Source organism: Saccostrea cucullata, unplaced genomic scaffold (assembly GCF_032062105.1).
Source record: "Saccostrea cucullata isolate Sc308-1 unplaced genomic scaffold, CSIRO_AGI_Scuc_v1 ctg391, whole genome shotgun sequence".
Taxonomy (NCBI): domain Eukaryota; kingdom Metazoa; phylum Mollusca; class Bivalvia; order Ostreida; family Ostreidae; genus Saccostrea; species Saccostrea cuccullata.
The window spans coordinates 10,158-71,510 of NW_026938695.1; the positions used below are offsets into that span (position 1 = coordinate 10,158).

The window sequence follows — 61,353 nt, forward strand, 5'->3', positions numbered from 1 at the left end:
TCAAGTCTCAGCATTTCCATTTTCCATGTATATGTTGTATTTTTCTTGGTAATTTGTCTTTGCACTTTATTATTTTTCTCTTTACTCAGTGTCATTGCTTGAATTTATTTACTTTTAAATGTTACTATTTCCTTCTATTTTGTATTTTCTTAAATATTAGTTCTTTGCACATTACGTATTCTGTTTTGCTGTTTTGTTTGCACTTCTTTCTTTATTTTATTTTATTTTTTTTTTTTTTTTTTTTTTTGTCATTATATTGTATAGCGAATATGCATATAATGTAACTTATAAGGAATATTTTCATCATGGTAATTTTTTGTCAGTTCTTAACATTTGTAACCTTGACCTTGGAGAGGACTTATATAGGCCATGCCTGATGTCCAATCCAATTATGTAATCTTACTTTACATAATAAAATATTGATTAAATTAAATTAAAACAATAACTTTGGCTATAACTTTTGTAAAGTTTGAGCTAGGGCTTCAATATTTCAGTTCACGTGTGTTTTGCTTGACAAGGCCTTCTCCTGGGTTTCGTTTGTCTTAGGGCTTTAATACTTCACACGTGTGTTTCTCATGACAAAAACCTTCTCCTGTATTTCTTTAATACAATATTTTGACTTTGACCTTAGAGTTTGAACCACATCTAAAAACATTACCCTTGATCAGAACTTTTAAATGGTTAGTGCTTCGACTTTAATATTTCAGGTGTATATTCACTGAGAACAAGTTATTTCTTTGAGTAACACAATTTTTCACCCCTTTGACCTTAGAGTTTGATTTAGATTTATTTAGAGAAACTCCAATCTTCGCCATAAGCTTCACATCAAACGGGGGCATGAGTGCTTCACATTTTTATTTTAATGTCTAAATGAGTATATTCGGGCATATATATATACCTTGAAAAAAAAATACACAAAAATACACCATCCTGAAACCAAGCGCCAATATGGCTCTTCGCCACTGCGCTATGAGAACCTAAATAATATACATGTACGTAAAAGTATTACCAGGTTCCTCAGTTTTCAGTGACAACATCAATATCGTCGATTAATTCAAAACAGTTTATCTGAAATTAGATATGATTCTAACCCGCTTGGAAAGTGGGAGGGTATATAGCATGATATAGTGATCGGAATATTTTTAATGTCCGTTCGTCCGTTTGTACGTCCGTCTGTTACGCTTTGCGCTTTGGGGTTCCCATCTCTTGTCCGCAACTCCTCCTATACTTGACTATACTATATATATTTTTTTGAGTGTGGCTGTGGGTCGCTCCACTCTTACCAACAACTGGTCGCCCCCCCCCCACCTTTCAAGATTCCTGGATCCGCCACTGAATATGTTCACTGAAAGCAAAGTCCTGGCTATAGGCAGTTTTAGCCGGGCTTTGCTGAAAGCAAAGTCCTGGCTATAGGCATCATGATCGCCTGTCTTACTATAAATAGCACAGTAAACAAAAAACCAAACAGCGTCAAAGCAGACGCTTTCAGTAAACAAAATAGTCCCATTGCGAGATGATATTCAGACAAATATTTGTAAAATCCAAATCGTTGAAAAAGTTAATACTGTGGAATCATTTTTATTCGTGGGGGTCAATGTTCGTGGGTAGCCAAAAATTTCCTGGTTCGTGGGGACGTAATTTCGCTGGTAAGAATTTTTCTCCAAAGTTTAAATAAAGAAGGATAACTCCGTCAATTTTGCTTATTCAAGTTATCTCTCTTGTGAACACAAAAATGTACCCGCGGCTTGCACCGCCAAATTACAGCCTTGATGCCACGGTAAATAAAAATTATAATTATAAAGATCAGCGGTGATATGCGGAACAAGTTTTTAAATCTTTAAATTAATGAGAACGACGACAATGCCCAAATTGACTTAATATGTCTACCCTGATACCAATTCATGCTAATTGGCTAATTAGCACTACTCCAAAATCGCACTGATAATTGACCTCATCAAAGGGACATTTGAGCGTGTTGGACTGTAATGTAAACACTATTTTAATTTAACAGTAAAATTTATTATTTTATTATTTAATGTATATCGTTATCGATGTCTTTGATAATGAATTTTTTTTCTTAATTTATTTTGGTTTTGTGTCAATAACCACATACAGATTGTCTTCTTTACGCGTTATCACACGGACACAAGGTAACGGTTATTTTACGATATAAAATAGTCTGTGTAATCGTAACCTTTAGCAAATAATAAAACAAATGTTTGTATATACGTTCGTGGGGATGGAAATTCGTGGGTCAGGGTTACCCACGAAAGCCACGAACATTGGTCCCCCACGAACAATGATGATTCCACAGTAGTCAATATTTTTGCTTGAGAATTAAAATGAAAGAGAAATTAGATATTTGCGTTATTGGTATAATCGTAAACTAACAATTTGTGCACATACGCTGTTGAATGCATGTAAGCGAACTATTTTCAACAGCGCGGGCTTTTCGAAATCTTGAAATTGTTGAAGTGTGTCATGTTTTATATCGTTTTCGTCGATGCTATGTTACTTAGTGGTTATATTCTGTTTTGAATTTTTAGCAAATTAATAGTAAAGTGCATTGGAATTTTAAGAATTACTATGCGTGAAGTCTGAAGACAAGTCGCTTAAAAATGTACATGTATCAGTTTCTACATATAGTTGGCGATAAAATTGCACTGTTTGTTTGAAACTAAATGTGCATTTTTTTAAAACTATTCCAAGACCGAATTTTTAAATTATGAGAAAAATGCTTATTAAATAGAAAATATGCTAAAATTTCTTGGAAATATTATTTATTAATTTCAAAATCATGACATATCTTGGTGTCTGGACTGTTAATTTTAATTACTGGTATATGGGTTATTGTTTTAAATCATAATCATACAGACTCTACCTGTTCAAAGAGTGACCAAAAGGAAAACAATAAATATGTACTAATTTCGGATCAGACAATATACTCGAGCAATTAAAGCCCGGCTTTCAATTCTTTCAATACTTTGATTATACCATGTCTCAGACTCACCTCTATTCCTTTTTGTCGACGAATTTTCTCGCGTGTTTTGGCTGACAGGTACATCCCCACAGGAGTAAACAGCGCATAGGCTGCAGCAGTTCCCATTAAACTACCTCCGACTGCTTCCGCGTTCTTCCCCGCCATGTAGCATGGAGCAAAGTAGGTGGTAAGACAAAGGGTGCAGTTATTGAAGCAACCGCATAATCCGTTGGACCAGCTTCCCATCTTGTTAATCAAAGCGGGTGATTATCTGAAAAGAAATTTTATAAATTAAAAAAGACAAATGGTGCAGTTATTGAAGCAACCGCATAATCCGTTGGGCCAGCTCCCCATCTTGTTTTAAATCAAAGCGGGTGATAAATTTTATAAATTCAAAAAAAAAGAGAAAATAAACTTTTGGTTTTCTGGAAATAATTGTTAAAAAATGTTTTGAGTCGGGTTGTTTTTAGTAAGTCAGTCGGGAAAAGGTTGTTTTTAGTCAGTCAGTCGGGAAAGGGCATACACACGTTTTTGTTTTTTTAAGGAGGGGGGGGGTATATGCCCCCGTAAACGAAGTTTCGGAGGTATATAGTTTTTGTCATGTCCGTCTCTGTCTATCTGTCTCTCTGTCTGTCTAGCTGTTTGTCCGCAAAAACTTTAACCTTGCTCATAACTTTTGATTAAGTGGAGCTATGCCTTTCATATTCCTTGTGACAAGACCTTTCTTTGGGTACCACCAAATTTGACCTTTTGACCTTTGAGTTGGACCCACTTTTACATAAAAATTCCAAACTTTTACTTTGGCCATATCTTTTGAACAGTAGATACCAGGACATTTATACTTCACAGATGTATTTTTTGTGGAAAGACCGTTCATTGGATACCAACAACCTTGACCTTTACCTTGGAGATTTCCGTACTTATGAAAAAACTTTAACCTTGGTCACAACTTTTGAACGGTAAAGGATAGGGCTTTCATACTTCACATATGTAATCCTTGTGAGAAGATCCTTCATTGGACACCCAGAACTTTGACCCTTTGACTTTGACCTTGGAGTTTGACCTACTTTAAAAAAGCAAACCTCGACTAGAAATTTTAAAGGGTTAGGGCTAGTGCTTTCATTTTTACATATTTAATGTTTGTGACAAGACCTTTCATTTGATAGGAAGACCTTAGACCCTATGACCTTAAATTTTTTAACCTTGGCCATAACTTCTTAACGTTCAGGACTTGGGATTCCATACTTTATATACGTATTCCTTGTGGCAAGACCTTTCATAGGATACCAATTAACTTGACCTTTTGACCTTGGAGATTTTCTTACTTATGAAAAAAACTTTAACCTTGGCCATAACTTTTGAACGCTAAGGGCTAGTGATATCATACTACACATACGTAATCATTGTGAAAACACCATTTATCGGATACCAAGATTTCCAAACGGATGAAAAATTTTACCCTGACCTGATTTCATGTTTCAGAGCTGTATTTCCAGTGAGTTTGCATTTAAGAAAAGTTTAATCTTCGCTAATTTGTTGCCATACGGGGGCATCAGTGTTTCAAAAACACATCTTGTTTTTTTAAAGATGCATGGTTTAATGCAGATTTCCGTCTGAATGAAAGTTTCCAAATCCAATCTGAATTTTGAAACTATATGTCTGTATCAGTTCAATATTCTAAATATCTAAATAAACGCTCGTTTGCTTCAAAAACATTTTTAACATACTAGTTGATTGAAAACTCAATCCGGGTTTGGAATTTGATATTTTGGATATTTTCAGTAGAATTCTTTAAAAAAAATCCAAATATGAAAAAGTATTTTTGAACAATACTTTTTTTAAAATTGTGATTTTTTGAATCAAGGTTCTAAATTTCTAAAAACGTTAAACGTTTTGAAATTTAAAAGTTTAAAGTAAATTTTAAATCTGTATCAATTCAATATTCTAAATATCTGAAAGCTCTTTTGCTTGACCAAAAACATTTTTAACATATTTAGTTATTTACTAGTTGTTTGAAAACTCAAACCGGGTTTGGAATTTGATATTTGGATATTTTAAGTAGAATTCTTTAAAAAATACAAATATGAAAAAGTATTTTTGGACAAAGTTTTTTTTTTTTCAATTGTGATTTTTTGAATCAAGGTTCTAAATTTCTAAAAATGTTAAACGTTTTAAAAGTTGAAATTTAAAAGTTTAAAGAAAAAATTTAAATCTGTAATTCTGTATCAATTCAACAATATTCTAAATATCTGAAAGCTCTTTGCTTGACCAAAAACATTTTTTAACACACACACACACACACATATATATATATATATATATATATATATATATATATATATATATATATATATATATATATATATATATATATATATATATATATATATATATATATATATATATATTTGATATCAAAAGACGTAAAATGCTTTTGAACTTATTAAGGGTACATTTAAAAAACATTTAAAAACTCAAAAGTTTAAAATACCAAAATCGTTTGAAGAAATTTGAATTTTAGCGTTAAAATCTAAATTTATATTTTTGAACTAAAATATTAAATTTCAATGCAATCAGTTTTAAGTTTTATTTTAAAAAAAAAATACATTAATTTGACCTAATGATTAAAATTCTAGATTAAAATATTAAGTCATTTTAGAAAATTAAATTTGTTAAGTATTAATACACGGACCTACCAAAACATGTACTTCTTGTCCAGAGTATGGAATCCTAAGAGAGAAATGGAAATCAATATTAGCTCAAAGGATGAGAAGGCAGTTAAAATAACACAAGATATTTAAAAGAAGATAAAAACGAACACGAATCTTTAATTTCTCACATCCAATGGCCAACTAATATATATTACTGAAAAAAAACCGGAAAGATGGTTAAAGATATAAATATATGTATAGAAATTTTTATCGACTTTGAGTTATTTATCAGCAAAAAAACAGGGGAATTTATTTTCCGCTAAAGCCAAGGGTGATGATCCGTGCCGCTCTAAGATTTTTATCATAGTTAGTTCATGTAAGGGGAAGAATGAAAAGTTGATATGAAGACAAATATTATATTTATTATAAATTTATAATATAGAATATATACAATGTAAAAGACAAATTGAATTTATTTTAATGAGGAACGATATTTATTTATGAATTTAAATGTTTATTCTATTTAACATTTGTTTAAATCATGAATATGTTTACATGCATGTACTCTGCAATGAAAGTGCCATTATATTCTGTATAATTCTTGAGACCTTTCCAGTTTACAGCCTCGGTTAATATTTCAACTAAACTAGTTTAATACAGCTGATACTCGCAATATGGTTGACTTTGGCGTAAATGGATAGGTTTCGAATAGAACTACCCGATTCCAGTCAGAAAATAACATTCAAATAAATTTTATGCAAAATATAGAATTTTACAACATAAATAGAAATATTTTTTTTAACGCGTTACATGCCAGGATCGCGCATTTTTCTTGTGTAGTTTGTTCGAAAACGAATCTAGAGTTAAGTTTACATTTTCCTCACAAAAACAATCCATGCATGTCGTTTGTGACTTCATTACCTACTCTGCATTCAATGGTGGTAAGAAAAAGAAAGCGAAGGTTTTTACATAGGAAGAATTTGTAACGTTTTTTATTAAAAAACGTGCATGATATTTTTAAAACATTAAATTTAATCAATATTACACGAAAGATTAATTGCAAACAAATTTAATAAAAACAATAATTTGCTCTTCTTGAAGATTTGAAATATTTCATGAATGTAGATATCAAACTGCATTTATTGTAGCTAGTAAATGGATTAAACATTTACAAGTTCACCCTAACTTACGTGCAAAATTACGTGTAAAATTTAAAAGAATCTTGATCCCCATCTTTCTAGTGTCTTTGTGGGTGAGATCTCATCTTTAATGGCACATTGTGACGAATATGAACGCTCTATCATATGTCATTCAAAAGTTATCACGGAAGGTTTTTTTTTTTTTTTTTTTTTTTTTTTTTTTTTTTTTTGAAAATTAGGTCAACATGGTCAATCGTGAAGGTCAAGGTTAAGGGGTCAGAAATCATAGCATGCTCGGAAATATCTTGTGAGAAGTAATGCACTTGTCAAATATGAAAGCTACCCCGGGAATGATAATTTGGACAGTTTAGAATTTACACTTCCCCAGGATGCTTCCACACAAGTCTCAGTTTTTCTGGCCTAGTGGTTCTTGGGAAGATTTAAAAAAAAAAAATTCCTATATATTTCAATCATAACTCAGATTCCCTATTGTGGCCCACTCTACCCCTGCGGATTATGATTTGAACAAATTGAGGCCTAGAAGCTACACAACACCATGCACCAGGATGCTTCCACGTAACTTTCAGTTGGACCAATCCACACTTTACAAAAGTTGTTTCCCTTTGCGGGGTCAACCAAAAGGCCAAAAGGGAAAGAAACAACATTTCTCCTTTTTATGGCTATGCTACCAAACATTTGAGTGGACTATGTCAGTATGATTAAATTGTTTCCTTTGGATGTGTGGGTAGCCCCAATAGACCCTTTTCCTATGACATATTTTGTCTAGGAGTTATTCCCCTTAGCCGCCATATTGTAGGGCAACATATCCAGATTCCTTCATTATTCAACCAAGTTCAATTTGTTATACTGGTTAATGAGGTAAAGATAACACTATTTTTCTTATGAATATACGTTTGTCAAGGCTTCTATTAATTCATAATTTTAAAATTGTAAATATTTTCCCACATATATTTCTTGCATGCATATTAAGAATTGGTTGCTCAAAGAGGTAAATTCACTACTTTGCCCTACAAGATGGCGGCTAAGGGGAATAACTCCTAAGCAAAATATGCCATAGGAAAAGGATCTATATGGGGCAATCAGTATACACTATGCAATTATTTTTCCCAGTCAAATGACAATGTTACAAACCTGAAAACTACAAAGGGTACTGTGAGGATTCTGTGGGTTTATCCCCTAAGATGGCGGCCAAGGGGCATAACTTTTGAAAAGTGTGGATTCAACTTTTCTGGCCCAGTGGTTCTTGAGACGAAGATGAGTAATAAAAGATCTCCCAGTGGTTCTTGGCATATATTCCAGTGTAATAGTTGGGTTCCCTAATTATGGCCTCACCCTATACCCACAGGGATCATAACAGCATGGCCAAAGTTTATACTAAGGTTAGCGTTGTGGCCAATTGGCGTCTTGTTTCATTTTATGAGAACTGAGCACTCGGAAAGTTCTGGTTGCTTTAGTCTATATGATCAAACCTTCGTTACGATAGGCCCACAGGCGCTTGACGTTTTTAAACCTTTCTTTTCATATAAATAAAATATCCCCTATATTAGGCCTACGCATATAATTTAGTTATTTTTATAGTAGATCTAGGGGATATTTTTATTAGGCCTAATGAAAAGAAAGGTTAAAACATCAAGCGCCTGTGGATAGGGCCCAGAAACTCCGTCTCATTCCTCAAAATATTCTTTTTATGTTTTTATTGATATTTATTGCTTTAGTACTTGCGATAAAGATTAGGCTCTGTGCTATAAGAGAGAAGCACCGAAAGCATCCTAAAACAGAATCAACTTACCGTATCACTTCTTGCTGCTTGATCGATGTGAAATGACGTCATAAGAAATATACGTCATTTGTTTTCTATGGGAAGGCAAACGTGCAAATAAGCGAAATATTACATCTAGGCTTACTCAACACATTTTAAAAATGCTGTTTGTAACTATTAAAAAAATAACTCTTAATATGAAGACATTGAATGAAAATGCAACTATTTCAGAAAAGAATGATTATCCTCCATTGTCTAGTGATTTTTTACTGTATTGGTACATGTACCATGAAAATATACGGAAGCCCATTTTTAAAAAGGTCAAAAATAATATTTCCTGTGTTGTCTCGTAACTTTCGCGAATAAACGCAAAACTTTCGCGTTATAACGTTAACTTTTGGGAATAAATGCGAAATATTCGCGAATTAATGCATAAATTATTCATGTTTTCTATTTAGCTAGCCCGGTCAAACCCTTTCGATACGACTACAAGAGTCCACAGTTCGAGGGGATGCATAATATCCCAAATCCAATGTTTCAAGACCTTCATATGAAAGTTTTGCGTTATACACTCGTACTTATAATGAGTAACATAAAAAGGTCATTTTCGTGGGTCAAAAAATAATATTTTCCGTGTTATGATACGAAACTTTTGCGTTATGTCTCGTAACTTTCGCGAATAAACGCAAAACTTTCGCGTTATAACGTTAACTTTTGCGAATAAATGCGAAATATTCGCGAATTAATGCATAAATTATTCATGTTTTCTATTTATCTGGCCCGGTCAAACCCTTTCGATACGACTATAAGAGTCCACAGTTCGTCTTCATAATTATGAAAGTTTTGCGTTATACACTCGTACTTATAATGAATAACATTCGCGTTAATATTCCGCGTAACTTTCGCTAAATAGTAATGTTATTCAACAACCTTAATATTAATATGGGATGTTTTCAACTTTTAGTGTGATTTACACACCAATAACTCACACTAAACTTTAAAATATTCCATGTATTTACATTTAACAAGTCTAAAAGCACCAAAAATACACTCAATTTTTGAATTTCTCGCTGCCCTATATTATTACATTTTTACTCATTTACTAGTACATGTATATGAGGAGTTCATAAAAGATTGTGGATTTACGCTATAAATCAAAAATATTAATAGGCATATGCGGACCAAAGAGATTGTACACTCTGAATTTAAAATTGTCAATGTTTTTGTAAGCAATGGAATGACCACGTGGTACAATCTCAAAATACGATGTTGTATTTCTACAGTGAATCTAATGGAGAAAAATAAATATTTGTATTCTAATTTTCACATTAGGTCACCCATGGGACACGCCACATTTGACAAAATCTCATTTTGACAATTTTTAACCTCTGCAAGGAAATGAACGGAAACTGCAAATAATTGTAATTTTTCTAAGTCTTAGAGGCATGACTAAATGATAATCTCTATACCAAATTTCATTTCAGTATGTGCAACCTCATTGTCGCAAAACACGGCCAAAATGTACGATCCTCTCCCATTCTGGCCGTGGTTGAATGAGAAGAGAATTAATTTCTCATAGTTCATTAAATTATTTGACCAATGCGAGTAAAGCATAGCCGGCTAATGAACTTTGATGCGACCTTTCAATACTCAATCGAAGTGTACGAAATACTGCAAATGTATAAATTGTTGATTTCAATTGCGATGGAAACAAAACTTGTCATTGACTGAATATGTTACAATAGAGAGGCGTAAATATTCAAGATTACGACACTTTTTGTGGTCAAGCAGCCACGGGTAGGAGAGAGCTATATGCGGACTCCGGACCGTGGCTTGAGACGATGGTGCAACCTCTGCAAAGAAAATGAACAGAAACTGTTGGTGGACCGACAGTGAGACAGCGAAGCGTGGGGGGGGGTTTAAAAAAATCACGTTTGGTAGATAATTTATTGCGTTTTGTTGTCATGAAACATGTTCCTGCTAATCACCAAGACGTAAAGCAGATTTTTCATAAATTTTCCATAGCTTCTTCTACCATATAATCTGGATACAGGGAAGAAGGGTCAATTTTTCAATTTTCCTTTGTCTGCCATATTGAACTCTTGTTGTAAAATAAAATTTCAAAGATTAATGATGTTAAATAATATATCCTACTTCACAAAAAGCACACTACTTTTTCCCAAGTACAATAAAACATATTGTATAAATATTGTTTTTATTTTCACAGATGCTAAATTTTGTTAAAAGCAGCAATGTCCATTGACTGTACATAATCTTCAAAACCTGTGATTTCCTCCTCTAGAAAATCTGTGCTGATCTGAAAATACAGAAAAGACATAATTTAAAAAGATCCAATTATATGAATTTAACCCCCCTCCTTTTTCCATTTCAAGGCAAACATAAAGGGGATGAAGGATATGTGGTCCTTCTTTATTTCTCTTTTCAGAACCCCATTTCTCTCTTCAATCTCCTCTTTTCCCTACATTTAATTCCACCATCTTTTTGTCATTTTTCATGGTGCCCTCCACCAAATATTCCATACACATGTAATACTAACCTTATCATCCTCGATAACGGCGTTGATCTGAAGTTTTTTGATTCCATAACCAACAGGTACAAGTTTTGCTACAAAAGAAAATTCAGAATTACCGTATAAGTAGACTTTTTAGCAAGGATTTAATTTTGGCATTATTAGCGAGGGCGCCGAGATCGCTAAAATTGAATAACATTAAAAATTTATCGAGTTTTATTCGTAATAGCTTCTTTAATGTCCATTTTAAAATCGCTAAAATAACATCTCGCTAAAAATAAATTACCAGTTTTTAAGGACAAATTGCCAAATTTGCGTCTCACTAAAATTTCCACTTATACGGTGTTATACAGTGTATATTTTAAAACCTTGTATTTATATATTTTTTGTTTCATTAACTGCCAGTGATTCGAAGCTTGAAATCCTTGGGAATGAATATTACAATGTGACTTCTGTTCCTGTCGTTTAGAGTAAATAATTTTGAAATTGTGCACATAAACAGAAAAACTTTGTATTGTCGTCAAATAAAATATCCACCTCTTTTTGAATTAAGATGTGTTATTCTATGCAAACATTCTTACATCAAAAGTGTGCCTTTTGGTGCACTTTATGTGTGAATAAATACAACTATTTAAAACAAATTTTATTCTAAAACCACACAAATTATACAGAAATTATAGTTTGAAATTTAGTTAATTTCCAAATAAAAAAAAAATGCCACATTGAAATGTGAATTTTAGCCTTGAGAAAGTATAGATTAATTTTTCTTTTGCCCTAATATTTCCAGGAAGGACCCGAGTTCTTTGCACAGATTCCTACATGATGCTTCCAGCAGGGACCATAATGCTTTGTTAAGAGTCCTACTCCTACATAAGGATCCAAGCAGGGGCCCTGTTGCTTTGTCCTACATATTTATTGCTTGTAGCAGGGACCATACTGCTTGTAGAGAATCCTAAAAATGCTTTGGAAGATGCACCAATAGTTTTATAGAGTTACATAATGCTTCTGACAGGGCACTTGTGCTTTGTACAGAGTGCTACATAATTCTACATGCATCAGCAGGGCACTAATGCATTGTACTCAGTCTAACATTATGCTTCTAGAAGGGTCCTAATGCTTTGTACAGTGTCTTACATAATGGTTCCAGCAGGGTCACAATGCTCTGTACAGTCAGGGGTGTGCAATTAGCATCGCCCGACGCCCGGGGCTACCACTATTTGGGGTCGGGCTAGTGATTTTCTGCATGGAGGTGGCCCGTCGGGCTAGTAAAAATTATAACTACACATGCAATATTATACATGAAAAGTACAACCTGAATTTTCACTCGTTTTTGCTATCAAATTCCCAACCAGTGAAAATTTTTCTGACAACATGCTCCTACTCTCAATAAATCTCCATAATCTTATCTATTTTGCAGCACCACTTGACTTATTTACTTCCAAAAAACGATCGTTTTTTTCCTAATTCGAATTTCCTCTATTCTTTTGTGTATGGTAAATACATGCAGATATCTCATTAAATTATTTACGATCACTCAAATAACTGAAAGATAAGTGTTTTATGACTCACATAAAATATATTTATAGTGTATTTAATGATTTGAGATGAAAACAAAATGAATTAAATTTCATTCTAAATGAGCTAGTGCAATGTTCAGAAAAAAGGGAAGATATTTAAATTTATAAAAATTTATTTTAATCTTCTTTCATTATAATTCATTCATGATTTAATTTCATAGTGAGAATTAAACTTTAATTTTAAAAAGAATGACTTCAGTACCCTGACTTTTTCAAATATTAATTTCTTTTCAAAATAATAGTTTTTTTATTTTAATGTTTGCCCCTATATTTGGGCAAGTAACTTTTCACTTGGGGCTAGTAACTTTATAGCTGCGACTAGCCCCTGGGCTAGTAATTGATTTTTCTAATTGCACACCCCTGACAGTGTGCTACATAATTCTCTCAGCAGTCAGAGGCATAACTCAAACAAGTTTTCAGAAAAATAATTTAAATAAGTTCAAACTTTTTTTTAATAATAACTTATGGCATGCACCTACTCCAGTGGAGAATTGGTGAGGAGGTGGAGATAAACAGCATTTTAATTCTTTTTTGTGTTTTATCTAAATGGTTTATATGTCCAATTTTTATCATTAAATAAAAATTTTTCCCCAATTTTCCCAAGACTTTGAAAATTTTTTTCTGCATTGAGCAAGGTTTAAATTTAGTCAAACATTTGTTTTTGTCATGGTGCACGAGCTAATGCTGGGAAAAAGTAGGTAATAGCAAAGAGAGGTAACTCATTGTGACAAAAAAATAACTCATTTGAGTTATTTTGGACAATAACTTGTTTGCATTATGCACCTGACTGATCAGCAAGGCACTAATGCTCTGTATGTCTTACATAATGCTTCCAGTCGGGCAATTAATGCTTTTACAGTCACACATAATGCTTCCAGCAAGGTTTTTATGCTTTATACAGTTACACAAAATGCTTCCAGCAGATGATTTGTATACTCATACTTACATGCTCCCCACAGTAGCCCATCGGCTGTAATGCTGCGTACTGAATTTTCTAAGGCTTTCATGTCTGTTTCGTCATCCCAGGGTTTGACGTCTATTAACAAGCTACTTTTTGCGATTACAGCGGGTTCTAAATTAAAAACACAGTAATTTTTCTTTAATGCAAGGTTAACTTGAATGTATAAATGCTAGGTCCATGGAAAAAATTGTTTTAAATTGTAAAATGACATATAAATTTATGCATTTTTTCTATATTACAAAATAACTGTATGTCTTTACAATATCCTCTGCATTGTACGGCATTCATACTAACTTTTGGCTTTTTTGGCGGCATAGTCGGCGAGGCGTTTTTCTCTCTCGGCCTTGGCGTCTTCGTCATCGGAGCCAAAGAGATCGATGTCGTCGTCATCCTCATCGTCACCGCCTGCAGCCGGGGCACCTTTTCCTGCTGCTCCATATGCTGAGACGTCTTTCTTCTGTCCGGGGAACCTGCATGTACACATATACTGTAAATTCCTTATTTTTCGCAAGTACTTAATATCGTGAATGGGCTCTACAACCAGTCTATGCGAAATTTTTTTTACCACACAGGACATTCGGTCCTGTTTAATCAATTAACACACAGGACTGAATCAAATTTTGTCAAACCGAAAAATCTAATGTAAACAAATGTAACACGTGAAAATTAGTGATGGAAATTGATTATCGGTTATAATCAGTTGGGCATCATCGATTAATAATCGTAGAAAAGTTAAACTTATTAAACTTATTCAAATTTCAGTCAGGTTTTTACAAAACAAAATCATTTACCTATTTACATATAATATTCAAAAAAATTTAATAACATTTCTTTTTAAAAAGTTGAAAATAATACTTCATTACTTTAAACAAAATCAATATCTTGAAACAGAATGGGAATGTATTTCTTTAAGAATTCCAGTCAATGGGTATATTACTGATATTAGTCCCACCTTCATTACATGTATTTATTTATTGGGATTACAAGTTTTACAGTAGTTATCCAGAGACTAGACTTGTTGTTCTTGATCACAGTAACGTTTACATATTGTCTACACTTAAAATGTTTTCCTTTGTATAGTGAAACATCGTATTATTGTCCATTTCCTGTTATTAGTCTGACCCTGTATTCAATCATTTTGGCAAAAAAAAGAACATGGCAGTGATTCCTTCGATGTTTTAAACATTCATCACTATTTTTAAGCTCTTTGCATTTGGATTTGGTAATAAAAAATTAAAGAATGCCTATTTTATTTTTTGTCAGCGATGTCGACAACATTTATTTTTTACTCTGAGACATCGGACATTCCGGTCCGGTGCAAAAAATTGACGCATCGGACCAGAGGCACTGCACATCAGTCAGGTCCGACAGTCCGATGTCTTTTGGATAGACTGTACAACGTCAAATCGCGAGAATAATAATTTGCGAATAGACGGTTGGTCAGGAGATTTTACATAGATTTCAGCACCATAATAAAAATAAAGGCAAGTAATTTTATTTAGGATGTGGTGCTTGTCACGAAATTACGCGATAATTAATTCCAAACGTATATTAAGGAATCTACAGTATTTTGTCTAAATAACCCTCTCAATGACTTAAACTGGTGAATTCACATTACATTACCGAGAAATTTTTGCTCTCATTTTATTTTAGCCCCTTTGGCCATTATCACAGGTGGGCAATATTTGGCCACAATAATGATATTTTTACAGCCTCATAGCTGCAGTATTACAATTTACAAATGTAACGTGTATGGGTCCGTGAATTTGAGTATAGATCCTTAATCAACCAAATGAATTAAACAAATGATTATGTAAACAAGAGATAGATCACTAATTAGACAAATGATATGAAATGATAGATGACAAAGCATATATGAAAAGCAAACGAGTCAATATATACATATATTATTAGGATTTCCTATCCTTATCATAAACAACAATTAATGTGTATGTATCTGGTCTGTGTCCTGGATGTATCTGTACCAGTATCAGGACAGGTATGTATCTCGATCCGGGACTCGGATAGGTCTTATGATAGGTACGTTTCAGGTTTCTGTCTTGTACCCAGACAGATGAAATAATTAATATGAGGTAAATTATCACTTTATTCCCTCAAAATACTATAATACTTTAGACCCAGTATACTAGCCACCGTATACTGTATTAAATCCTTTAAAATCCCGTACCTTGCAATTACGCTTTTGCCGACCGTCACTTGTGAGCTCCAACTGGCAACTGCCAGCTTTCAGCAGAACGCTCTTTTATATAGTTAGGATCACCCGGACTACCCTCGGCCGCTATCGTAGAAAACTACGATAAAGTCCGGGTGACGTAATCCATCTAGCATCCCGAGCCCGATCTGTCACACAAATATTAATTAAATTTAAGAAGAAAGGACTTACGAAGATCTTCCAGCACCATAAGATTTAATGTGGTTGTACCAGCGGAGGGCGTTTTCTAGATCAGCCGGCGGCGGACCTGAGAGGGCGTCAAACACAACAGCATCTGCCTGAGAGGGTTGGTATCTACAAATTCAAAATAATACTATATATATCATTTGTTAAAACTGCTACATGTACCTGAAAACTTTCAAGGGATGAACAAAATCATGCCCAACTTTCACTTTTAAATTATTTCTTTGATGCATGAAGTAACATATCAATTTTATTCTCTCACTGACTGTTCTCATTTACTAGACATGCTATAATTAGTTATAATATAAAGTACAGTATAATTATGTCAACATGTTTATGGAATGAAGATTTCAAATGAAGAACTGCTCTCATATGGGAATCAGTTACATGTGCTCCATGCTGCAGTAAAAAAATATTCAAAGCGAATATTTTGGCCACAGGATATTACTAGTAATTTTTATCAGTGCACTATTGCTCTACAGGGTTGTCACAGGGAATGTGGAAGTTCCCTGCCTATAATGACATAACTCTCGGATTACTTTGATATTTCCCCTAACTTCCCTGTTTGGGAAGCCTAGATCCCCTTCTAATCCGTTAATGACATCCCTTGCTATATTCATTTTAGGGACAACCTGCCTCTGAGAAGCAAGCTTAGCAAAAAATTGCTTATCAGAAAACTTATCATAAAGACTGATTTCCTACAATTTTTGGGATCACACACAATAATCACTGGCTCAAAAGTCCAAATAAAACAAAAAAAAATCGGATGTGGAGCAAACAGAACTCTCAAAGCATCAGAGGTGGGATTATGTGCAGTGAAGGAGTAAACATCCCCATGCCTGGCCTCCATCAGTTACCCCCTCTCCTTGAGAATCTCTTATTTGCTTTGGGAAATTTTCATTGACAAATGTCACAAAATTCAAATTTTAGAAAAGAATTTAAAACAGCTCTATTTTTCAAATTATTGACAGGACTTTATTGAGATTTTCTTGTAAGAACTACTTATTGCAACATTAGAACCCTTTCGTTATTTAATTCGAAAATAAATATATCTTTTTAATGCCCCCCCCCCCTTTCGACTGATGGTTCTTCACTATTAAACACATCCAAGTTCACCAACCCCTCGATGTAGCTTTTGTCCACAAGATATGCATTGAGTGCTGTTAAGCCATCCTTCTTTTTAAGATCTCCAAAACCCATTTTCTATAAGTTTTCTACTTGTGTTCAACAACGTGTTCTCACGCCGGTAGTCTCGCCCGGAAAAGGCCAAATATGAGACGGAAAGCTTGGAAATACTATTTCCGGATATAATTGGAATATTTTCCAACTTTAATTTTTTAGTAGCAATTTTTTCCCCTTTTATCATGAGGATTTCTCTGACAAAGCTCAGAAAATCAATTTTGATAAAAATGAAAACTTGGATCTAAACTCAGCTGTTTTTAGTGTTGTGAATGAATTGTTCTTGAAGTTGGCTAATTTCGTTTATTGCCGCTTCCATCTTTGTGGTTATTACTTCCGGTTCTGAATTGGCCAAGGTGAGAAACTGCTACAAACCAAACTGAGTTTTTAAACTATTTGTCATCATTATTTATTTGAAATCTAAGTAAAATACCTATGCTCCTTAAAACTGGTAGTCACCAAACCGAATGCAATGAGAGATTGTCATAAATATGTGCAATATGAAAATGAATTAAACATTTCTGCACTCTACTCGAATTTCCTCTAATATTGAACATAGTTTCATAACGACTTTTTAACAAATATATCGTCCTTTGATATGTTCACATGATTTGTTCAACTTTGCCTTAATGTTGAATGGAATAGATACTATAAATCATGGTCTTTTATTTCACAGATTATGATCTCTCACTTCACAAACCCATTTTCATGTTGCATTCATATGCATGTTGCATAACATACTACAGACCTAGGATTGACCTTATGAGAAAAATATCTCCCGTAAAATTTTCAATTAACATAATTTGAGGAAATTATAAAGATGATACTGTAGACCTAGAACAAAATTGTTTTATTTGAATTCACTTGTAGACTGAAACAACGGCACATTATGTAGATTAGACAATTTTCTTATGCCATTATTATCATGATAATTTTTTTTTAATTTTATTTATATTTTTTCTCATTATAAACAAAGAGACAGCTGAAAGATATTTACATTTATCCCATACACATGCACACTCACCTTTTCACACTATCCACTATCCATCTATAGATAATATTAAAAGAGAGGGAAAAAAATAATACATGTAAATTCAGTTTGTCAGTTTTTCCTCCAACACCTTATTAAATTGTGCATAAATTATCCGAATTGTTAAATATATATTCTTTTATCCACAATATGAGGATAAAATAGAGATAAAAAAGGGAAAAAAAAACAGTAAACATAGTAAATGAAATTTGAACTGTCACTCATCAAAAACAGGTTTCCATGTAGACCATATGGAATTAAAATACACAATTTTATTCTTTTGGATTGAAACAAATCTTTCGACATTATATTTGATTCTTAGGTGACATAAGAGTGCACTAAAATTTGGCATTTTCTTCTGCATCAAACAAGTAAAGATATATTGTTTAGTGTATAGTATAATAAAATTTACAATTCTATAATTTTTTGACAAAGGAATCTCTCCTAATATTACATTATTAATGTTAAATCCGACCCTTTTTGAAGTAGTTCTATATATATGTTGACGAAACTACATGTGGAGTAGTCTTAGTCAACTATTATCATGATAATTAAAGATACAAGTGCATGCCACTTTTTTTCTGTCTGTCTCCATCTGGTTGACTGATTATCTGCAAAATCTAGTGTAATCTTGACCATAACAATTGAATGGTGGTGCTATGGTGATGGAACGATTGTCGACCGTTGAGATCTCTCCGATGCTACTATTGTACTAATCAGTTAAAAAATAAATGTGGCTGACATTGCTGACAAAAAATGAAATTGTCATACTTTAATTTAATTACCAAATTCAAGTGCAAAGAGTATAAAAATAGTGATGAATGTTTTTAACATGGAAGGATATATATTTATTTCGTTTAAGTTAAAAATTTCATTTCGATTATAATGATATCGATTATTAATCAATTATGCCTAGCCGATTATTACCGATAATCGATTGTAATTTTTTTGTATTCCGTCTTTTGTTACCAATAATTTTGACCTCTTGACATTGAATTTAGAGCATATGTAGAGATGACATACATGTTTTAGGACTTTAACTCAGCATTTGTTGCCATATAGAGAAAATTAGTGTTTCACAAACACACCATGTTTTGATTTTTTAAAAACTTTAATCTCTTTATAAAAATAAAATATGCTTGTTGTCTTTATAGAGATCAAAATGATGCGGTTAAGGCCCCTGGCCCGGGCTCTTTCAGCTCAGAACTTGCTGAAACACCCAGGTAATGTGAACATGAATTTCGAATTGGTTATCTTTGTACTCATTTTTCAAGGGCAATATGCTTGTAATTTTAAAATTTCATCATCTATGACTTATCAAAATATTTGTAATCATTACACTCAGATAATGTAAACATGGCATGGATTTCAAATTTTTCATCATCTGTTCTCATTTCCCAAGGGTAAAATGCAGGGATTTGAAATTTTATCACGTGCAAGCAGTAATATATATTAATTATTTTACGATAAACAGTTCGATGCAGTACATCAGTGGCCACACAACCAGAGAAAATAGAAGTATTTATTGATGATAAGCCTGTTTATGTCTACCCCGGCACTACCATTTTACAGGTGAGTTATCCCCCCTCCAAAAAAAAAAAGATTCCTATTATAATATAATCCTCCTTGTTTATTAGAAACTCACTCTGCTTGAAATGTATCATGAAAGCTGACTCGTTCGCAATATTTTATGTGGTACAAAAAGTTAACATTGCATGCAGTATTCCATGCATTTTAAGAGATTCTGAATACAAATATGAAATGAAAGATTTACTAAGCACTTGAAAAGTTGAATGTTAGGAATTATCAATAATGTGAAATTCCAGTTCAAATTTCCTTTCTGTGTAGATGATTGCTTGATATCTCTTCGTATCTTACAGGCCTGTGCGGAGGGTGGGGTCCAGATTCCCCGATACTGTTATCACGAGAGACTCTCCGTCGCCGGTAACTGCCGGATGTGTCTCGTAGAAGTGGAGAAATCAGCTAAGGTACCATATACGAGAAATTAATTTCTTAAGTTTTTTTTCCAAGAAAGATACAAACAATGTATTAATGAGTAAATGCCTTTCTAAGCACACACAAGATAAACTAATGGGCATAATATTGAAAGGTCAGTTTGTAAAAGAAAGAGTTTAAAATAAACTAGGTGTTTATTTTTGTTTATTTATAGCCTGTTGCATCATGTGCTGCACCTGTCATGAAAGGAATGAGAGTGAAAACAGACTCGGAATTGTCCAAAAAAGCACGGCAAGTTATACAACAATTGTTCTTCCATAGATATCCGCAAAAATGCCTTACAGTTTATAATGAAATAGAGTGAATGAAGGCAGATTCCACATTAAAAAATGTGAAATTATTACATCCAATATTTATTATGCCTAATGATTATGAAGTGGATGAAATGTTTATAAAATATTTCTTAACACCAGGTAACTAGATGAGAAGTGTCAACTATATAAGAAATCTTTAGTAAGAAATTTGACATACATGTACCTGTAATTTTGTTTGATTCTGTACCTGTACAGGGAGGGTGTGATGGAGTTTCTGTTGGTGAACCACCCCCTGGACTGTCCTATCTGTGACCAGGGAGGAGAATGTGATTTACAGGTGAGGTATTGTTAATAGACGGATCCCCTACTCACCAATGCAGATTTTGGGGAGGCTGGGGTTTGTGATAAGGAATTAAACAATAAAAAATGATGTTGCTTATATTCTGAGTTAGACTTTCTGTAAACATGAGGTTTGTTAACTTTATTTGTCTCTATGTGTTGGCATCTTGTTACAGGATCAGTCCATGGTTTTTGGCAGTGACAGAAGTAGATTTACTGATATCAACTTTGCTGGGAAAAGGTAAGAATTTAACAAAATAGATAAATAATGTTTTAGCCATGTTAAGTCCAATAATGTATGCTTATAGAAATCAAATTGTACCCCTGATCTAACAAACCAGGTTCAGCTAAATATAGAGTAAATAATTACAGCAATTTTATTCAACCGAAATCCTGACAATTTAAACTGTGAAAATAAACTGCAAGAATACAAAGGGTGTAATACATGTATATAAAGAGAGAGAATAATATTTTTAACTGTATTAAATTTAAGGCTTTTTGTGTTTTCAGGGCAGTGGAGGATAAAAATATTGGTCCTCTGGTAAAAACAATAATGACCAGATGTATTCACTGTACACGCTGTATCAGGTATATGATGATTTCTTCACATGAATAGTTAAAGAAGAATTTTTAAAAAAGCAAACCAATAATTTTTTTTTTTTTTTTTATTCATTAGGAACAAAAACAGAGAAAATTGAATATAAATTCCCTCCTGAAATTTTTTAATGGAATTTTTTAAAGCTTTTACAAGATAAAAAAGAATTCTGTTATTTCAGGTTCGCAAGTGAGGTGGCAGGAGTAGATGATTTAGGCACAACAGGAAGAGGAAGTGACATGCAGGTCGGAACCTATGTGGAAAAACTCTTTCGATCTGAGCTGTCGGGAAATGTCATAGATCTGTGTCCCGTTGGAGCTTTAACTTCTAAACCCTACGCCTTCACTGCTAGGCCCTGGGAAACAAGGTAAACATTAGGAGTTATGCCCCTTTATAGGAGGTCATCAAAGTCATTTATAATTTGCATATTTTCCAGCATAATATTTTAGTTTCAATGAATGTTTACCAGGCCTATTCTCTACTTCATAAAAAACTGCAAATTTTACACTGAAGCAAGATTTACTTGAATTTACTGGAATAATTGATATTTGTCATCTTTAATTTCTGTTGTAATCTAAATTTTAAATAAATTTTGCCTCTTTCCTAATCTACTTGATTCACTTGTAGGAAAATAGAAAGCGTAGACGTCCTGGATGCACTGGGAAGTAACATCGTCATCAGCACAAGGTCAGGGGAGGTCATGCGTATCCTGCCAAGGATGAATGAGGTAAAGAAAAGCTCCCTCAACAATTTACATGATTTAAAGCAATATGAGCTGAATCTTTGAAAATTTTATTTTGCTGGTAAAATGTGCTATTATGATTAAGTTGAATGTAATTTAAACCCTTATGACCAATAAGCCCAAAATAAAGTTTAAAATTTTTTCAGATGAAATATTTCTGTACAAGCGAATATACAGTTTTATATAAGAAATCATTATTGTACAGGACGACAATAATTCAATTTTGCTTCAATCAAAGCTAAAAAAAAAATTTCCATCGCAAATATGAACAACAGAAGTTTATAAATGATTTATTTTTCTGTCATTAAATTAGTTAATCACAAATTTGCAATAAAATTTTCCGATGTCAAACATGCAGCTCATATTGCTTTAATGCTTGTGATTTAGAGGAACAAAATGAACCTCAAAAATTGAACCTAAAGTCTTTAAAATGGATTTACACCAAGGAATGCATTATGTCTATTTTTTTTGTCTGTCAGGAAAAAAAAAATATTTAGTGGTTTTTACTTTAGACAGATTCCTGCATTCAACATTCAATAACAAGAGGGAAAATTTCTTTTTAGAGGGAGTTGAAATTTATAATGAATGCTAATGATTGAATGTGACTGTGTTCTCACGCAAATTTTCATATTTTGTGATCCTCAAAAGCAATGTAAACATATATTTTTACACTGGTTTTTGATTCTTGGCCTCTTTTTAAAATGTATACTTTAAACAGAGACAGAACTAGTTGTTCATTTTAATATCCTTTATTAATATACTGACTGGTCTGATTTATAGTACATAATCTAAATCAATAATTACAGGAAATTAATGAAGAGTGGATCTCAGATAAAACAAGGTTTGCGTATGACGGCCTTAAGCGACAGAGATTGACGTTCCCCTACGTCAAAGACAGCACAGGAAACCTAAAAAAGACAAGCTGGGAGGACGCACTCATTACAACTTCCTCCATGGTAAAACACTGTTTAAGTTATGATATAACTTGTTTATTTCTATTGACTACTGGGCAAAAGACCAAAACTTTCCTCTGTAGTCCAGATTCACATTGTCAGTTCTTTATTTTTACTAATTTATTTTTATAACATTGAAAATGAACAATTTTAAAGTTACCACATACAGAAAACCAGACTTTCATTTACTTCTATTTACTACTGGACAAAAGACCAAAGCTTCCATCTTTGTATTCCAGTTTCACAACTCTTCATTTTTTATTGATTTTCTGTATTTTAAACATTGCAAATAAACAATTTTAAAGTGACCATATACAGAAAAATAGACTTATAACCAAGTGCCAGGGACAGACAACTGTGCTTTTCATTATGAGTCTAATTCCTTATATCAGTTAACTTTACAAATATATTTTTAAGACACAGGGAAAGAAAAATGCTTTTCTGTAAGCATGAATTAATTATAAGCATGTTTTACTGTACCTGGTTTGTCTGGGGAGTATGTTAAAAGCTGATTCACTTGTATTTACTTTGGTTCTTGTAGATGAGTAATTTTGAGGGTGACCAGATCGCTGGTTTTGTTAGGGAATAGGCATACTGAATCACTGATTGTTACTTTTGTTTTTGTAGATGAGTAATTTTGAAGGTGACCAGATCGCTGGTTTGGCCGGAGGACTGATGGATACTGAATCATGATTCATACTTTTGTTCTTGTAGATGAGTAATTTTGAAGGTGACCAGATTGCTGGTTTAGCTGGAGGACTAGTGGACGCTGAGTCGCTGGTCGCCTTGAAGGACCTCCTTAACAAACTGGGCAGTGAATCCCTCTGTACTGAAGAATACTTCCCTATGGATGGAGCAGGGTAAGTTCATTTGATTGAAATGTTCCACATTTATATTAAAGAAGAAATGTTGGCATTTGCCGATGTTTTAACATTATCACTGTTGATACTACTGTACAAGTCTCAGTTACTGAACAGTTTAAACAATAGCAAGGTGCTTTGTCAATGGACTTAATGGACAGGAAATCTTTAACAAGGCAATATTTACTATCATAGAAAGTGAAAGCTTTCTTTCTGTCCATTGTAAATTTTAAGTTTAAAAGCAATTTCATCATTGATTTACTTGGAATAAGCATGATCAGTGGTTTAGGAGAAGGTACAATGTGCATGCAAGTACTACAAATATGTACATTGTAATTCTGTACTATAAATAATGATATTTGTCATTTTGCTTGTAGGACTGATCTGAGATCTAATTATTTGCTAAATACTGGAATAAGCGGAATTGAGGAGGCAGACCTAGTGCTATTTATAGGAACCAATCCCCGGTTTGAAGCCCCCATTCTGAACACGAGGGTCAGAAAAAGGTCAGAAATATGATTTAGTGTGTTCAACGAGTAAAATATAAAAGTTTGACGATAAGTGCCTGTTATGAAAATATGCAATTATAAATTCCTTCTGTAAAATTAGGAATCTACATTTTTATAGAAGTTGTTGAGTATCTATGCTCTTTTCTTGTATGTTAGGATTTTGAATACATATCAAAAACTTCTAATCCCTGCTATTTTGTTTTAAAGGAAATATAAACTTTGACCTCTGCTGCTTGAATTCATGAATCACCTTCTCCCTAATAAAAAAAAAAGTTTACAGATTTACTGCCATAAGTTTATTCAAATACACATGTACATGTATAATTTTCTTTTTAGCTGGATTCATAATGATCTTCAAGTTGCCCTTGTAGGGTCAAAGGTTGACCTTACTTATGATTATGATGTGAGTATACTGTTTTTTAAAGGACAGGTTCTGAAAATTATATACCGTGGACACATTTGTTATTGTATCACCTAAATATTTTATTACAGTACCTTGGGGATTCCACCGATGCCCTGAAGAAGATTGCTGATGGCTCTCATCCCTTCTGTCAGGTAGTGATTTTTTTGAGATTTAACATTGAATAAACAATTTCATTGCAAAGGTATGCTACATCCTCTACAGTTTTGGTCGGGGATTTCAGGTTAAAAAATGTATATACTTTGCACACAAGTAGACTACACTAAGATACATATATTGTGTGCATCAGTTTTTGATTTCGATGAACGGTGTTGCCATGGTTACTAAAAGTAGAAATTTCTGTGAAATTCTTTCAAAATGCTACTCTTCCTACAGTTTAAGTCCGATTTCAATAAAACTTGGCACACAAGTAGACTTCACTAAGATACATAATTATCAGTTTTTGATTTCGATGAACGATTTTGCCATGGTTACTAAAAATAGAAATTTCTATGAAATTCTTTCAAAATGCTACTCCTCCTTCAGTTTTGGTCCGATTTCAGTTTAACTTGGCGCACAAGTAGACTACACTAAGATACATAATTCTATGCATCGGTTTTTGGTTTCAATGAACGGTGTTGCCGTGGTTACTAAAAATAGAAATTTCTATGAAATTTTTTCAAAATGCTACTCTTCCTGGACAGTTTAAAATTTCAATAAAACTTGGCACACAAGTAGACTATACTCAGATACACACTTAAATTTTGCATTGGTTTTCATTTTGATGAGCGGCAAGGATCATTTTTCTATTCATTGCTGTTTTAAAGTTTCAAGTCCCAACTGCTACTTTTCTCTTCCTTCATTTTATTAAGTATAAACCAGTAGAGCTACAGTCTCAAGGAGACTGCTTGAAATTTTAAACACAGGTTCTGAAAATTATATACAGTGTACACGTTTCTTATTGTATCACTGAAATATTTTATTACAGTACCTTGGAGATTCCATCGATGCTCTGAAGAAGATTGCTGATGGTTCTCATCCCTTCTGTCAGGTAGGGATTTTTTTGAGATGTAACATTGAATCAGGGTTGTATCATTGCAAAGGTATCCAATGTCATTCTCTACTGTTGCTCAATACACACTGTTTGTGACTTTATTTTTACTTCATTTTGTTAAAAGGATTGAAAAGTAAAAAAAAAGAATTACATGTATTGAAACAAAGTTGAAACATGACTTAAGAAGACGGGGGGATAAGGCGGGCAGAATGCCTATAGCGCGACAGATAAGAAGTGAAAAATTTAATCTCAATTATATCCAAATTTTTTCTCATATTTCATCTAATATTAAAGTATTCTTAATGTAAAATCTCTATAATTTACAAAAATCTCACAAAGACTGAAAATATTTGCCTATGAAAAAGCATACACAGACTTAAAAGAACTAAAATGTTCATTTTTTAATACTTTAACAAATTTTTTCAATATGAGTGAGTTTTCGCTCCATTTTTTTGAAAAGATAATCCTAAAAGTTTGTGAAAAAAAAAATTTTTTTGGTTTTCAAAAAAATGGAGCGAAGACCCACTATATCTTATAAGTATACTTTTATGACAAAACATTCGCATCTTTCCGAGAAATACTTCAAGTCCATTAAGTCAAGGGTCATATCACAAACATGATTCAAATGCCATTAAACATCATGAGCCATGTAACATAGTGGTTAGCGCGTTAGTCTCAAAGCAGTATGATACTTCGGAATTTTATTGCTGGGGTTCGAATCCCTCGTATTATGGTATACCATCTAATATTTTTATAAATGAATTTTTAGCTCACCTGAGCCGAAGGCTCAAGTGAGCTTTTCTGATCAAAATTTGTCCGTCGTCTGTCGTTGTCGTAAACTTTTCACATTTTCATCTTAAAAAAAGAACCACTGCCAATTGAAACCAAACTTGCTACAAAGTATCCTTGGGAAAGGGGATTAACAAATGAAGGGCCAACCTTTTCCAAGGGGAGATATTATGAAGTGAAAAAATAATGGCATTTTTTAAAAATTTTAAATCCTATTTCAAAAACCACTGGGCCAGGAAAGTAAACTTATGTGGAATCATCTCAGGTAGTTTACAAAAATTCAAGTTTGAAAATCATGACCCCTGGGGGTAGGATGGGGCCAAAAGCCATACACAGTTTTACATAGGAATATATTGGAAAAAAAAAATTTCCTCATCTTAACAAATTTTTTGAAACTCATGTGAAATCATCCTCAGGTAGTGTAGATTCAAGTTTGTTCAAAGCATGACCCCCGGGGGGTAGGGTGGGGCCACAATGGCCGGTCAAATTTTTACAAAGGAATATATTGGAAAAATCTTGAAAAATCTTCTTCTCAAGAACCACTGGGCCAGGTCCATGAAACTCATGTGGTCATCCTCAGGTAGTGTAGATTCAAGTTTGCCATTAATCATCATGACCCCCGGGGGTAGGGTGGGCCAAAATGGCCAAATCAAACTTTTACATAGGAATATATAGGAAAAATCTTTAAAAATCTGGGGTTCTCAAGGACCACTGAGCCAGGAAAGATGAAACCATCATATTTTTATAAAAATTTTTTTGACCCCCGGGGGTAAGAGATGGCTTCAAACTTTTTTTAGGAATATATAGGAAAAATCTTTAAAAATTTCTTTTTTCATGTGGAATCATAATTTCTTAAATTTGTTCAATAATGAGTAGTGGGGCCAAAATTTAAAGTTTTACATAGGAATATATTGAAAAATCTTTAAAAATCCTTTTTGGGCCAGGAAAGATGAAACTCATTAATTCCTCAGCTTTGTAGATTTAAGTTTGTCCGCAGAAATTTGGGGCCAAAATGGCCGACAAACTTTTAATATAAATTTAAAAATCTTCTTCTAGTGAGCCAGGAAAGACAATCATGTTGAAAATCTGTTTGTGACCCCTGGGGGTAGGGTGGGGCCAAAATGGCCGATCAAACTTTTACTTAGGAATATATAGGAAAAATCTTTAAAAATCTTCTTCTCAAGAACCACTGGGCCAGGAAAGATAATTAGTTTATTCAAGTTTGTTCAAATATGACCCCTGTAGGAAAAAAATGGCCATCAAAGTTTTACATAGGAATATATTATAAAAATCCTGATTTCACTGGGCCAGGAAAGATGAAACTTATGTGGAATAGGTATTAGATTCAAGTTTGTTCAAATCATGACCCCTGGGGGTAGGATGGGGCCAAAATGGCCGATCAAAGTTTTACATAGGAATATATTGGAAAAATCTTTAAAAATCCTCATCTCAAAAACCACTGGGCCAGGAAAGATGAAACTTATGTGGAATCATCCTCAATTTAAGCATTTTATGACCCCCGGGGGTAGGGTGGGGCCAAAATGGCCGATCAAACTTTTACATAGGAATATGTAGGAAAAATCTTTAAAAATCTTCTTCTAAGAAACTGAGAAAGGAAAAAAACTTGTAACTCAGGTAGTTAGAAAAAGTTTGCAAAATTATATGGGGATGTTGGCCAAATAATGGCATTAAACTTTTACTAGGAATATATAGGAAAAATCTTTAAAAATCTTTTTCTCAAGAACCACTGGAACAAAGATGAAACTCATGTGGAATCATCCTCAGGTAAGATTCAAGTTTGTTCACAAGAAAAGGGGGTAGGGTGGGGCCAAGTGGGTCTTCATGGCCGATCAAACTTTTACATAGGAATATATTGGAAAAATCTTTAAAAATTCTTCTTAGGCCAGGAAAGATGAAAGTCATGTGGAATCATCCTCAGGTATGTAGATTCAAGTTTGTCCAAAATGACCCCCAGGGTAGGGTGGGGCCAAAATGGCCGATCAAACTGTTTGCATAGGAATATGTAGGAAAAATCTTTAAAAATCCTTCAAAGAGTAACTGAGCCAGGAAAGATGAAACTCATGATGGAATGGTGCTGACTCAGGTCAAGTGTAGATTCACAAGTTTGTTCAAATCAAACCCCGGGGGTAGGGTGGGGCCAAAATGGCCGATCAAAGTTTTACATAGGAGTGTAAAAAGCCTTCTCAAGTCCATTGAGACAGGAAAGATGCACTATGTGGAAACATGTTTCAGACTGTGTTCAAATCATGAATCCGGGGGTAGGGAGGGGCCAAATTGTAGTTTTATATAGGAATATATAGGGAAATTTTTTTAAAATCTTATTTTCAAATTCAAAGCCATGCTTTGTGATATTTATAGGGAATCAATCCTTAGTGTAGATTCTAGTTTGCATCATGACCCACTGTTTGTTAAAATTATGCCCCCTTTAACTCACGTGTAATAGTAAACTTTATGATGATTTTAATCTTGATTACCTAGATTTTAGGTGGCTAGTCAGGTTGCGGCCTCTTGTTTAAGAGATTTTTTTCTCTCTGAAAATTTTTTTTCCTCATAATTTCATAAATTTCAGTGAGGCCAAAAAAAATTAAACAATAGTGTCTCAGACCAAAAAAATCAGAATTCAATGCAGCAGGCAGACTTTTTTTTTTAAAGAAGGTTTAACACTTATTTTAAGCCATTTGTACAATAAAATGATAATATCTACCAATTCAATTTTTGACAGCAGAAATTGGTTGTAATATGTATTTACTTTAAATAATTATACTCCAAACATTTATTTGAGAAATTAATTAATTAACTCTGAAATTTTAGAACCTGAAATGTTTTGTTTTTCATAAAAAAGTGTGTTAGCATTTATGAAAGGGGAATAACTTATTTTCTTTTTCAACTTGGAAAAATTAATTGAGTTATTTGTTTTTATATGTCAATAAAATTGAGAATTTTTCACTCATATGGGAGCTAGAAACTATTGATTAATCTTTATGGTTTAATGAGAAGTAAATTTTAAACTCAATTTATATATCAAATGTGATTTCTTAATATCTGATGCTATAGGCATTCTGCCGCCTTATCCCCCCATCTTCTTAGCCAACATTTTGTAGGAAAGTATATTGTCAGATTATATTGTTAAAGAGCTTTGTAACTTGGAGAAGAAGACTATTCCTTTACAATCAATTTTTTAAAAATGGAAATTAAAAAAACTTGTAACCTTGAGAAAAAGGTAGCAAAGCTTATATTGTTTTAAATAATCTTGCATTAGACTTGTTTTACTTGATGCAAGAGGAGTTAGTCTCGAAACTATACATTTTTCTTCACAGACACTGAACAAAGCAAAGAGGCCAATGGTGATTGTAGGAAGTTCCACTCTACAGAGAAAAGATGGGGCTGCCATACATACAGCAGTGTCCACCATAGCTCAAACGGCCCGGGTCAAATCTGGATGTGGTGCTGACTGGCGGGTCCTCAACGTCCTTCACAGAGTAAGTAGGTCAAGTAGGTCCAGTCAGGATGTGGTGTTGACTGGCGGGTCCTCAATGTTCTTCACAGGGTAAGTAGGTCAAGTGGGTCCAGTCTGGATGTGTTGCTGACTGGCGGGTCCTCAATCTCGGCTCAATGTCCTTCAAAGAGTAAGTAGGTCAAGTAGGTCCAGTCAGGATGTGGTGCTGACTGGCGGGTCCTCAATGTCCTTCACAGAGTAAGTAGGTCAAACAGCGGTTGTCAAGATTTGGTGCGGACTGGTGGGTCCTCAATGTCCTTCACAGGGTAAGCAGGTCAGGCAGGTCCATTTAGAATATTTGATGTATTAAGGAACATTTCCAGACTTGGTTCAAATGCTGAATCTTCTTTACTGTACATTTTTTGTTAGTGGAATATTTTTTTGGAGAACATCCAATTCAAAGTAAGTGATTATTCAACCAAGATCAAACTTGAAAAAATGTTGCATCTAGTGATGCACACGACCAGAAAATTCATTTTGTCTGAGAATATGCCTAACTCACGTGTAATAGTCATTGAGATGATCTTTGTAATCTCTGATTACCTATGTTTTAGGTGGCTAGTCAGGTTGCGGCCCTAGACTTGGGTTATAAGGCGGGTGTGGACTACATCAGGAAGAATCCCCCCAAAGTTCTGTTCCTCCTGGGAGCTGACGAGGGGGCCATTACCAGAGCTGACCTCCCCAACGACTGCTTCATCATCTACCAAGGTAAGGCAAGCCAGGGGAACCACAGAGAACCCCCAGAGACAGCTGAAATTGCTGTATGTCTGTTATTTGCTAAATCCTGTATCTCAATTTTTAGAGAAAGTTAAATCTAAGAGCCCTCTGTAGGACCTGAAAGGTGCATAGATAGTGTGTTAGATAATAAGAAATCAAGACTTATTCTATTTTCTAGTATTTGGATTAATTGATTGTTTGTTGTTTAATGTCCCTCCTGAGAATTTTTCACTCATATGGAGAGCTACAAATTCTATCCTTGGCTTGGCACTCAGGGCCATTGAGCAGTGAGGGATCTTTTTCAGCACCTACTGCGACATGGGACCTTGGTTTATACCATCTCATCTGAAGGACAGGTCTCCACATCCCACAGTGGGATTCGAACCCGTGACGTAAGGATATACTCCTTACATTGCGACTCTAGAGCTTTCTAGTGTTGGGTGAAAAAATGCAGTTCATTGTAAGAAAGGATTTGCAGTATCCCTGCTTGTAAAGAACATATTTTACTGTACCTTTGTGGTTTACTTGTTTTTAGAGTGTGTATGGTATTTCATTTTTTTCACATTTAAGGAAATTTTTCATTCTCATTGGCTAACAGGTCACCATGGAGACAAAGGAGCTGCCATGGCTGACGTGGTTTTACCTGGAGCAGCCTACACTGAGAAGGACGCTACCTACGTTAACACAGAGGGTCGTCCCCAACAGAGCAGGCTAGCCGTGTCTCCCCCAGGCCAGGCCCGTGAAGACTGGAAAATCATCCGGGCTTTGTCGGAGGTATATATTTGTAAAGTAGCTCATAATTTATTAGTGGTAGATTTTACTCTCTCTGAAAACCTAAAGCATAAAATATGGTTTCATGTAGTTTTGGTTTCTATCAGAGATAATTAAAGGCTTATAACTTGAATAGTATTCATATTGTATCCTAGTTTGTAGACGTCTTTATGGTCTGGGATCCCCTGTCCACTAAAATGTGTTTTTCTCTGCTGTAACTATTTCCTTTAACTTAGATAGTAATAAAGATAAAATTCAACCAAATTTAATTAATCATATGATGGAAAATTTATAAATCAGGGAAATAATTTTTAATCCCTGATGTCTTAGAAAACTATTTTTGATTCAATGGCTATATTAAATTATGTTCATGACAAAAAAAAATGTATGTCTCTATAAATGGTGTAAGCACTTTTTTAGCTCACCTGAGCCAAAGGCTCAAGTGATCTTTTCTGATCAAAATTTGTCCGTCATCTGTCGTTGTTGTTGTCTTTGTCATCGTCATTGTTGTAAACTTTCCACATTTTCATCTTCTTCTCAAGAACCACTGGGCCAATTTCAACCATATAATTTGCATTCTGAACAAAGAATTTTTATCTTCCTTGTGGAATAAAGGAAATTTGTTCAAATCATCAATAGGAATATGTAAGAAAAATCTTTTAAAATCTTCTTCTCAAGAACCAATGGGCCAGGAAAGATGAAACTCAAGTGGAATCATCCTCAGATAGTGTAGATTCAAGTTTGAAGCCAACATGGCCACGCCCTTTAAAAATTTCCTCAAGAACCAGGGGAGATGAAATAATTATGAATTCAGAGAAAAATTAATGGAATCAAAGTTTTACATAAAAAATCTTCTTCTCAAAAACCAATGGGCAAGGAAAGATGAAACTCATGTGGAATCATCCTCAGGTCAAATGTACATAGGAAGTCTTTAAAAATAAGAACCACTGGGCCAAATTTGTTCAAATCATAGGAAATATATGAAAAATCTTTAAAAATCTTTTTCTCAAGAACCCTGGGCAAGGAAAGATGAAACTCATGTGGAATCATCCTCAGGTAGTGTAGATTCAAATTTGTTCAAATCATGACCTCCGGGGGGGCCGAAATGGCCGATCAAAGTTTAACGTAGGAATGTATAGGAAAAATCTTTAAAAAAATCAAATCTTTTTCTCAAGAACCACTGTGCTAGGAAATATGAAACTCGTGTGAAATTGTCCTCAGATAGAGTAGATTCAAGTTTGTTCAAATCATGACCTCCGGGGATAGGGTGGGGCCAAAATGGCTGATCAAAGTTTTACATAGGAATATATAGGAAAAATCTTTAAAAATCTTCTTCTCAAGAACCACTGGGCCAGGAAAGATGAAACTCATGTGGAATCATCCTAAGGTAGTGAAGATTCAAGTTTGATCAAATCATTACCCCCAGGGGAAGGGTGGGGCCAAATGGCCGATAAAAGTTTTACATAGGAATATATAGGGAAACCATTTAAAATCTTCTTTTCAAGTATTTCAAAGCCATGCTTAGTGATATTTATAGGGAATCAACCTCAGGTAGTTTAGATTCTAGTTTGTTCAAATCATGACTCCCCTGGTTAAAATTCAAGCCCCCCAACTTCAGTTAGCTTTCAGTTCTGATCTGTTATGTGCTTTTTCCCTAGCCAATTGCTCAGGTGAGCAATGTGGCCCCTGGGCCTCTTGTTTACTCAATACAATTGATTGTATAAAAATTAAAAAGCAATTTCAATAGGCAAGAAATCTGCTTGCTCAATCTTACTGCTTCAGCTAAGATCCTCAGGACATCTGAATAAGCATATGATAAAATCATCTTTGTGTTTCATTAGATCTTGGATCAGCAGCTTCCCTATGACACCCTGACCGAGATTCGGAGTCGATTAGAGGACGTCTCACCGAATTTTGCACACTATGATAAAGCAGAGGAGGCCAATTACTTCAAACAGGCTAATGATCTCGCCAAGGTAATTAATATTTTTATGACTGAAAATAATGACATTGTTTAACCTACAATCAAAAAATCTGTTAGTTGACTACAACTAGAAGACTCTGGCCAGCCAAAGTCAGTTGCTGTTGCCTAGCAATAAAAGGATGGCCGGTGAAGTAATAAGGGGGAAAATATTTTCATGTATGAATTCAATGCATTTCCTGTTTTAGAGTCAATTGAAATGGGATAATTTGAAAGTAAAATTGAAATGATACAAATTTACATGTACTATCTTGTAAAAAAAATTTTTTGGGAGAAATGATCGAACCACAGGTTTAATAATTATCTTTTCAAGAAAATATATTGGTTTCATCATTTAATTTAATAACCAAAATAAAACATTATTTAATCGAACTCTCTGGATCCTGTCTATTTCCTCAACCATTGTTTTTTCCACCTCATGACAGAAAAGACTAGATATAGTGAAACCTTTCTAGTCCGACATGCTCTGGGAGACAAATTTTGTGAAAGTTGAAACACATGAAAAATAGTGAAATGGAAAAGAAATTTAAAGGGGGAATTCACAGTGGGACGGAATCCATAGGTGTAGGACTCAGATTAGACAGTTTTCACTGTATTAGTATTTCAATCCAGGTCATTAACACTTTTTCGTGAGTAAAAATTTTGATTTTAATCATTATTATTTTTTAAACACAGATGGTGAAGGGCCAGTTGGAGTCACAACCCCTCTCCCCACCCCTACAGAAATTAGAAGATTTCTACATGACCGACTCCATCAGTCGCGCTTCACAGACCATGGCAAAGTGTGTACAGGCCGTGAAAGAGTCTGAGAAAGACCCCTACATGTAAATACAGGACAGTACAGGATGCTATGACAGGGGCGTGACAGGACAGTGACAGGGGTTACCAGTGGTACTGACACTGAATCTGCTTTGTTGTTTTACATTACTTATCTTTGTTAATAAAATTTATTTAAAGACTGAAGGAAGGAGTGATGTTACATTGGAAGATAAATTATGGTTCAGAAGGACATAAATGTATAACTGTGTTAATAATGAGTCATGTGACTTTAATAAAAATTATAACATCTGTCGTATGGATAGTTTTTATTAGCTCTCCTGAGCTTAAGGCTCAAGTGACCTTCTCTGATCAAAATTCATTCTGTTGTAAGGCATCGTGGTTGTTGTCATTGACAGAAAATTTTCACATTTTTGTCTTCTTCTCCAAAATAAGTGGGTCAATTTCAACCAAACTTGGCACAGAGTATCCTTGGGTTGGGTAAATTTGAATACTGGTATATAAAATATACTGATAATGATAAAAACTAAAAAAGACATATTTCAAGAATAATTCTTTATCATATTGGAAAAATAACAACAACAAAAAAAAAATACGAAGAATACGAAAAAATATGTGATGCACTACTTCACAATGTGTCTGTCAGACAGTCTGCATGGTCTCGAAATTTTTCTTTGACAGATCATTGAATTAATTATGTTGACAAAATCCAGTTTTAAATGCTGTTGAATAAAATTTTGCCTTTGACTTTTAAATTTCATTGCACAAAAAGTGCACGTAATTGGGATTCCTCTTCATAAATTCTTCTATGCTCTTGCCGATTGGGTTCCTGTTTGAAAAATTCTCCACAAAAATCACAAACCTGACTGATACTGTAACGTGTACATGAAGTAAGAACATGCATTACTTTTGTGAATTTGTTCATGTATGTAAGCTCTAAATTATGTATACAGATTTCTGAAACCTTTGCTGTAATTTAGATTTGCAAAGGGTGTGATGTTTTCCTCATAGAACATTAACTTGCAAATCAGATGATAGTATAATTAAAACATGATAAATATTTCCCATAAAATGTCTGGTTTCTCTGACATCGGTTCATTAGATCTTTTGCAGTTTTTCTCTGACATCGGTTCATTAAATCTATTGCAGTTTTTCTCATTGGTTCATTAGATCTATTAAATGCAGTTTTTCTCATTGGTTCATTAGATCTATTAAATGCAGATCAAGTCTTTTCAGCCTTTGAATGCCTTTTCATGACCCCGCAAGTACAATTTCTGACCCAAGCAGTGACTTTTAAGTGTCACGTATTGCAAGGCCTTTGTAATGTCCCCAAAGTCCCAAATGGTTTTCCGCACTTTTTTCTAAATGTTTAAAGATATTGATGAGGTGTGTCTAACTCTTGATGAGTTAAAGTTCGAGTTTGCATTTTATTCCGCTTCAATAATTGTTTATGGAATTACGACATTTTCAAGTTTTAAGGATTTTCCGCAATATTTTTTTCTTATCGAAAGACGTTGAGCCATCGAACATCGAATCTGAGGATATTGACATGTGTATTTCTTGAAAAAAAACAAAACCTAAAGATCTGGGTTGAGACTCCATGATTTGAAATTTATACTCAAAAAATTCTTACTACATGAGCAGGAAAACACTCATTTACCATTTAAAAATCAGTATGTCGTTAATTTTTTATACAAAAATATTGCGGCTGTGGTTTATATTGACTCTATAAGAAGGGGGGGGGGGGTCCTACTCTGAGAAAGAAAGAGGGCCGGGGAAATTTGGCTCTAGAATGAGATTTCCCCTCGAGGGGAAATCCTACTCTAGAATACGATTTCCGGGAGGAAAACTGACTCTGGGGAAAATCCTACTCTACAACACCGATATGCCATACCATCCAGTAAAACAACGAAAGCAGGGAACCACCAGTCTTTGAATTTGTTTGTTCTTTTTTTCTTTCTTTCTATATATATTTTTTAAAGCTAGCTATAGAATATAACAATAGATACAGTAATCAAGATATTCATAATTTATCCTTTTCATTCACAACATTAAAGAAAGATAATGTGTGTAAAAAGACGTTTTAGAATACGAAGAAGAATTAACAATTGAAGAATTATAATTACAGATTTAATGAAGATACGAGATAAAACGTCTTTGTTATTTGCTGTACATCAAACTGACTTTCTTTTCTGTTGATCTTTGCACATACTTCATATCATCGGAAAAAAATCCTGCCCTTTCAGAATGTTTCTTTGATCATTTTTTATACACCATAAATATAAGAAAAAAACCCTCTCGGCCAAATCATTGTAGATTTTTGCCAGCATGAGCATTTACAGTCAGCTTCTCATATATTTTTCCCTATACATTATTTTTAACTGCCGGGGGGTTGATTCGGCTTTTGAACACGATGTGACCCCCAGCTGTCCCGAGTCAGCGAAGGAATGTACCTTTGACTTACACGTGAACTACATAATGACCATGGTTTCTTATAATTGGACCATTAACGAAGGCAATCCAGTTCTCTACAAAAATGGAATGTTTATCAGGAAAAGCTCAAATGAAAATGAAGAAATGATGCATTCTTGTGACGAATCACCTATGTCCTCAGAAGGTAGGTTGACATTGATGCCTTCAGAAGGTATAGATTGACTTTAGATGCCTCCAGAAGGTAGGTTGACTTTAGATGCCTACAGAAGGTATAGATTGACTTTAGATGCCTCCAGAAGGTATAAGTTGAGTTTGATGCCTACAGAAGGTATAGGTTGACTTTTGATGCCTACAGAAGGTATAGGTTGACTTTTGATGGCTTCAGAAGCTACATGTAGGTTCAGTCAAGATGCCCGAAACCAATTACAAGTAACTACATTCAGAAGGTATGTGAAGTTACGATTGGTGCAGCCTTCAGAAGGTAGGTTAGAAGTCTAAGTCTACAAAATGCAGGCTAAATAATCTATAGATGTTATCAGACGTAGGTTTGAAGATTTTTACTTCCACAGAAGGAAGGCTAGGTGTGTATGTGCTAAGAGGGCAGACTTTGATTTTATGTTCTCAGAAGACAGACAGAGTGTCCATGTCATCAGAAGGTAGGCTAAGTGTCCATGTCCTCAGAAGGTAGGCAGAGTGTCCATGTCATCAGAAGGTAGGCAGAGTGTCCATGTCATCAGAAGGTAGGCTAAGTGTCCATGTCATCAGAAGGTAGGCAGAGTGTCTATGTCCTCAGAAGGTAGACATGCAGGGAGTCTATGTTCTCAGAAGCTAGGTAGAGTGTCCATGTCATCAGAAGGTAGGCAGGGAGTCTATGTTCTCAAAAGGTAGGCAGAGTTTCCATGTCATCAGAAGGTAGGCAGAGTGTCCATGTCATCGAAAGGTAGAGAGTGTCCATGTCATCAGAAGGTAGGCAGAGTGTCCATGTCATCGAAAGGTAGAGAGTGTCCATGTCATCAGAAGGTAGGCAGTGTCCATGTCATCAGAAAGTAGGCAGTGTCCATGTCATCAGAAGGTAGGCAGTGTCCATGTCATCAGAAAGTAGGCAGTGTCCATGTCATCAGAAGGTAGGCAGAGTGTCCATGTCATCAGAAAGTAGGCAGTGTCCATGTCATCAGAAAGTAGGCAGTGTCCATGTCATCAGAAAGTAGGCAGTGTCCATGTCATCAGAAGGTAGGCAGTGTCCATGTCATCAGAAGATAGGCTAAGTGTCCATGTCATCAGAAGATAGGCTAAGTGTCCATGTCATCAGAAGATAGGCTAAGTGTCCATGTCATCAGAAGGTAGGCAGAGTGTCACTGTCATCAGAAGGTAGGCAGAGTGTCCATGTCATCAGAAGGTAGGCGGAGTGTCCATGTCATCAGAAGGTAGGCGGAGAGTCCATGTCATCAGAAGGTAGGCAATGAGTCATCAGAAGGTAGGCAGAGTGTCCAAGTCATCAGAAGGTAGGCAATGAGTCCAAGTCATCAGAAGGTAGGCAATGAGTCCAAGTCGTCAGAAGGTAGGCAATGAGTCCAAGTCGTCAGAAGGTAGGCAATGAGTCCAAGTCATCAGAAGGTAGGCAATGAGTCCAAGTCGTCAGAAGGTAGGCAAGGAGTCCAAGTCATCAGAAGGTAGGCAAGGAGTCCAAGTCATCAGAAGGTAGGAAGGTAGTCGAAATCATCAGAAGGTAAGAAGGGAGTTCAAGTCATCAGAAGGTTTCAAAGTCCTCAGAAGGTAGGCTAGGTCTGTATGTCATTAGAAAGCAGACATACAGTTCATGTCTTTGGTAAGAGAACATGTCAATAAGTAATCTCGGTATTTTATCGTACGTACGACATCTATATTCAATAGGTTTATAAATCTTATTTTAAAGTTGCATTTCAAGTCGCAAGTGTCACTTGTTGAGAAGACTTGAAAAATGAATATAAGAGAAAAACTAGGTGACCATTTGATTGAGATATTTTAATTCAGATGTTAATGAATATCAAAATTCTGTCTTAACACTGTTTTGTTTACATAAAAAGTCTTTTTTTTTAAATTTCATTTTCAAAATGTATACGTTTAATAATTTAATGCAGAAAATACAAGAAAACTTTAAAGAATGGTAATTTAACACAACTTTGTAAGACTTTTCTTTTTCCTTCTTTTTTATTTTGCCCGTCGATTTGATTGTGAATTATTTGATTGTTAGAAATGAAGGAGGTGATAACTGCTGATGGTAACTACAGATTTATGTTCGCCATAAACAACCAGTTTCCCGCACCAACACTCACTGTGTATGAAAATCAAAGAGTAAGTCAATAGCATGGTACACGTATATTCTTTTAAAGAACATTTGAAAAGGTCATTAAGTTATTGTGACAATTTCCATTTTGCATATTAATAACATGTATAGAGAAAATTGCTTTAATTTGAAATTAGATTTCATGGATAACTTCCATTTCACGTAGAAAACCTAATAAAGAATTAAGAGTTTGTAATGACGTTAGAAAATGGGGTAAATCTCTTTTTCCAACATTCTATTAAGTTTCACAACTGAAAAACTAGAAGAAACTGGGACATAGGAATTATTTCATTGGGTTACTGAAAAACAAAATGCATTCAGAGAACATGTTTTTAAATGCTTTTCGAGTGACGAGAGGTGTAAAGGTTTTTTGATTTGTAGTAAGGGTGTTCCACATGCTGTTCAATGATATATTTTTTCAAAAGTTTTTTTTAATAGTAAAAATATATAAGGGAATGATCTTAGTTTAAAATTAAATCAAATATCAAATATTGTTCGCTGTATATCATAAATATGCATATATATAACATGTATATTGTAAAATTTACAGCAATTAGTTGAAAAATCATAATTCAAGTTTAAGTGAATGAAAAAACCGAGAGTAACAGTGAATATTATCTCAAAAAATCTATAAAAATATGAATCTTTGAAGTGCCCAAAGGCATACAATGTAAACCAAAGACCCCTGAAAATTCAAGAAGTGGGATCGGATGCCGAGGAGGAGTAAACATCCCCTGTTTATCGGTCGCACCCGATACATGTATGAGCCCAATGTATTGATTAGGTAGATGGGATATATCTGTATGAAGTTTTTCTATATAGGTGAGAATTCATGTCCACAATGACTTAGTGAATGAAGCTTTGACGCTCCACTGGCATGGACTATCTCAAAATGGCTCTGTTTGGATGGACGGTGTTTCCATGGTAACACAATGTCCGATACTTCCGGGACAGACGTTTACATACCTGTGAGTAATTTATAAATGTCATCAGCTTGTGTTGCTCTGCAAAAACGTACGATTATTATAGATTATGCTTGCTGCAGAACTGTAGCGTTATGGGTCAAAGACTAATATAAAAAAAAAAAACCACGATAACGCTATGTACAATTCTGCAGCTATGATTATGCAGACTGTTTTGAATGTACATTTATCTTTTAACATTCATTTTTTTTCAATGCAAATTATGATTCAAAAATACAATCCAATGTTTGAATATTTATAAGCTTTACAGCCAGTCCCCGAGGAACCCATTGGTATCACGCTCATCACGGGACAATGAGGTCCTCAGGACTTGCAGGTGCCTTTATCGTACTTCCTCGAAAAGAAAAGGAGGTATATCATGTATATATATAGGTTTTTGATTCCAGTTTTTTTCATTTTATGTCAGATTTTTATGCCAATTCAGCTCTTCAGTCATCAATTTTCCTTACTTATGTAGCTATATATACTCATCACCTGTATATGGGTTTATTTTTCCCAGTTGCTAAGATACGCAAGAATATGCTCTACATATAGACAATTTCTAAAAACTATTTGCAAATAAGTTGATGAATCAATGATATCGGAATGCTTCAATTTGCAAGTTTTTTGGTCGATACAATGCCCTTGTCAGAAAATACAATTTATCGTTGAGTCAAGTGTGACTGTCGTTTTTCATGCTAATTGTTAGTTCATTATTTACACACTGAATTTACTAATGTTTTTAAGGCGTGTGTGATCAAGCCTCTATGGCACCAGCTTCCTCTCGTATTTCCGTGGTTGCTCTTTTCCTGATTTGTACTGCTGAATACTGTTTGTCATCTTCATATATATTTCTTTGTAAAATTTTATATCTAAAAAATTCATTTTAAAGAAATTCTATATCTATAATGCCGTAGTTCTTAGCAAACCAAGAAAAGAGGAATTAATTCAACAAAATAAATATATATTCTGCAGTATATACATGTACGTCTACATGAACGTGAACTTTTTCAAGGTAAAAGCACCGTACACTTTAAATGTTCCGATCCCATATCATAAACATTTGTTTAATTGTGTTAGAGAACAGATATTCCAAAAACTGACAAAGACGTTGTATTCATGTTCCAAGACTGGAGCTTTCCAGAAAGCGACGTGCAGATGGTCTTGTACGAGGAATGGTACATGCAAACGTAAGTACAACATCATTCATAAGTGTTTATTAGCTCGAACTGAAGGCTCAGTTGAGCTTTTCTGATCAAATTTGTCCATTGTCTGTGATTATCGTCATTGTCCTAAACTTTTTACAATTTCATCTTCTTCTCCATACCCACTAATTTAGAACCATTTTTGAGCAAGTTTGCTCAGAGTATCCATAGATTATTGCATAGACCTAGAGTTTTAGGTCTATGGTTATTGTGAAGGAAATTTAATTTGTGCAATGAAGGACCACATTGACATCATATTTCAAAGGGATATAATTGTAAAAAAAACTATTAAAAAAAAAATCACTGGCTCATTAGAACCAGTGTGCCAGAAAAAGATAAAACTCATATGCATTAGAGCTTCCAATTTACTGTCCACATGCTTAAAAATCAGATGCCAGTGTATCTAAAACCTCTATCTTGATATAGTCTACGGTTTGTGAAGAACATGGATAAAGACAAGTGTTTAGAAGCCAAGCTTAGCTATGACGGTTCTCACTCTAGTATGACGATGCCTTACACCAACACCCTGGTCAACGGGAAAACTAAGTACTGTACGTTAACTGTTTTTCTCCTTAATATGTTTTGGAGATTCGGATTCCTACGGACTTGAATAACATCTTACATGACTTATAAACTGTTAAATACTTTTAATAGGAGACTTATAATTTTGGTTTGATTAAGGGATGGATATATTAAAAATATCTAATTTAAATTTTATTTTTTCATAATTAATTTGGCATAGTAATGCAAATATACAAATCAAGTTTATACAAAACTGTAATTTGAATAAAACTTCAAGTTTATCGTACATGTATTTAGAGAAATTAAATAATATTATATATTATAATGTTTGTAATCTTTTAATTTTTCATATTTTAAAAAAAGTGCTAAAAATCAAAGGTATACATATAACATCTAAAGTTTATAGGTCAGCAATACAATTTACATTTACTTGTAAGTACATTTTAGTTTCAAGTGACAGCTCTGATCAGCAGCGAGCCCTCCCATTAGAAGTCTTCAACGTCACTTCTGATAGCTACACACGATTCCGGCTGATAAACTCAGCTCTGTCGGGGGAATACAAAATCTCCATTGACAAGGTTCACACTTACATAAGTTTTAATATATCATTAATTATTTCTCAGTTCTCTGTAAGTAAAGAATGGTCGGAAATTTAACTCATCAGTGTAAGTTCTAAGGACGTTTGATGTACATTTTTAAACTCCTTTGAAAGAGAAATAATGCTTTGATTTCCCTCATTGAATTCCCTTATTGTTTGTAAGCTAATATGATATCTTCTATTGTAAACCCTTGTTTAACAGGACATAACATTGTTCATGTTGTTATTGATGTGCTTGATGAGCGATTGATTGAAAGCAGTCGAAAGACCCCGTTTGTGTTTCTACAAGTACATTTTTACAGTTGAAGAAGTTATAAGAAATGCTTAGCCCTTTTCCAAAGTTATGAAATTCTAGCTGCAATAATGTAGCCGTCTCCATTTTTTTTTTAAATATGCCCCCCCCCCAAAAAAAAAATCCTTGTATTTTCGATATTGTTTCCTTGATTTTTACCAAGCAGTCAAAATTAAAGCATTCAAAAGATGAAATTCATGCAAAGTGCTTGTAAAAAAAATCTTTTAATCCGTAAGTTTAATGTCGTCTGGTCACGATTCCAGTTTCAGGTAGAACGAAGTTTGTTATCAATAGCCCATTCACAATTTGTTTGCAAAGGTTATTAAAGTATTTTTTGCGCACAGCACAAACTTCTGCTGGTAGGCACGGATGGTGCAGAGATAGCTCCCGTCTGGGTCGACTTCCTTATAATTAATGGAGGAGAAAGTTATGACGTCATTCTGTATGCAAATTCTACTCCAGATAATTACTGGATACGAATAGAAACAACAGACGTCATGGATGCCCACTTTGTGAGTGACCGTGGTTTTTAATAAAAAAAAAAATGATTTATATGATAATTTGAATGAGTGTTTAAAATGAATCAAATTATGATTTTCAACAGAGAAATCATTTTAATTCGTTGGGAGTGAAATTCAATTTTCATGGGCTTTTAAAATTTGGTACACTTTCATTAGAATCCAGTGAAACCAAACATAAGCTTTGCGCAGCTCCACTACCAAGAAGCGGACGATAAATTACCTGAATCCGAAGAGAGGGAGTGTTTGAGAGAGGAACCTTGTGTAATGTCAAACTGTCATTGGAGGTACTAAAAACAACAACAGAAAAAAGAAAGAAATATATCATAAATTATCTTATAAATCAGTTTGTTTATGAAAATGGTATATTTCAAGGTATATGCCGCTTGTCATACGATCACGTGCTATTTTTCGCAAACAGATTTTAATGACCAAAGCAATTAGCAATTAACTTCACTTTTATGATAAGCATTATATTTCCTTAAAATTGTCAGCAATTTATCATAAAAAAGATCTATTGAAAAATGTATTGTTAGTACTTCAGTTGATACCACTGATTCAGCTTTGAAAGAAGGCGTCCTTTAATACTACATGTAATGATACAATTTTTTTTAGTCCAGTTGCAATGGCTATAAGAGAACCGAACACCAAGTGTCTGTCAGTGGCGGATCTAAGGGCTACACAGCGAAGTATTGAAGAGACACCTGTACCAGAACCCAGCTCACGTGATGATTTCCAAGAGATTTTTCTAAACTTTAATCCTATAGGTACAGATATTTTTTTTTCTTTTCTTAACAAGCGTCAAACATTTTACATGTCAGTTTCCGGTTCTTTTTGGCTTTCTGAAAATGCAGTTTAAAGTATTAATTTTTAAAGACAATAAAATAACATTTATCTGTTTTTAGGGACTAAAGTGAAGCGTGTTCGTCCTGCAGTAAATTCAATTCACTACAAACACCCTCCTGTTCCTCTGCAGGTGTGGTACAAATTTTCTACTGCAAGTTATTTTGCTTATATATGAAATGCTTAAGACATGCACAGTTAGTGTTAAAGTACAGCCAGAAAGCAATTCACATGTACTCAAACAATATTTGATGTTTCCCCCTACAGGCGTTTAGATCGCTTTCAAAAAAAGTTGAAATCGGACTAAAGCGATCCAAAGGCCGTGTTTCCACCCAAACCCTCATAAAGTAATAAACTTGTCCATTATTGCATATACAAAAATTTTAGAAGCAAATTAAAAGCTGTTACAATTTTTCTGAATACTCTTATTCACGACCAGATCATGCAGATTGTAAGCTAGTCCAAAACTATGTGTGATACCAGATTGAAATGCAGAAAAAATATTATTTTAATTACTATTATATAGTAAACCACTTTACTTGAAGATTTATCCAGACATTGTGAAAGACAAGAACATTGTTTGTGACAACGAACACATGGACAGCTGTGGGGAATTCTGCTGTTGTACTCACGTAGTCAAACTGGCTTCCAAGAAAACCACACAAATTGTCTTACTGGCGGAGGGTAGGTCACGTGATATGCGAAAATATTATTAGCGGGAAACTATTATTCGTCACTTTTCAAAATTTGCAATGAAAATGTAGCTGGAGTAGATGTTATACTAGTATTCAATATGTGTAAATTCGTGTAGATGTCACAATTTGAGAAACTTGTACTTACATGTACTTGTAATTTTAGCTGTACTGGGAACTTTTCATCCAATTCATCTCCATGGAAACCGTTTCCATGTACTAAAATATGGATATCCAGTTATTAACGAAACCACGGGACTAATGGTAGAAACGAACCATGACATAAAGTATTCACGTGACTACAGTAAGGCAAAATGGCGGAATTCGAGCTGGAAATTTGGTAATGTTCCGGGTATAAATATTAAGGATCCGCCCCAGAAAGACACAGTTGTGGTGCCTGGTAAAGGTTACGTTGTTCTACGACTCAAGACGGAAAATCCAGGTACCTTATTTGCTTCATATGATACAAATACCAATACGTGTACCATGGACGTGATTGTTCAGACTTTGCTGTATTTTATATTAAAATATTTTCAGGATTCTGGTTTATCCATTGTCACATTGATAACCACCAGACTATTGGAATGGCGGTCGTTCTACAAGTTGGTGAGCCAGAGGAAATGCCGAAGCCTCCTCCCGGATTTCCGAAATGTCCGAACTTCCAAGTTCACACAGACTCCGAGAAAAATATGCGACCCGGCAGCAAATTCCTGCAACTACCAGGTAACTCAACCAATGTAATACTCAGAGATACCTCTCACTCCCTTATTATGTTCCCCAAACGAAGTTGGGGAACATATTGTTTTTACTCTGTTTCTTATTAGGGTCTTCCGTCTCCAGCGGAAGACCCTTCTATTATTCTTATGTTTCTTTTTCAATTTTCTTATTATTATTCTTTTTCTCTGCACAAATTTTGTGCAGAAGATTTCTCAGAGATGGCTCGATGGATTTGCTTCAAATTTTCAGGGTTGATGTAGGATCATCTGAAGTTTATACCATTTTTTGGACTTTTTAAAAATCACTTCCGGTCTAGAGTTATCGCCCTTTTATTAAAATTCAGCGGACCTTCTTGTCCGTCATTGATCTCAGAAACGACTTGAGCTAGAGCGCTGAAATTTTCAGTGATGATAGAGGACATGTCCCCATGTTACTGGGAGTTTTGGGTAGTTTCCGGAAGTACCTAGTATGGAAGCTCGGTAGGGGTCAAAATTTAGGACACGAATCACGAGTGATTTTTGGAAACATTTTGCATCATATCTTTTAAAGTATAAATATTTTGTAAGAACATACTGAACAATATTTGTGCCGAATGACAAGATCTTTCATATGATTTCGTAAAAAAAGTGCTGACTCATCAAATTAAGGACCAAAAGGGGCTAAAAGTATTTTTTCGATAACTATTTTATAGTCAATATTTTGTTATACATTAATGAAGCAAAAATGTTTATCTCAACAATCTACAACTGTATATTATGATTTTAATATAGTATGGTACATAATTAGGGGTCACAAGGGGCCAGAATGATAAATCTTTGACGCTTTATATCTCGAAAGTGAGAAATATTTTGACAAGTAATGTTGAACAAAAGATGTTCAAAATCATGTTCTGAACAATATGCAACCTTTCATTTTTTGCTAAACGTCCCCATTAGGGAGTTGAAGGGTTGGCCCCTTAATCTTTCTTTTGCAAATAACTCGAAAACGAAAAAGAATCTCTGAATAGTTGTTGAACAAAAAGTGTTCAAAATTGTAAGAGCTTCAAGATGATATCCAGAAAAAGGGGCTGGACACTCAAATTAGGGGCCAAGAGGGGCTTAAAGTCTTTTTTCGATAACTCTTTAACAGTCAATATTTTGTTATACATTACTGAAGCAAAAATGTTTATTTTAACAATCTACAACTGCATATTTGGATTTTAATATCGTATATTACATAATAAGGGGCCACAAGGGGCCAGAAGGCTAGATCTTTGACGCTTTATATCTCGAAAGTGAGAAATATTTTGACAAGTAATATTGAACAAAAGATGTTCAAAATCATGTTCTGAACAATATGCAACCTTTCATTTTTTGCTAAACGTCCCCATTAGGGAGTTGAAGGGTTGGCCCCTTAATATTTCTTTTGCAAATAACTCGAAAACAAAAAAGAATCTCTGAATAGTTGTTGAACAAAAAGTATTTAAAATCTTAAAAGCTTTAAAATGAAATCCAGGAAAAGGGGCTGGGTGCTCAAATAAGGGGCCATAAGGGGCTAAAAGTATTTTTTCGATAACTCTTTAACAGTCAAGAATTTGTTATACATTAATGAAGCAAAAATGTTTATTTTAACTATCTACAACTGTCTATTATAATTTTAAAGTCGTACATTACATAATAAGGGGCCACAAGGGGCCAGAAGGCTAAATCTTTGACGCTTTATATCTCGAAAGTGAGAAATATTTTGACAAGTAATGTTGAACAAAAGATGTTCAAAATCATGTTCTGAACAATATGCAACCTTTCATTTTTTGCTAAACGTCCCCATTAGGGAGTTGAAGGGTTGGCCCCTTAATCTTTCTTTTGCAAATAACTCGAAAACGAAAAAGAATCTCTGAATAGTTGTTGAACAAAAAGTGTTCAAAATTGTAAGAGCTTCAAGATGATATCCAGAAAAAGGGGCTGGACACTCAAATTAGGGGCCAAGAGGGGCTTAAAGTCTTTTTTCGATAACTCTTTAATAGTCAATATTTTGTTATACATTACTGAAGCAAAAATGTTTATTTTAACAATCTACAACTGCATATTTGGATTTTAATATCGTATATTACATAATAAGGGGCCACAAGGGGCCAGAAGGCTAGATCTTTGACGCTTTATATCTCGAAAGTGAGAAATATTTTGACAAGTAATATTGAACAAAAAATGTTCAAAATCATGTTCTGAACAATATGCAACCTTTCATTTTTTGCTAAACGTCCCCATTAGGGAGTTGAAGGGTTGGCCCCTTAATCTTTCTTTTGCAAATAACTCGAAAACGAAAAAGAATCTCTGAATAGTTGTTGAACAAAAAGTGTTCAAAATTGTAAGAGCTTCAAGATGATATCCAGAAAAAGGGGCTGGACACTCAAATTAGGGGCCAAGAGGGGCTTAAAGTCTTTTTTCGATAACTCTTTAACAGTCAATATTTTGTTATACATTACTGAAGCAAAAATGTTTATTTTAACAATCTACAACTGCATATTTGGATTTTAATATCGTATATTACATAATAAGGGGCCACAAGGGGCCAGAAGGCTAAATCTTTGACGCTTTATATCTCGAAAGTGAGAAATATTTTGACAAGTAATATTGAACAAAAGATGTTCAAAATCATGTTCTAAACAATATGCAACCTTTCATTTTTTGCTAAACGTCCCCATTAGGGAGTTGAAAGGTTGGCCCCTTAATATTTCTTTTGCAAATAACTCGAAAACAAAAAAGAATCTCTGAATAGTTGTTGAACAAAAAGTATTCAAAATCTTAAAAGCTTTAAAATGAAATCCAGGAAAAGGGGCTGGGTGCTCAAATTAGGGACCAAAAGGGGCTAAAAGTCTTTTTTCGATAACTCTTTAACAGTCAAGAATTTGTTATACATCAATGAAGCAAAAATGTTAATTTTAACTATCTACAACTGTAAATTATGATTTTAAAGTCGTACATTACATAATAAGGGGCCACAAGGGGCCAGAAGGCTAAATCTTTGATGCTTTGTATCTCGAAAGTGAGAAATATTTTGACAAGTAATGTTGAACAAAAGATGTTCAAAATCATGTTCTGAACAATATGCAACCTTTCATTTTTTGCTAAACGTCCTTATTAGGGAGTTGAAGGGCTGGTCCCTTAATATTTCTTTTGCGAATAACTCAAAAACGAAAAAGAATCTCTGAATAGTTGTTGAACAAAAAGTGTTCATAATCCTAAGAGTTTTAAAATGTTTTGAAGAAAAAGGGCTGATCCCTAATATTAGGGGCCGTGAGGGGCCAAAAGTCGATTTTTGAAGTCTTTATTGTTCAATGTCTTTGTACAGATTATGGAAAATCAATACTTTAGAGAGAAAATCTCATTCAAAATCTTATCTCATCTCATCAAGAATCGAACGGAAGACCCACTCGTTGTTCACAACGAGATCGTATCTAGTTATTATTATTTTTCTTCTTCCTGGGCACTTTTTTGTCCGCGAATGATCTCGTAAACTACACATCCAACTAAGGTGAAATGTTTTTAGGGTCAGTAGACATGTTATGTAGATTTGCGGAACGAAGGTCATTTTGCGCGCACGTGCTTGCAAGAGCGCGCACGTGCAACACGTGAATGACCAATATAATGTATATTGCCGTAACTTTTCTATTTTTTGATGAAATGTTTTGAAACTCATAATGTAAGAATGTATAAGTAGTATAAACAAAATGACGCAGTCAATATGGCAAGATCTCACGCGCATGCACGTGCGCTACGCTCTGATTGGCTGAAACTAAAGTCTCAATATCTTTCTTGTTTTTTGACGAAATCCTTTGAAATTTTGAACATAGAAATGTATTAAGATATCCTACAAAATGACATATAACAATTATCATGAAATCACGTGCATGCACGTGCGCTGCAATCTGATTGGCTGAAATTTTAAATAGCTATAACTCCCTTGGTTTTCAACCAAACAGAATGGGATTTGGAACATAGATATATATAATGGACTTCTACAAAAAAGTATGGTCACCATGCACATGCATGCACGTGCGTGTACTAATGCTGCAATCTGATTGGCTGAAACTTAAAACAGCTATAACTCCCTTGGTTTTCAATCAATCAGGTTGGGATTTGGAACAAAGATACATATAATGGACTTCTATAAGAAGGTATGGTCACCATGCACATACATACACGTGCGTGTACGTGCGCTACAATCTGATTGGCTGATACTTTAAACAGCTATAACTCCCTTGGTTTTCAACCAAACGGGGTGGGATTTAGAACATAGATAGATGTAATGGACTTCTACAAGAAGGTATGGTCACCATGTTCATGTATGCACGTGCGTGCACGTGAAATGGGTAAAATCAAAAATACACTTGAATGAGCGTTTTTTTTTTATACTTTTGGATTAAATACTTTAATATTTAGCATATTAAAACATATAGATTGTGTAGAGAATATGATATGGTCATTACGCACATGCATTAACATGCGCAAGTGTGCAATGATAAAATTTGAATGAACATAGTACACTTCTGGGTAAACGTTGTTAAAGTCTCAAATGCATAAAGTTTGTCTTATTTAATTACGCTTACAGGGAATATGACTATAAAAGGGAGTTGGGGAGCGTTTGGGGAATATCTGTAACGGTCCCCGTTACAATTAGCACTAGTTTTCTCATGTTTTTTTTTAATTATACCCATTATATACGGATTCTTTTGAACCTTTTTCACTATTTTAGCAATTGATAGTTCAACCAATAGTGACAAACCTGAGCTAGGAAACAGTTCCGAAGAACACGTCTTTATTATAAACTACACCACGTATACCACCTTGGTGGCGTTCCTGGTGGTGTTCGTCTTCGGGTTCGTCGTTCTGTGTTTGGTGGTGGTCAGCAAACACTGCAACAGGAAATGTCTGACCTCTAGATACCTGGGATACGATCTGATTGAAAATGAAGATCGCGTTATATATCCTAAGTAAAGAATGAATGACAATCAGGGCAAATACTAAGTAATTGATGATGAGTGAAAATGTCATATTGTTAATGAAATAATGAAATTAATAATATTTATTTTTATCATAATTATGTCATTGATTGTTTTGGTCCTAAAATATATGTTTTCTGTTAAAAAATCTATAAACACCATGTGAATTTTCTTCTGTATGAAATACTTACAGTATTCGCAATGACGATTGAAATCGTAAAATAAAAAATATATAGTTAAAATGCTATTGTAATATTACTTAGATTAGGGTCTTTTTTTAAAAAAAAAAATATTAAACTAAAAACCATAATCTTGACACTAAGTTGAAAAAAATGCATATAATGCAAAGTATATTTTATTTCATTATTTCTTTCCTCATTTAAAAAAAATGGGGCTTTTTTTTTGTTTTTGTGAAATGAACATAGAATTCATAAATAGTTAGTGATGTGGTTTTGCTAAGTCCCCTCAAGAAGTCGTTCTCTTATTGAGAAGACGCAAACACCTGTCGTTGAAGTGCTGCAGATTAAGGCATGTAATCACTTTTAAGGAATGAAGTACATTTTTTCTGCCAACACCTTCTCATTTTTGAGGAGTGAAGGATATCTTTCTTCCAACACCTTCTTCTCATTTTTGAGAAGTAAAGGATTTCTGCCAACACCTTCTCATTTTTGAGGAGTGAAGGATATTTTTCTGCCATTATCTACTCATTTTTGAGGAGTGAATGATATTTTTCTGCCAATGCCTACTCATTTTTGAGGAGTGAAGGATATTTTTCTGCCAACACCTTCTTCTCATTATTGAGGAGTGAAGAATATTTTTCTGCCAACACCTTCTTCTCATTATTGAGGAGTGAAGGATATTTTTCTGCCAACACCTACTTATTTTTGAGGAGTGAAGGATATTTTTCTGCCAACATCTTCTACTCATTTTTGAGGAGTGAAGGATATTTTTTCTGCCAACACCTTCTTCTCATTATTGAGGAGTGAAGGATATTTTTCTGCCAACACCTTCTACAGCACAGGGCTTCTGTTTACACAGTCTCATCCGAAGGACTGGTCTTTACATCCTGTTGGATTCGCGATGTCATGTTCAACGCCTCTTAACTTATTCTTTAAGTCAATGCTTTAATAAAAAATGCGCCATACGGGCCACTCTATAGCTATAGATTTAAGTATAAGTAATTTGACAGAACGAATGTAGACATCTCCGCTATGATAATTATTTTTTGGCTACTTATGCATGGTAGACTTTGCGTAAGTTTGTGATCTAGGAATTCAAAAACCAGACACATGAATCTTTCATATTATAAATTTAGTCAGTTCAGTTATAAAGATATCACAAGAAAATACGTATATATCTAAATAGCAATTATTTCAACCGTAACGTATGTCTTGGTAATTTTTATGCGCCCGGATCGATAGATCCGGGGCGTATATTGTTTTTGTCCTGTCTGTTTGTCTGTTTATCTGTTTGTCTGTTTGTCTTTCTGTCTGTTGTCAACTTTAACCTTCGCCAAAACTTTTGAACCATGAGAGATAGAGACTTCATATTTGGTATGCATACTCCACTAATAAAGTTCTTTCAAATGACATCAAGGTCAATGACCTTGTGACCTTGACTGTGACCTATATGCTAAAAATAGCTTTTTCAACTGTTTGCCATAACTTTTGAACCATAAGAGATAGGGACTTCAAATTTGATATTCATACTCCACTAATAAAGTTCTTTCAAATGACATCAAGGTCAATGACCTTGTGACCTTGACTGTGACCTATATGCTAAAAATAGCTTTTTCCTCTTTTTGCCATAACTTTTGAACCATAGCAGATAGGGACTTCATATTTAGTATGCATACTCCACTAATTAAGTTCTTTCAAACAACACCAAGGTCAATGACCTTGTGATCTGACTGTGACCTATATGCTAAAAATAGCTTTTTCGATATTTGTTGATGCTGGGCGCATAGTGTTTCACAAACACATCTTGTTTTTTCTATCTAAAAATATATTAACGCTCTGTATTATATCTTAAGCATATGTTATACACAAAATTCCTAAGTTATGAAACTATAATGAGTTTTATTATTAAAGGAGATGAAAAGATGAACAATAGTAATTAGTCTTACAAATGTCAATCACGACCAATGAAAACCATATACCCCTGCAGTACTAGACGTGGGATAACCAAAATAAAGTGGAAATCTTTCAAAATCTCTTTTAATAATTTTCAGCCTAACGCTCAATCAGCTACTTCTGCCTCACATAGGTAGGACATCATTTTGGTACCATTATTGTCGAACCATTTATATCCGTCCTTCGCTTCCGCTCTTTTTCGTGTTTCTTCGGGATAAGTACAATGCTTGTTGTATTTCCAGTTCTCATAGGTTATAACTGTTTTATCTTCGAAAACCCAGGTACAGTTGTTAGGCAGAAGTTTTCCCTCAATCCATACGCTTGAAGGTGAATTGCACTGGATATCTATATAAAATCATTTTTATATTATCTAACAAGAAGCTTTTTAATAAACGCATTGACTTCAATTTTTCATTCATCAATTTCCCCTACTTATGCAGCAATATACCCTTATCACCTGTGTATTCGGTTTATAACTCTCAGTTGATTCGATAGTATGTTTTACATACGAGTCGAGCAGTTTCTACAACGAAACATGTTATTGACGAACAAGTTGATGAAACAAGAAAAAGGATTCAAAGGAACAATCTTGTTTAAAGATTTTTAGGTTAATTGATACACTGACCTTGTCAGCAAATAGTTTTGATTATTAACTCAAATGCTGTTGGACGTTTTCATTCTTATTGTACGACCATTAGGTACAAATTGAATTGTCTATGGATATTTCTTTTATTTCCTTATCATTTCAAGGAGGAAATGGCTGGTGTGACCAGTTTTCAGGGGATGTTCCCTCTTTGATGGATCCTGATCCTACCTCTCAACTTCTAGAGGTCCGTGTTTACTCTGCTCCTGATTTGCATTCATTAGATGGACTCTGAACTTTCAAGACTACTACACAACTATGGACTCCTTGGGTGTTGAATATGATTTGTCATTCACCAGAAAAATATAAATATTCCTCGAGGCGAAACATTACAGTCATTGCAGTCTTTGAATTTAAAATTAACTTCGTGAATTAAAATTGGGATGTTCGGTGTATTAACAAATTACCAATAATATCTATATATACATGTAGTTAAACTTATTAACTTCTTACAAAATATTTATGATTCCCGTTGAATATTTGTATTAATTTACATGTATTTCAATTATCTATGTGTACATGTACATGATACATGTAAGTGCATAAGGAATGATACTTTTAAAATTCTCCCCTTTATACAAATACAAGTACATGTATATTTACTTACCAAGATATTTTATGAACAGTTGATTTTTTCCTGGGGAGGATATCCTGACAAGATGTCCCCCATCCTTTACACAGTCCAGAAGAGCCGTACTGTAATTTTTTGGCTCCGACACGAATCGGAAGCAGGAGCCCGTGCCATTGTGAGAGAAGTAACTGTAGCCTTTGAAACACAACTCTACAAATCAGTGAAGAATTAGCAAGAACAACGCTTTAATTAAAGGAACCTTAATTTGTAAAAGTTGTTCCTATATGTGATTTTTCAGATAAATGTACCTTTGCTTTATTACACGTAGTACTGTAAAATAACATATTTCCGAGGTGTCAAATTTTCGTGGTTTCAGGAAAATATGTTGGTTCAGAGGGATTGGATTTCGTGGTTGAAGAACTCTCCAGTAGTAATATGTGTAAAATTGCAATTTCATGCCGGACATAAATTCGTGGGTCTCTTCATACCTTGAAAACCACGAAAATTAAACCCCCCAGGAAAATTCGTGATTTCACAGTATTATAAATCTTTGATTTCAAGAAACTTACCTGGCGTTAATATTTTCCAAGGAGTTGAAGCAAAATAATTATTACCAATCGGCTCACATTTACAACAACCGCATCTTTTTGTTGCTGAATGCCACATGCTACTGGATAAAACTCCGTGATTCTTAGAGCAATGCCGGAAACACAACTGAACCGTTGAAATGTGATCATAGTACACATCACATCCGGTGATATTTTTAGATTCAGACAAAAATAAAGTCTGCTGCCGAAAGGTTGCTATGACAACTGAAACAGTGATTACTAGGGATATCACCGATTCTCGATGAAACATCTTTCCCCGTCTTTTGCTAACTGATTAAGAAATTCAAGTTTCGCTTGGTTTCTTGCTTTTAAAACTAAAAAAATATCTTAGAGATTTTAATCTTAGAAAATTAAAGTCTAAGGAAAGTATCAAATATGCATGATCAATATATTGATTGATGAAAATGCAATTAAGTAATGTTCTACATGGTTACTTGAAATTATTCTGAATTGATCAGAGAAGATGAATATCGTCAGGATATCAAATTGTATGTTTTTGCATATATATTAATCAACCTTTACACAACCACGTACGCGATTTTATGTTGAAGAACATTTACCGGAAAAATAAATAATAAAATTCATTTCATTTGAATTATCCATTAATATATATTCAAATGTCTCATGATATACACGAAGAAAATGCTATCTCAAACGTCCGGACGCAAGTTCTTCGGAAGACATGTAAAACCCCGATCCTTTTTCACAGTAGATTCTGTGACGAAAATACCCTTCACTGCTAAATAGTTATTGTGACACGATAGCGGTGTTTTTCTTTGAAGTTTACTGTTCTGTATTAGCAATACAGAACGGGACTGTGGTGGGCGGAGCTACTTTCCGTTCTGTATTAGCCCTGTATACAGTATTGTATTTGCCAACTATTCTGTATCTAAAATACAGCACGGTCTAAAAATAAATCTGATTCAATTTAGCAAAAGCACGTACAAATAGTAAATGCCGATGTTTTCCTATTATAAATTTTGGGGAAATAGCCGGTATTTTCCTGAGAATATAAAATGTCAAAATTGCTCAATTACTTTTTAAAAACATTCCACACAGAATCTACACGTAATTTCGATCCAAACTAAAAGGAAAATTCTCAATAGCGGAAAACATCCTCTGTACGTAATTTAGATCCAAACAAAACGGAAAATTCACGGAAAACATCCACTCTCCCCGTGCAAAATCATTCAGGTCCATTTTTCCGCGTTTTTAATTTTTTAAAATCCTTCTCGCTGACGACAGCCACACGTCTCTTTCACTTCGTTTTTAATGTCGCAATTCAATTTGAAAATAAAAATCCGTGACATCAAAGTACATCGAAAAATTTTCTGTAAATTATCCTGTTTTCGTAAATCCAGTTAAACCAGAATTTTAATACCCCTGAAATATATTATGATAAATCTCCATCTACAATAGATCACAACAATGACGGTTAAATCCTCCAATTTAACCATTAAAACTGACTATCACTCGATTACGTCTACCCCGTTAAACTGTCAAAACTAATCTGACCGAATTTTACGTTTTCCGTGGAAATATATATATACTGCGGATGCGTACTCCCCGTCGGGGCCTCATCTACAGAACTCTAGCGGTTTGGATGCTGCAAAGTTATAAAGTGGGCGGAGCAATTTTTGATTGATCGTGTCACAAATCATTTAGAGAACTCGACAGGTTCTGTATCGTAGATACAAATTTGGGGGTGGAGACTCGTGCTAAAGCACTCGTCCACCCCCAAATTTGTATCTACGATACAGAACCAGTCGAGTTCTCTAAATAATACTTAGTATATACCGACTACAATCGCTACCTTCGCTTGGTGGAATCCATAAATGAATTAAAATACTTAAAGGTACTTTAGATAAACAAACAATATTATAAGTCTGTATAAATTATACTTCAAGATATGGTTGTTACTGCGTTTTAAATTCGCAGAAAAATATTTTAGCTCAACACTCACGCTTAAAGCCAAATAAATTCTATGGTTAATTAATAAATGATTTGTTCACTAAATACAAATTACATTACATGTAAGTCACATTCTGACTTCTCCATTTGCCTGATTATAACAAGAGACAGGAACGGTCAACAGGGGATGCTTACTCCTCCATGGCACCTGATCTAAGCTCTGTACGTATTATTAGAGGCCAGTGTTTTCTGCTTCCTATTTGTTTTATTTTAATTGATTTTTTTGCTTTTGCTTAATGAAGTTTTGTAATCTTTATATCGAAGAATGAATATTATGGACTTTAAAAGTAAACCAATGTTTCTTTTTGCAAAATTTCTTTTTGAGTTTGCGGTGCCAAATTTAGCGAATAACACAATATATGTCAGTACTGAAACCTCGACAACATTTTTTTAACCTCTTGAACTTGGTGATTAACTTGCATTTAAGAAACTTTACCCATTGGTGTAGGCTGTCATTTTTGGCCAACAGTGTCTCATAATCATATCTTGTTCACATAAGCATTACTTGTGACGAAACCTTTCCAGTTATAATTAAAATATTTGATCTCATGACCTTGAAGTTAAACGCAGTTTCAAGAAGCTGTAATCTTGCATTCTTGAATGTACATATTTGTAATTTCATTGAAGTATTTACTAATATTTTCCAAGTCTATTTCATTTTCGAATTCTTAGGAGAAAAAAAATTCTAAGAATTATCTGCTTATCTAAACCTGTGCTATGATATTAAATCTCCTCCGAAGAAAAAATTGTTTGTATCATCTGTTCATAAGTCTCATAATGTGGCAAGACTGCAATAAGACTACAACTGTAGGAGTACATTTAATAGAATTTTACAGAATTTCCTATTCTTAGTTACCATGGCAACATCATTCATCAAAATTTAAAAAAAAAAAAAATAAGACAATTATGTATCTCAGTGTAGTCAACTTTCATGCCACATTATATTATAATCAGACTAAAACTGTATTAGGTGTACATGTAGTATTTTGAAATTATATCCAAGAAATATTATTTTTAGTAACCACGGGAACACCGTTCATTGAAATCAATAAAAAAAAAATCTGTATCTTAGCGTAGTCTACTTGTAAGCCAAGTTATACTGAAATCAGACTAAAACAGTAGGAAGAGTAGCAATTTGAAATTATTTCACAAATTTCTATTTTAGTAACCCAAGCAACACCACTCATCGAAATAAAAGCCAATAAACAGAATTATGTCTCTTAGTGCAGTCTACTTGTGTTCCAAGTTATAATGAGATCAGACTAAAACTGTAGGAAGAGTAGCATTTTGAAAGTATTTCACAGAAATTTCTATTTTTAGTTATCATGACAACATCGTTCATTGAAATTAAAAACAGATCAATAGAATTATGTATTTTAGTGTAGTCTAAATTTTTGACAAATTATATTGAAATCAGACCAAACTGTAGGATTAATATTTTGAAAAATTGTTTCCAGACAGACTGATGACTTGCAACCGCATATTAAGCTCTTCTGGTCTCTGACCAGCAGAGCTAAAAATTAGATAAATAATAAAAATAAAATAGCCGTATTTCAGTTCCCCAATTTCTTTTTAGAAAAAAATTCCAAAACAGATAAATATAAGTAAACACTTTATTTACATGTTCCTTTCGGAGAAAAAGGAAATCAATGTTGCATCAAATTTTACATGAAATAAGCATAAGCATGCAAAAATCCCCTGATAGCTTTTATATTAAGATAAGATAGTTAATATTCTTAAAAATTGTGTACATGTATTAGCAATTGTTTCAGGTCTAGAAATGAGTCTGTGTGTGAAATAAATTGAAATCTCATGACATACACACAGTTATTTAATTTTTAAATGTACATGATTAGTAATTGAGGAAAAGTGTTGTTTGTTCATAAACAAGAGGCCCAAGGGCCTTGAATCGCTCTTCTGATAAATTGTACAACCTATCACTTGTATTTAAAGCCTCTAACCCTAAGTATCCTATTAAAGACCCAAGTTGCATCACCTGACAAAGTTTGATGATTCTTAGCCAATTAGAACTACTTTTTGGTCTACATTCTTGGAAATCACAAAATGCATCAAGTGACAAAGTATGATTATTCTAAGCCAATAAATACCTAAAATACTTAAATATAGCCATACAATGTCGAAAGTAGGTCATCGTGACCTACATTTTAGTCAACATTTTTCAGAGTCCCAAGATGCATCTGCTGACTAAGTTTGATAATTCTAAGCCAATAAATACCTGAGATATTCAAAAGTAGGTCACTGTGACCTACTCTTTAGTCAACATTCTCAGAAAACTCAAGATGCATCAACTGACAAAGTATGATGATTCTTAATCAATAAGTACCAGGGATACTTAAATATAGCCATACAATGTCGAAAGTAGGTCATTGTGACCTACATTTTGGTTGACATTTTTTAGAGTCCCAAGATGCATCTGCTGACCAAGTTTGATAATTCTAAGCCAATAAATACCTGAGATATTCAAAAGTAGGTCACCATGACCTACTCTTAGGTCGACATTCTCCGAAAACCAAAGATGCATCAACTGACAAAGTATGATGATTCTAAATCGATAAGTACTAGAGATACATAAATATAGCCATAAAATGTCAAAAAGTAGGTCACCGTGACCTACTTTTAGGTCAACATTCTCTGAAAAAAAACCAAGATGCATCAACTGACAAAGTTTGATGATTCTAAGCCAATAAGTACCGGAGAATACTTAAATATAGCTATAAAATGTCGAAAGTAGGTCATTGTGACCTACATTTTGATTGACATTTTTTAGAGTCCCAAGATGCATCTGCTGACCAAGTTTGATAATTCTAAGCCAATAAATACCTGAGATATTCAGAAGTAGGTCACTATGACCTACTTTTTGGTTGAAATTCTCTGAAAACTAAAGATGCATCAACTGACAAAGTATGATGATTCTAAACCAATAAGTACTAGAGATACATAAATATAGCCATAAAATGTCAAAAGTAGGTCACCGTGACCTACTTTTTGGTCGACATTCTCCGAAAACCCAAGATGCATCAACTGACAAAGTTTGATGATTCTAAGCCGAAAAGTACTGGAGATACATAAATATAGCCCTAAAATGTCAAAAGTAGGTCACCGTGACCTACTTTTTGGTCGACATTCTCCGAAAACCCAAGATGCATCAACTCACAAAGTTTGATGATTCTAAGCCAATAAATACCTAAGATACTTAAATATAGCCATAAAATGTCAAAAGTAGGTCACCGTGACCTACATTTTGGTCGACATTTTTCAGGGTCCCAAGATGCATCTCTTGACCAAGTTTGATGATCGTAGGTTTGAAGGTAATCAAAATATGCCTTTTAAACAATTTGAAAACAAATGCCTGCAAAATTCTAAAAGTAGGTCACAGTGACCTACTTTTTCTTAAATATGTTTTAAGGTCCCATGATGCAGCAACTTACAAGATTTGATGATTCTAACCCTTTCAGTGCCTGAAATAATGGGATTAAATGTTTTAAAAAGGATAAGTCATAAAGTTCAAAAAGTAGGTCATGGTGACCTACTTTTAAGTTGACGTTGTTCAAGGACCCAAGATGCATCAACTGACTAAGTTTGATGATCATAGGCCTTAAAGTATCCAAAATATGCCTTTAAATCAATTTGAAAACAAATGCCAGCAAAATTTAAAAAGTAGGTCACCGTGACCTACTTTTGAGTTAACATGATGTGAAGTCCTAAGATGCATCAACTTACAAGATTTGATGATCCTAGTCCTTATAGTAAGCAAAATATGAACATTTTTATTAATTGTAAATTTAGGTAAACTTTAAAGTGACCTTGAGACCACGCCCTTTGCCCCAGGGTCATGCCTTGAACAATTTTTAATCTTCAACATATCCTGATCCTTGTATGTAAATTTGGTGAAAATCAGCCTGGTGGTTCTCGAGAAGAAGATTTTTTAGCAACCAGTACTTTTGGTTTTGTTTTCCTGATTATCTCCCCTTGTTTCAGGGTCCCAACCCTTATTTTAGTATAAATGGTAGCCCTTGGGCCAAGGACACCCTGTGACAAATTTGACACGGATTGGCCAAGGGGTTCTTGAGTTATGGCCCATATTCTAAAAAGTTAACGCACACCGCACACCGCACGACGCACACCGCACAAATGGCCATAGCATTAGCTCTTTGAGCCTTTGGCTCAGAAGAGCTAAAAATATACCCGGCAGTCTAATCTATTTACAGTGAATTCAACTGGGCTGAAAAATGCAGATATTCTACGATTTGAGGTACATGTTAAGGGGAAAAATGCATAAATTTAAGATAACTGGGTCCTTTGGAAATACCTTTGGTATTCAAAATCAGGTATCAATGCAAACCAAGTTTTAATAATGTTTGGGTTTTTTTCTTACTTAACATGCTAAAAATTGCACAAGTTTTAAAAATTAAAAAAATCAGTCCTTACATCAAACATTCAACAATGCAGTGATTAAAAACAAAACAATCTCAGAAGTATATATATACAGTCATATAACAAATTTGTTCTAAATGTATTTATTACAAGGTGTATAAATGGTTTTCAAAGCAACTTTAAACAAATTAACATATAATTATTCCCTACCTGTGAAATTTGAAATTTACAATCATGTCAAGTAAATTATATACAATACCTTAAATATTACGTTATCAGTATATCAAATATATTATAAATTTTATTCATTATTTTCTTTCCTGGTTTTATAGAAAACAATTATTAATATCACTTAAATCTTTATAAATTCTAATCATGTTTCACAAAGTTTATAAGAATTTAATCCCCTACTTTTTTTTTTATACTTTGACAT

General features: G+C 34.1%; 4 protein-coding genes and 1 long non-coding RNA gene across 8 annotated transcripts; 3 read left to right on the plus strand and 2 right to left on the minus strand.

Annotated features, from left to right (window-relative positions):
• Positions 1-10,748: 10,748 nt before the first annotated feature.
• LOC134250969 (elongation factor 1-beta-like) lies at positions 10,749-17,303 on the minus strand. Its single transcript, XM_062733335.1, has 6 exons — positions 17,155-17,303; positions 16,023-16,145; positions 13,913-14,088; positions 13,604-13,729; positions 11,108-11,175; positions 10,749-10,867 (listed from the first exon to the last, which is right to left on the minus strand). Exons 1-6 carry the CDS (start codon positions 17,232-17,234, stop codon positions 10,781-10,783), a joined length of 660 nt encoding a protein of 219 aa, XP_062589319.1. The 5' UTR covers positions 17,235-17,303; the 3' UTR covers positions 10,749-10,780.
• Positions 17,304-17,465: 162 nt separating this feature from the next.
• Positions 17,466-34,808, plus strand: LOC134250965 (NADH-ubiquinone oxidoreductase 75 kDa subunit, mitochondrial-like). Of its 4 annotated transcripts, none has more exons than XM_062733331.1 (21): positions 17,466-17,569; positions 19,398-19,466; positions 19,718-19,815; positions 20,124-20,231; positions 20,414-20,494; positions 20,773-20,850; positions 21,029-21,093; positions 21,363-21,440; positions 21,629-21,814; positions 22,075-22,174; positions 22,996-23,145; positions 23,684-23,699; positions 23,873-24,002; positions 24,380-24,508; positions 24,848-24,914; positions 25,004-25,066; positions 30,093-30,254; positions 30,826-30,979; positions 31,587-31,762; positions 33,601-33,735; positions 34,416-34,808. In XM_062733331.1, the coding sequence occupies exons 2-21, from the start codon at positions 19,406-19,408 to the stop codon at positions 34,566-34,568; spliced, it is 2,190 nt and encodes a 729-aa protein (XP_062589315.1). In that variant the 5' UTR covers positions 17,466-17,569; positions 19,398-19,405; the 3' UTR covers positions 34,569-34,808. The 4 variants fall into 4 exon arrangements, with proteins under 4 accessions (XP_062589315.1, XP_062589313.1, XP_062589314.1 ...); XM_062733330.1 differs by lacking the exon at positions 23,684-23,699 and adding an exon at positions 30,419-30,469 and having other exon boundaries at positions 17,467-17,569; positions 23,857-24,002; positions 30,093-30,203; XM_062733329.1 differs by lacking the exons at positions 23,684-23,699; positions 25,004-25,066 and adding an exon at positions 25,900-25,962 and having other exon boundaries at positions 23,857-24,002.
• A 2,047-nt stretch (positions 34,809-36,855) lies between these two features.
• On the plus strand, positions 36,856-50,595 carry LOC134250964 (uncharacterized). Its single transcript, XM_062733326.1, has 15 exons — positions 36,856-37,134; positions 39,181-39,281; positions 40,096-40,241; positions 40,499-40,607; positions 41,316-41,425; positions 41,867-41,991; positions 42,410-42,540; positions 43,197-43,364; positions 43,530-43,657; positions 43,986-44,137; positions 44,276-44,346; positions 44,759-44,897; positions 45,072-45,347; positions 45,443-45,628; positions 50,354-50,595. Exons 1-15 carry the CDS (start codon positions 36,996-36,998, stop codon positions 50,593-50,595), a joined length of 2,223 nt encoding a protein of 740 aa, XP_062589310.1. The 5' UTR covers positions 36,856-36,995.
• Positions 50,596-52,708: 2,113 nt separating this feature from the next.
• On the minus strand, positions 52,709-54,805 carry LOC134250968 (uncharacterized). Its single transcript, XM_062733334.1, has 3 exons — positions 54,516-54,805; positions 53,983-54,156; positions 52,709-53,077 (listed from the first exon to the last, which is right to left on the minus strand). Exons 1-3 carry the CDS (start codon positions 54,802-54,804, stop codon positions 52,839-52,841), a joined length of 702 nt encoding a protein of 233 aa, XP_062589318.1. The 5' UTR covers position 54,805; the 3' UTR covers positions 52,709-52,838.
• Positions 54,806-58,389: 3,584 nt separating this feature from the next.
• Positions 58,390-59,935, plus strand: LOC134250987 (uncharacterized). The gene is made up of 2 exons (XR_009988638.1): positions 58,390-59,145; positions 59,514-59,935. It is a non-coding gene; the product is annotated as an uncharacterized LOC134250987 (long non-coding RNA).
• Positions 59,936-61,353: the final 1,418 nt, after the last annotated feature.

What these genes read in the sequence shown, in the direction of transcription:
- LOC134250969 (XM_062733335.1), bottom strand. Translation starts at nt 17,234, where the DNA reads ATGGGTTTTGGAGATCTTAAAAAGAAGGATGGCTTAACAGCACTCAAT. An exon ending in GACAAAAGCTACATCGAGGG is followed by an intron (nt 16,146 to 17,154) that starts GTTGGTGAACTT and finishes TTGAATTTGTAG; the next exon opens with ATACCAACCCTCTCAGGCAG. An exon ending in TGGGCTACTGTGGGGAGCAT is followed by an intron (nt 11,176 to 13,603) that starts GTAAGTATGAGT and finishes TTTCTTTTGTAG; the next exon opens with CAAAACTTGTACCTGTTGGT.
- LOC134250965 (XM_062733331.1), top strand. Translation starts at nt 19,406, where the DNA reads ATGATGCGGTTAAGGCCCCTGGCCCGGGCTCTTTCAGCTCAGAACTTG. An exon ending in GAACTTGCTGAAACACCCAG is followed by an intron (nt 19,467 to 19,717) that starts GTAATGTGAACA and finishes TACGATAAACAG; the next exon opens with TTCGATGCAGTACATCAGTG. An exon ending in AAGTGGAGAAATCAGCTAAG is followed by an intron (nt 20,232 to 20,413) that starts GTACCATATACG and finishes GTTTATTTATAG; the next exon opens with CCTGTTGCATCATGTGCTGC.
- LOC134250964 (XM_062733326.1), top strand. Translation starts at nt 36,996, where the DNA reads ATGACCATGGTTTCTTATAATTGGACCATTAACGAAGGCAATCCAGTT. An exon ending in ATCACCTATGTCCTCAGAAG is followed by an intron (nt 37,135 to 39,180) that starts GTAGGTTGACAT and finishes TTTGATTGTTAG; the next exon opens with AAATGAAGGAGGTGATAACT. An exon ending in TTCCTCGAAAAGAAAAGGAG is followed by an intron (nt 40,608 to 41,315) that starts GTATATCATGTA and finishes TAATTGTGTTAG; the next exon opens with AGAACAGATATTCCAAAAAC.
- LOC134250968 (XM_062733334.1), bottom strand. Translation starts at nt 54,804, where the DNA reads ATGTTTCATCGAGAATCGGTGATATCCCTAGTAATCACTGTTTCAGTT. An exon ending in TTGGAAAATATTAACGCCAG is followed by an intron (nt 54,157 to 54,515) that starts GTAAGTTTCTTG and finishes ACTGATTTGTAG; the next exon opens with AGTTGTGTTTCAAAGGCTAC. An exon ending in ACTGTTCATAAAATATCTTG is followed by an intron (nt 53,078 to 53,982) that starts GTAAGTAAATAT and finishes GATTTTATATAG; the next exon opens with ATATCCAGTGCAATTCACCT.